Source organism: Candoia aspera, chromosome 2, assembly GCF_035149785.1.
Source record: "Candoia aspera isolate rCanAsp1 chromosome 2, rCanAsp1.hap2, whole genome shotgun sequence".
NCBI classification, from domain to species: domain Eukaryota; kingdom Metazoa; phylum Chordata; class Lepidosauria; order Squamata; family Boidae; genus Candoia; species Candoia aspera.
The window spans coordinates 223,692,686-223,764,774 of record NC_086154.1 but is presented as its reverse complement, the minus strand read 5'-3'; the positions used below and the strand labels follow the sequence as shown (position 1 = coordinate 223,764,774).

The following is a 72,089-nucleotide window of genomic DNA, read 5'->3' as shown; positions in this document are numbered from 1 at the left end:
TTCACTGACTCCCAAAATGTCTATTTTTAATCTTGACATCTCACCAATAACCACATCCAATTTGCCCTAGCTCATAGATCTTACATTCCAGATTCCAGTGGTGTGTTGATCCTTAGAGCATCGGATTCGCCGTTCAGCACTGTCGGCCACTAGCCATCCTTTCGGCTTTGAGCTAGCTGCGTCATCACATTTGGGGCTAGTTGAACTCATCCTCTGTTCCTCCCCAGTAGCATTTTGACCATCTTCCGACCTGGGGGTCTCATCTTCCGGTGGTATACTGACATATCTCTGGTTGTACAGATCCATTTAGTTTTCACAGCAAGAATACTGGGGTGGGTTGCCATCACCTTCCCCAGGGATCGCATTTAGTCTGACCTCTCTGTCATGACCTTCCCGTCTTGGGTGGCCCTTCATGGTTTAGCTCATGGCATCATTGAGGTGCTCAAGCTCCAGCACCACAACAAGGTAACGATCCTTTGCTGAAGTGAAAGGCATGATAATCATTAATAATAGTAATAATAATGGTTAGGTTGTGGGAGAGGAGGATTCAAAAAAGCCTCACTTATGAGTTGATCACAAAAGGTTAAAAAGGTATGACTTTCATTGGCTTTCCTTTCAGATCTAAATACAAACAAAGTAAGGACACTGAAAGTGAAAGAAATATTTCTTTAGAATTAAGCAGAATTCAGGAAATGTATGTTTTTTGAGACAATGCATAAAATTCAGCCAACATATGCAAGTTTCCCCCAGGACCTATTAAAAGCTTAGAGGTATGTGGGTGTATACAACATGCTTATACCTCAAATCTTTTTGGAAGTTGTGTGTTATATAGCCCAGGAAATGTAAATAATTTGCTTTCTTTATGCATGCTCTCCACGAGGCATGATGAATATGATCTAGTTCATCCATTTATGTTATGTAATGACACCCTTCCCTGTAGATGGCAGCATTGTTCCATTGTGTTACATTTTCTGATTTCATCAAGATAGTGGGAAAAATACTGCAATTGATCAAAGTGCTAATACTCGCCTGTCACTAATAACAGCTATTGCAAAGTTTAATGGAGACTTTTAGTCTGACCAGTTTCCACTCAGTTTTACCCAGCAGAATATTAGAATAGAAATAAAATAAAACAAAACAAAACAAATAAAACTAATAAATTTTATCATTCAGAAAATAGTAATCCATGTTGCAATCATGTTTCATATAATCTAATGTTTAGAGCCACTGACCTAACACTGGTAATCCTTGGTATGTTCCATTAATGGTCCTGACAGACAGTCACATCCATTAATATCCATTGATCTCAGGGGAACTTGTGACCATGTAAGCATCTGCAAGCACATACATATCAAATGTTTGCATAATTTTCCATTACCAACCACTACAGAGACAGAGGCTGTTTGATTGTGTTTTTTTGGGGGGGGGGGAATAGTAGAAGAAAAAACACCCAGTAGATTCCAGTCAAATTAAGCAGGGATGAAGAGTTTAGGTGGCATATATAAACCATGGGATCTATTTAATTTGGGTGTGGGCAACTTGAGATATCATTGGCCACAAGCACCTGAGAGCCAAAGCCAGTCTGGTCACTGATCAAGTAAAAGATGAACTGGTGCTGAATCATAGTGGGAGGACCATAGGGCATCCACTCTTTATTTAATTGGTAGTTACGTAGCTAATTTCTGTATGATATTTGAATATTTTCTAAATGCACTGCAATACATTTATTTAAAGGATGTACATCACGAGTTGGCAACACAGTGCCTACAGGCCCTGGAGCCTCTGCTGCCTGTCCAAAAAGAATATACCTTCCCCCAAATTAATACCACCCAGAGCCCCTCTTTTGGGGGAGATGGGCGGTAGCAAAATTTGAATAATAAATAAAAATAATTGTTTTACTTTTAGGACCAAACTGCAAAGTCTGTGAGTGATGTGCCAAGGCTGGATTTTCTACACCCAGGATAGGATTCTCTTTCTGCTCCTGGCAGAAGAAAACTGAAAATTGCTATACCTCTGGGAAGACCCTCACAGAAAACGTAACATTTCAGCCTGTTCAGTCAGTTAACTTTTTGTAATGCACATAGATGGAGAGTCAGTCAAATTTAATTGGCCCTTTTTTCTTCTTTCTGACCCGACAGAACGTTGGAAAGAAATCATGAAAAGGAGGTCATGACTCCTGTCTGTTCATCCTTCAGCACAAAACTGAATAGAAGAGGACCAGATCTGACTGCTGTTTGTGTGTTTGGGGAGGGAGGCAGGAAAAGAAAGACCAAGTTTAAAGAATGGACTGGGTCAGGTAGGGGGGCTGGGCCAGTTTTCCCCATATTCCCTCAGTGCATATCTATGGGAGAGGCAGTTGGCAGGAGGCTCAAAATATTGTTGCCTACTCCATTCTAAGCCCCCTTCCACCTGGTCAAGGGATCCAGAGAGGAGAATGTGCAGCCTGCCCTGTGCTTCCCAGTGCACGCATATGTACAAATGTCTGGTCGATGCTGATAAAGGTCTTGGGAAAAATGTCAGAAGTCATGGTCTACGTTCTTTCCCTGCCTTGTTTGTATCCTCCCTGTTTTACTTTTTACAATAGTTCTGTGAGGTGAAGTATGTTGAGTGAGTTTGGCCCCAGGCAACACGTAATGATCTTCTTGGTTGAATTACTGAAATTCTTAAACCTCATTTGCTGCATACAGTCCTGCATCATCTCCTCCCCCCCCCCCCCCCATATACCCATCTCCTGAGATTTCAGTTTCCATATGTTTTAGAAAACATGAAGTGTCTCACACATACAGGTTGAAATCTTCAGGATACAGAACTTAATATCAACCAGCATCTAAATGTGTTCTCAACAGACATAAATAGTAATTTACGAATTACATTTGAATAAAACAACAACGGGCTGGAACTCTGAAAAAGGACACTGCCTTAGATCATCAGCCTAGCATCTTTAGCTTACCTTAGCCTGGTACAGTACTTCTCAACCATCATGCTTCTGTACTTTGCATTGGACCAGGAGATTTCTCTTCAAGGGTGAAAGGCCATGTACTTCTTTAAAAAGGCAGGCTATATTTTCTGCAGGAGGCATAGCTCCAGGGCTCCCCCCCAGTGGATCCTCAGGGGCAGCAGATATTGCCATCAAAGAGCTCACTAAGACCATTAAGCCCAAAGTTTAAAATCATACTGTGAATATTCGTTACATGGAATAAATAAATTGGGTAATAAATGCCAAACAGAGTGGGATGTATTGCTAAAATCATAACTCTCTTCTTTATGAGCCAGTAACTAAACAAAGCTTTGCTACCTTCCTAGATTATTGGCTTCTCTTTGAGGTAATGCCTTCTAGTTAGATATTAAGCAAAATTTTATTCCCATGGAGGAAATTAAATGCCCCCAATTGACATTATAGTTCCAGGAACAGCACTACTTTAATTTAGAAAATGTTATATGTTCTCTTTAAATATTTATATATTAAAGCTGAGATGATTATATACTTTAAAATGTCTTCACAGAACTCTGATTCATACACATGTGATCCTGTTGCCAGTCTATTAGCAGCCAGTAGACAGATCTGTACATCAATAGAGCAATCAATATAGATGAAAGTATTTCAGTTGTCAATGAACAATGACGTGTGTCATCAGTGTAGGAAAGGAAAGTTCTACTGTTTTCTTCTGTCTATATGCAATATATTGTATGCTATAAGCAAATGGAATCTGAATGCAGATGTGCCCTTCTGAATTCCTTTGATGAATAGAATGAAAAATAAAACCAAATTAAGAAGTACACGCACATGCGCGCGTGCACACACACACAGAGTTATATAATTAAGTGTTCTTATCACACATCACTATATAAGAATCTGGGTTTCTTTGGCATAGAAATAAATGCTAGTTTATAATAAATAAAATACCACTCAAACTGGTTTAGTACTGTCATGTTCATCGTTTCAATGTTCTGTATACATCGTAACGTTTCGCATGTCACTTTTCTACCCCGTGTTTGTGGGGTGGAAATTTCCAGCCGTGCCGGGCTGTAATCTTCTTGCTGCAACTGTGGAATGTATGTTTGGGTTAGTGACTCTGTTCAAGGTTACTGTCTCAGGCCGATGTGGATAACGGTTGCTAACACCTGGGAGGGGGTGGTTGCTAGGAGGGAGGAAGGGCGGGGCTGGTTTTGAAGTGAGGGTTTTTAGTTTGCATTTGGCGCGCTTTTGCTCATTCTCAGCTTTCTTCGTATTTGCATACTATTCTGTCAATAAATCAGTTTTCATAAAGAATCCCCTTGTGAGACTGAGTATGTCAGAATAGGCAATCATTACAAGTACATCCTTTAAGAGTATATACTTTCCTGAATGACAGCATATTGTGGACACACAATCTTTATACGGCTTTGGATTTTAAGAAGTCCCTTCACAAACTCTCTTGCTGCTGTAGAAAGAAGTATGGATTCAGTATTTAGATGACACCTTCGTCATAATAAAAAAGGAACAACTGGAGGAGACACATGAAACCATTAACATCTTCAAAGGAATAAAATTTACAAGGGAACAAGAAAACAACAAGCCCTTCTTGGACATCCTCATCAGCAGAGGAAATTATGGCAATCAAGAAACACAAGTCTACTGGAAATCAGCCCACACTAACCAAATTCTCAATTACCAGAGCACAACCCAACCTCCCACAAGAGGAGCTGCGTAAGAACATTATTCAGATGAACACTAACCCACTGCAGCAACACAGAACACCAGAAAAAGAAAACAGATCACCTATACAGCATCTTCCAGCAAAATGGATACCCACGCAACTTTATCAGAAAGTGCCTGACCACTCAACCCACTACAGCACAGCCAACAGAAGCTATGAAAAGGATAACACTGCCATACATCAGAAACAACTCAGAAACTACCAACAGACTATTACAACAACACGGTATCACCGTAGCACACAAAGCAACCAAAGCCCTCCAGAACATCTTAAGCAAACCAAAAGACCCAGTAGCCCAAGAAGAAAAAGCAGGACTCATCTACAAGATACAGTGTAAGGAATGTGACAGCCACTATGTAGGACAGACAGGCAGAAGACTAGCAGAGTGCATTCATGAACACCAACTAGCAGTCACAAGACACGATGAAAACTCCTTAATCTCACAAAACATGGACAGATTTAACCATACTTTCAACTGGGAAACTGTGAGCATCCTAGACCAAGCTAAATCCAAAAATGCTATGGAATTCCTGGAAGCCTGGCACTCAGACAAGTCAGACATCAACAGGCACATAGAGGTAAACAACATTCACATACCATTCAAAAGAGACAACAAAAAAGCTAAAAAGGAAACAAAAAGACCAGAACACCTCCTTGCCAGCAATCAACACCCAGATATGCAAAGATTAACACCAGGATTAACACCAGATGAACAATCAAGCAGTACACAATACCCTAATCAAGGAACTATTAACTCAGTCAGTCAACCAAGCAGCAAACAATGGCCTAATCAAGGAACTACCAAGGAGAGAACAACACCCCCACAAACACAAGCAGGGCAAACCACTGTATATAAACAGGGAGCAAACCCCACTCCCTTCTCTCACTGAAGACATTGGCTTGTCAGGCAATGAAACACCTGCAAGAAAACAATCAGGCTCAGAGAGCACCAAGGACTCCACAGAAAAAAATCCAATGCTATTCTTTCAGACCAAGACCAGAATAATTCCCTGGGCCTTACAGCCTCAAAATTCTAGTTTTGTGGTCTATGTGGAATACAGAGAGGAAGAGAAACAGAAAATTTCCAAAACAGCGTGAATTTCAGTCTCAACCTCTCATTGCTTCAGTCTTGAACAACAGTTGCAACATGTCTTTATGTTTCATTTTATCAACTGAACTTTTGCTTTTCAGTGTGTGTGCAATATTTGCTTTTGAAAGACAGCATTTTTTTCAGAGAGTTTATTCATGGTGATGCAATAGGATGCCCTTAGGGGACCAGCCAAATAGGGCAAAGCAGCTTGGAAAGGATTGGGGAAGATCTGACACACATACACACACACACACGCATATTGCATGTGTTGATGGAACAATTGTGATTCCATATACTTATTTTTTGTGATAGTGGGGATAGTTTTTTATTAACTTTTTTAGAAATAATGAGTTCAGTGCTAGTTAGAAACAGAAGACAGTTACAATATAGTTTATTTTTTTACTGTTTTATTTTCACTTCATTATGGGAGTCTGAGAAATCTTGCTAATTTTATGAATTTTTATTTATTTCTTTGCATTGTAAGTCTGTGGATTCAACTATTGCAGTCAACCATGGTCACTGATATTACTATACCATGGTCACTGTGGATTTACTCTGGAGGGTGGATGGGTAGGGGACAGTGGTTAGTGCCTTTTCTTTATTAAAGACATATTTTTCAATTTAAAAGGTCTTTCTTCTTAGACCCCAGTTCCTGATTTCATCTACCGTTGCCTCATGTTTCACTTGAAAGGTCACCTCCCCCTACTACATGGGATGGAGTGAGTAGGGTTGAGTGAAGCTGTATGTTTGTCAAAGTTTACAAAGGTTACAATCCCTAGGACAGGAAAGGAGAGAGTTACTGACATTCAAGAGTTTTAAAACAACAACAAAAGATGCAGAATAACAATATTTCAGTTCAACCGTCATCTACAGTGATAACACTACTAAAGAATCATAATTGTGGCAGGCTTGTGCATAGCCCAGGATGATGTAGACTATATGCAATCCAGTAGCTAATTACAAACTGGCTTCGCAATCCTCTGTCCTCCTACTCGTTCAGTGAAATTTCCTGATTTACCAAGGTTGAATACCAAGATGAGGCTGGGCTTTCATAAGTTATGTGCTCAACTGTTTGGCATCAGCTTCCTTGCTTTTATAGTGATGCCCTGTTTCTAATGAGCTGACGCTCACTCCTAATGACTGGTCTCCTCCCTTGGAGGTGAATAGCAGCAAAGAAAATAAGATATGAAGTTGGGTTTGCTGAGGAAGGGAATTCACTCATATGATCTAGGAATGATGCTCTTCTAGATTTCAAAGACATTTTTGAACTTTCAGAATGTGCTGAACTAGCAAATTGGACTAGCATCAGGCACTCTGGCCAGTAATGAGTACAGCCACAATTTCTACATCTCCAGTCTGCATATGTACAATTCATCACAATCACAGTCCAGATAGGACATTCAACTTAAAAACACATATACACAAAAACATATATTTTATGGAGAACTATTTATGTAGAGAAAAGAACCAGTTGGGTGTAGTGGTTAAGGCACAGGCTAGAAACTGGGAGACTGTGAGTTCTAGTCCCACTTTAGGCATGAAGCCAGCTGGGTGGCCTTGGGCCAGTCATTCTGTCTCAGACTTAGGAAGAAGGCAAGGGCAGACCACTTCCAAAAAATCTTGCCAAGAAAAGTGCAGGGACTAGAGGGACTCGTCCAGGGAGTCAGCAGGAGTCAACACTGACTCAAGGGAGGGAGGGAGGGAGGGAGGGAGGGAGAGAGAGAGAGAGATCCTTTAATTAAGAACTAAGTGTGATGAATGTGTGATTGCCATCAAGCAATATCTAATGTTTAGTATAGGTTTCTTTAAGCTGATGCTCTTCAGTTGTGTTGTGCTGCAACTCTCATTTGTCCCAATAGGATGACCAATGAATGAGAATGATGAGAATTGTAATCTAACTATTTGAGAGGGCCCCATATTAGGAAGACTGGCCTAACTGAACAAACTGTGTGTAACCTGAAGTCATGGCATTCTGCAGGAATCCATAGGGGGGACCAGCAGGGCAAGTGATGTCACATGAATCATGCTACAAATTATCTAATTTGCATTACTCACATCTGCCTGTGACATCATTGAAGCTTCTAATCATTATTTTCATAGCATTTAGGATTCCTATGTCCCCCACAAGCAGCGGTCAATGAATTGATGCTGACTGGGCCTCATTGAACATGTAATGTGAGTGCACACATTGACCTAAGTCATGGTTTATTGAATAGGCCACTGTTGGCTAACTTCACACATTGTACTAACCTATAAATCATGTCTTAGCTTGATTGCAAACTCAGCCATGGTATATGTAATTTTACTTTAAAAAAGGGAAATTAAGATGGGAAGGATATAGACCTAGTTTCTGTAGGTCACGGCCAAGAGGCAAAACAGCACAAGCTCACATCCCAATCCTCTACCACATGATCTCTTGTCCTCCTGCTTGTTTTGGCCTTTTAGGGGCCAGCTGCAGTATGGAAGCAGATTCCGTGTGGCAACAGCACTTGCCCTCTTGCAGTATCAGGCCTTGTTGCAGGAAACCTGCCTTGCCTCCAAGGAGCTCAAGTCAGCATCCCTTGATTTCTGTTTGGACTGCCTGTAACTCTCCAACTACTATGTTTAAATGGTCCTAAAATGTGCAGCTGAATCTTCTAACACTTGGTGTTGTAGTTAAAACACTTCCTCTTACCTACATCATGATCAGACTTGCTTGGCACCAGGTATTCCAAATGACTGCAGGGAACAGTACTGTTCATGAGTCAGCAGTCTTCAGGATTTCTTCCCACTTAGAAGATGAACAAAAAATAAGGTTGGCTTATATGACCCAGGATTTAGGCACTACCTAATTAAAAGGGCTTGTGATACTGCTGCCTTGATTCACTTCTTATTTGTAGGTTTAACATTCTGTCAACCTGTTTTTCACCCTTATATGGGTGACCCAGGAACACAGGAAAACCACAAGAGAACCAATAATACATGTGGTTCTTGCCACAACTTGTTGCAGTGCAGGGTGTGCCCTATCTGCTCAATCAGTCCTGTTTTATTCCTGGAGACCCCTCCCATATTGCCCCCACCCCAGTTTTAATTCCTTTTCAACTAACATTGCTCATCCAGTAAGCATGGGGTCTTCCTTTCGACACGATTCATTCCTTAGAAATTCCTTCTGCTTTCTTTGAGAAAGGGTGAACAGTCCAACTGCATATGGCTGTCAACATCCCATTAGTTGCCCTTGAAGGCCACCCTGCTTAAAGGTCCTGTCACTCACAGGACATCAAACTTAAAATATACTGTATATTTTTCATTTTTGATTGTCTATTCTTGTTCTCTGGTGAAACTCAATTCCCAATTTATTTTGTCACTTTTAGGAACCCCCAACTCCTTGGAATTGTTTAGATTCCCACATTCTTCCAAGCCTGCCAAAAATTTCCTTTTGTATGTGTGGGACAATTTCAAGTACATAAGAATCCATAGATGGAAAATGAACTTGATTTTAGTTTGTAGCAGGTTCAAACCTGGCCATGAAGTTCACCAAGGGACTTTGAGCCAATCTCCACCTAGTTTATCTCTCAGGGTTTGTTGTAAAGATAAGAAGAGAAGTGGAAAACTAAGAAGGATGCCCTTGCCTTCTGGAAAAAAGGCAGGATCAAAAGGTAAACCATATATAAAAATGCAACTGGTATTGATAAGAAGCCAGGGAGAAAAAAACAAAACAAAACAACACACAAATCCTGACCAACAAGTCGATGTATAGTCCTACTATACCAGTAAGCATTATTCTAGAATTTAAGTTACCATGGGTTGCTGTGCCTAGGCCATCAGAGAAAAGGAGAAAGGTGATGAGCTTTGGAAGGAGGTAGAGGTTTGAGGAAGAATTACCATGACAGCCAACACAGCACAAGGTTGGCAGCCAGTGCAGTGATACTATCACCTATATAAGCAGGGATATTATATCTCACAAAATAACTGGCATTTTCACTCTCCTGGGCTCCAGAGAAGATCCAGGAAATGATAGCTACCAATGGCATTGTCTTAGACCTAAGCACATCCAACAGAACTGAAAGCACAATAGATGTAGATGCCAAAGCACCGTATTTTCTCTAGATGCTGTGGTGGCAATAGCAGCTAAGTGCCTTTACCAGCTTCAGCCCTTAATTCAGCTGCAGTGTTACTGAGCTGGGTGGACTTAGGTCTTCAGTGATTTCATGTGAGATTGTAATCTATTCTAGGATGGAGTTCATGCTTTGCACTAAAGTATAAAGTAGTCTAAGTGGTTTTGGTTTAATATATTATGTTAACATATTGTAATTTTAAAATGATATTTTAGAGTAGGGATAATCAGGCTTTTTTAGGCCAAGGGCTGCAAAAGTAATTTAATTTAATTTTCTTCCTTTCTCTTCATCCGATCAGTCACATCTGACTTGAAGCATTATAGGTAAGTTCTCTCCATTCATTCCAATGTTCTAGAACTTTATTTTCAATTTTCTAGCAGCTCCAATCACTTCTAGCATATCCATCTTCACATGGTTCATGCTTCATCCATTTCATGTGCCAATCTTTTTTATTTTCTTGCAATCCAGACAGTTTCTTTTTCATAGGCTTCATCAGCATCCCAGCATTCCAAGGATGTTTCCCTTTCTGTGCCATTATTTCTTAGACTACTCATAGCATGTTATTTAATTGATTAAATACATTCTGGCACATAGGAAAAAAATAATTTCCCTGTGGTGTTGTCCAATTACATTTAATGGGGAAACACAGAGGTTTCAGATTTCTTGAGCCTAAACTGAAGTTTGGGGCTCTAAATTGGTCTCCCCTCAATCTAATCAGGATCCAAATGCCTAATAATACACTTTTTCATAAAAATATATTGGGTTGGAAATTTTTATTATTTGCCTGTAAATCATTTGGGTAGCATGAATAAGCTATTGGCCTAAAATCCAATTAAACATACTACTGTATGTTTACCATATAAATATATGCAGTGTGATCCAGCCCACATCCCACTAATGACTAACTTCATATTTATTTTATAAAAAAAGATCTGTTTACAAAGAGTTTGAAGTGAAAGCCAGCATTATTTACAAATGAAGAATAATGGAGCAAAAAGGCCCTTGGTCCATCAAATGTTGGGTAAATTCCCTGATGGTTGAAGAAACATATTTTTTAAAGAAAGCCACATAAAAGAAAGAGAAAAGCTAAGAGTTGTTTTTTTAAAAATTGCCAGTTTGTCCCCTGGCAGGCCCAGAGGAAACAGAAGTACATCTTTACAGAACTAAATTAAACCCTGGAGAACTTGGAACACATGTGAGGACTACTTCCACCCCCAAAAATGCAGCATTGCTCCTTGCCTATTTTAGAGGGTGTAACAAGTGAGGTGAGAGCAAAGTAGAATGACAGAGACGAGGAGGGCGAGAAAAGAGCACTGCCTCACTTGTGGCTCAGAGCAATTGAAATTATCTTCCTTCCACACACAGCAGCAGGAAAGTATGGCAGCACCTTGTTCGTCTTGCCAGGCCTTACATGTCCTCCTTTAGGCTGACAAGAAACAGCTTTGGGCCCAGGGAGTGATGGCACCTCAATGTGGGCTGGTGGATGCAGCTGCTCCTCAGCTGCCTGGCATGGAGCCATTTCTTCTCAGCCTCAGGGCTAAGTGCCTGGCAAGATTGGCAAGTTGCTGCCCTACTTCCAGCAGGTGGCTCCAAATGAAGAAATCAGTCTATGTTCATCTCTGCTGCCAATTTCATGGGTTTCCTATTTGCTTTTGGCTACAGTTCAGAGTGAGTGCTAGACTTGGGCTCTTGAACCCCTAATAGTTTAGCACTAGTTTTTGAAGGAACAACCTGTAAATAATCTGCAGGATATGCAATATGCAAGGATGGAAATAGAGGAAATGCAGGAACCCCCCATAAAAACAGTTAGGGTAAAAAAAAAGATGGTCAGAAAAGTTAAAAAGAGAGCCAACTATATTAAACAACAAAATGACTCTGAAAATGACTGCAAGATTTCTGCTCCATTTTTTGGCAAAAAGAATGAAGGGATACCAAGTTCTGGTTAAAGCTGTGTTTCTCAACCTTAGCAACTTTAAGACATGTGGACTTCAACTCCCAGAATTCGCTGGCTAGGGAATTCTGGGAGTTGAAGTCCACATGTCTTAAGTTGCTAAGGTTGAGAAACACTGGGTTAAAGAATCCATCTATGCCATTTGTGTAATTAGCTGAGCTATTTTTCAGGCAGATAGTCTACGTTATATTGTTGGGGGTCTTCATTGTGTAATATGTTTTTCTCTATAGTTTGGGGCTCCCCAGAATCATTGACATCTTTGTGGCTTACTTATGCAATTATTACCCATATGGGGCTATTATTAGGAAGAACTATGGTAGCAAAATTAAGCCTAATTTGTGCCTAGACTGTAGCACTTCAGATTATTAGTGGTTATTTATATAACTGAATACATTTCCTGCATTCCTGGTCACAAGGATTGTAATCATTTTTAGCTGAATGTACATAGAGTCTCCCTTCATCTCTTCCCACTCAGTGTTGAAAACCAGGGGGAAGATGGGGGAATGGAGGGAGTGGGGAGGGAGGGAAGGAGAGGGCAAAGGTTTGACACATGTATCCCAACAGCTTCCCCATAGTTAGAATTAAAATCTTCTGCTCCAGTTAATTTCTTTTCCTTTATACCCATCAATCTTTGCTTTGTGTGTGTTTGTGTGTTTGTGTGTGTCTTTAAACCGCAATCCTGCAGGTCAATACTATCTTGATTTTAATGTATGTATAGCACATAGTACAATGTTGGTTCTTTGCTATAGTGGCTATTATTATTATTACAGATATTGAAATTATTTGCATCATGAAGGGAAAGAGAAAATATATAAACCTGAAATTCTCCTTCGTTTTATTTCTATCAACACATCCATCTCTGATGCTCATTTTGAAAGACAGAAAATATCAGTGCATCAATTAATGTGACAGTGAAATGCAAATTGGGAACGTTCAAGAAGATGTCTGAGTTTGTGCTTGATCTCTAGACAACCATCCACACCATCCCCCTCCAAGACCTTCTGCCCTATTTCATACACTGTTGTAGCTTTGTGAAAAAAAGTGGCATATATTGCAGGAAAGCACTGAGTAATGGAGTAAAACATTGGTTTTGGAGAAGACTTTTCATAAATACACTGTCATGTAGCAAAAGCCCTTCTGATCAGAGAGACAACCCTTCTCAAAACTGACAAACCTGTTTTTGTATGGTGGGACAAGAGAATACATATGGCCAGTATGCTTATCTGCATGAGACCAGTACCCCATTAATTGGTAAACAGTATGCACCGTGTTCTTCTTTGCTGTTCTGAGACCTGATTGTCAGGCTTTATGAAGAGACAGTAAGTCTCCTACACTTTTTCCAGTGGCAGTGCTAGAGCTAATCAGGCACCAGTAGGAGATCTCTGATTTTCATAGCCTAAACCAAACTAGACATGAGTATATATGCACTAAGAAAGCTCTGGAGAACTTAACCAAACAAAGGGCAGACGGTGAAACAGCACTGCTGTTATGCAGTGGGTAAAATCTCTCTGGAATCTATGCTCCACGAATACTACTAAGTGGAACCTTAGATGACTCCACTTTACAAATCACTAATATTGTGGATGGACACAATCAATCTAAAATTTACTCTGTATAAGATAGATTTGGAAGCAGGCAATATAAGAATCCAGCTATAGGATAGCAATTACAGGAAAAAAATCTGGATACTTTTACAAAGGAAGCAAACTTTACATATCACTCTGATTTTACATTAATGAAGAGTGTGGGTTTTTTTATGGTTGTATTTATCAGCGTATTATTTGTACCATGAATGTGTTCAACGCATCTGGAGTTTTCAACTTGTTTTACTTCAATTTGCTTGAAGTTCAGCATCTTCCAGCTTGGACTGAAATTCTTACTAGCAAAATTTTGCAATCTGCCTTTTTGATCACAGAATTCTGCCGGTGTCTGTGTGTGCTTGTGCATCTGTGTTTTCTGGAGGGAGAAAGGCTGTGTCAGTATTCTGAACACAGAGACTAAATTTATTTATTGATTTACTTGTTTTATTTTTTTTCCCACTGTAGCAAAGAGTCCTGTGCTTTCCCAAGCAATCTGACCTCACCTCTCTATGTGCCTTTTGCTTTGAACATGGTAGTGTTATTGCTTCCTTACATGAAATAACATGTTCTAATGTTCACTTTCAGTGCTGTGCTGTGACTATTAAAAAATGCTAAGCCTAAGAATCTGTGCAACCCAATTCATTATAAGCAGCATTACTGCAGCAGCATTTTAAAATCACCTTGCAATAGATAACTCGCAGAGTCACAATGTTTCACCACTGCCTAATAAGCAGCAATCCTATGACTCCTGGAACAGCATCCCTGAAGTCATAGGATTCCTTGCATTCCTTTCTCTGATTTTGTAGGAAAATCCTATGGTTGGAAAGGCTAATAAGGGAAATAGGGCTACCAGGAGGGACGGTTGTGCTAAAGCCCCTAAATTGCTTCATTGGTCCTCTGCCACACATCAAAATATAGGCCAGTTCTAGAGCTGGCTTAAACTCATTTGTAGAAATTGTACAGAAAAAAAAATCACCAGTAAGGAGTGGGAGAGATGAGTCTGTCTACTTTCTCACTTCTTTCTTGGGAATGCTAGATTTGGAGAGTGCTGGATAGGGAGAAAATTCTGAAGTCAGAGTCCTTTGTGTTTGATCTTCAGATTGTTTAATTCAGACTATTTAAATTTACATCACTAAAAAAGAACTAAATCCAGCCTGGAAAAATGCATGGTCACGATGAATCCCAATTATTGTTGGGATTATCAGCAAAGTAGTCTTAGGTAGATCCAGCCAACAGTTTTACTATGCTGTTAGCTGCACCATTGTCCTTGGCCCAGATGGATCCTTTTCTGAGCAAGAGATGGAGAACAAGAGCAGAAGCTGGACAGAAAGCCTGGCACAAAAGTCTTGATAGAACCAATTTCCTTGGTCCCTCCCTCTACACCTTGGACACTGACCCTGACATAAGGACATACTGTAGCCTCCACAACTGAGGAAGCAGTGGTGCTGCTGTGTTCAGAGCAAAGGACAGGTAGGTAGAGAAGTGTCAGGTCACATTGCTTGGAAAAGCACATTGGGAATAGTCCTCTGCTCAGGTAAAATAGCCATTCCTGGATAGCCCTCTTTCTCCAACCAGCCCTTGTCAACATTAGCTGTATGTAGGTAAAAGGCAGGACATTATACATTTCTGAGAGAATTCAAATGCTGGTACAATTTCTGTGGCAATTTGGCCTTGAATGTTTTGTTCCTGAGGCCTAACTAACCTTGCTTTAAGTCTCAAAGTTCATTGAATTCTGTTAAATCTTTGATACTGCTTTGTAATAACATAGAACACTTTAGAATTGATTATAAAAAAAGTATTTGGGAGTGTGTGTGGGGATATAAATACAGTTCTTGACTGCAATTCTCTAAAGCAGTGTTTCTCAACCTTTAAGATGTGCAGACTTCAACTCCCAGCCAACGTCTCCAGCTGCTGGCTGCGGAAGTCTGGAAGTCAAAGTCCACACATCTTAAAGTTGCCAAGGTTGAGAAACACTGCTCTAAAGGAGCTATATCTTATCCTGGGCTCAGAGAATTATGGAATGTAAAACTTAGAAGGTATCTTGGAGATCATCAAAGCCCAATCCCCTGCTCAGGGCAAGAATGCACTACTTCAGGTTCTCTGTTGATAGCCCTTGGCCATCCAGCCTCTGTTTAAGTATTTTCAGCATAAGACAGTCCACCACCTCCTGAGACAGTCTGTTCCATTGTTAAACAGCTGTTATGGTTAGATACTCTTCCTGATGTCCAATATATATCTCCTGCCTTATAATTTAAAGCCATCTTTTCTTGTCTGGACTCCTGGGACAACGTGAGCAACTCTGGCCTGTTTTTGACATGAAAACACTTCAGACTCTTGAAGACAGCTATCATGTCTCCCTGCTGTCTTCTCTTCTCCAGGCTAAACTCATAAATTCTCCTTCTAGACCTCTTATTATCTTGGTTCTCTCCTCTGGACATGCTCCAATTTGTCAATCTCTTTTCTAAAATTCAGTGCCCAAATCTGGATGTAATATTCTAGTTGTGATCTGACCAATGCAGAAAAGAGAAGGCCAATTTCTTATTTTGATCTTTACATTATGCCTCTGTCGGTGCAGCTGAAGTTTTTTTTCAGCTGTATCATACTATTGTCTCATGTTCAATGTGTGATCCATGAAAATATAAAGACCCTTTTCATGTGTATAGTTATGTCTCCTTAGTGATTACATTCATCTTCAATTTCTTCTATATGCCTCTTTTAACTCTTAGACAAATCTAGAGCTTCCTATGTATGCACAATGGTTTTCTAAGTTAATTCCCATTTTTTCTTTTCCTTGGAATGGTGTACTATTGTTTTTCAAGTATTTCATTTTAGATAATTTCTCAACTCTTCTGTTCATCTTTTGATCTGAGGATTTCTGTCCATGGAATCTCCCCTAGTATTTCTCTAAACTTACTGTAATTAGGGCTCCTGAAATCTAGTGTGTGCACAACTGTGCTCCAAATTCCCTTTCTGTAATATCTTAACCCCCCCACCCAAATAGGAAGCCTGTTGTGTTGGAGGGTAGGATCCCATTAGAGGGCTCTAGTGGCCAAGAAATCAGGGCATTGTAACTTCCAATCCCTGGCTCACCCACAATAAAAAGCACACTCTACAATTCTGGGCTAACATTGTCTGCCCTGTTCCTGTTCCATTCCTCTGACAAGAGAAATAGGCAAGAACTGTTGTATAAGCAAAGAAGGCTGCAATATTCCTTAAGTCCTGGGAAACAAGTTAGGCTCTTCTCTGACTCATTGGGATGTTAAGAGGAAAGGGAGGTAAAGCACAATCAGGCTTGCAAGATTCTTTTATTATAGCCTCTCTCAATAAAGTATAATTCTAGTCTTTCAGTGGAGTCTGTTTCTTGATCTGGTCTACCCTGAAGACTGACAAGTGCCTCCATATCCCATTTCCAGTACTTGGCATCACACTATTTTCTGGGCTCTCATTTCTCTTTCAGTTGTAAACACTCATCTGTTCTTTAAACTGATAGCCAGCTTCTTGGTCATGTAGACTTCATAAGGGCCTTTCTCTTGTGGGTGGGGAAGAGGAGGAACAGAGCACAAGCAAAAGCAACTAAAGCACCCAACTAGAGAACACTTGTATCGACCTGAACTGGGATGCTGCAGCAGTTCTCTAACATGACCATGTAAGATGTGTTTCAACCACATCGCCAGCCAACGTTCTCTTTTGAAGTAACACCACCACCACCACCACTATACAATAAAAAGAACAAAAGCTGGGCAGCTTAATTAGATCTGGAGCCAGTGCAGATATGGAGGAGGATTTAGCTTCCCCTTATTGTTTCCCAATGTTTTGATACCATGGGGTAGAAAGAAACAGGGAAAAACAGGAGTCCATTTTGTGGCCATGTCAGCCTTGTACTCCATATCTGGAGGCTGGAAAGGAAGACAAGCTTCAGAATAACTCTCTGTTCCAGGTCTGAACAACACAGGAATCCATATTAAGGTGAGTGAACTTGGATAAACTCTGAGTAAAATTATGTTCAAGGTGGTAGCTTTAATTATAATTTGACCCAAGTTCCAGGTCAGTATGATATGCTAGATAACCTAGCTTAGTATGTTGTGCCAGCCTGTCCATAGCAAGCTCAGTGATGATATGTGATATAGATATATGAGGTCAAAGATTGAAAAAATAGTTACAACTGTGTCGAACTACATTAAGTTAGGATAGTGGATTAGTGTGGAGTTTGCCCTGTCATGACTATTTTCACCACTACCACCTCCCCTTAAGCAATGCAGGCACAAAAAAGGTTGCTTGGTAGTTTGTTGCTTCTTATTGCATTCAATCAAGCCTTTCTCTTGGAAACTCAAGGCATCATATATGGGCTTTTTTTCCCCTCTACAGTTGTCTGTGAAGTAGGTTGAGCTGAGAAAGAATGACTGACCCCAAATAATCCAGTTAGCTCCACTGCCACATAAAGACTTGAACTGAGTCTTCCTGGTCCAGTTCAACATCTTAGCTACTAAACCTTTCCTAGCATGTTGTTCAAATACAGGATGCACCTGATTTCTACTCTTGCCTAACCAGAGAACATAGTTTGTTTATAGTTATATTCTCCAATTAATTAGAGCAGAACATCCATCCAGATGATTCATTAAAAACTGTAGCTTCCTTCCTGTTCCAATGAGGAACTAGGGAGGAATAATCTTGATAGGGTGTTTGTAGGATATGTGGATGAGTTTCTGTCCTAATGTCCAGAGGCTGTGAAGATCTGAAAAACAATGAACAGGCTCGGTCCAAGCAAAATGGAGCAGCTTTGTGTGTGGAAGCCCTCTGATTCCAGAGATGTTCCATTTTTGGCTTCGGATGGGGTTTTGGTTCCCTATGCAGGGCTCATTTGTAATGCAGGGTTTCTTCTGCAAACAAGCTCTTGCTTGAGGAGTAGATAGCAGCTGTGGCTAGGAGAGCCTTTGCAGATATCTATCTTGTGAACCAATTACAGCCTTTCTTGGATCTGGAGGCTTTGCTTCTGTGACACCTGCTTTGCAGTGTGTTCTACATGGAGCTGCTTGTGAAGAGCACCCAGAAACTGCATCTAGTCTAGAATTTAGCAACTTGATCTGTTAGGGCATTAGTTGATTTGCTCATGTAACACTTCTGTTTTAAGAGCTTCACTGGTGGCCAGTTTGTTTCCAGGTGCAATTTCAGGTGCAGGTGGTCATTTTTAAAGCCCTTAATGGCTTAGGACCTGGAGATTTCTGTGACTTCCATCTCCCAGGGTTTTCTGCCTGTCTGTTGATATCTGTAAGCCTACTACAATAAACAAACAAACAAATGTTCTTGTTTTACAAAGAAGGAAATTTCTTTCATCAGTTTGCAGTGACTAACACCGTATCAAGATGTATAATTCAGAATCTTTATTTTATTCTTTTCCAACAGGACATGGAGAAGGTGAGAACAATTGTTGCTATTAGCTGCCATAAATAATCAGACCAAGTTCATTTCTCATTAAAGGAAGCTGCACAATGCTATGTCAGTGCTGGCTGAAGGGTGTCAAATTCACGGACCTTACACGCTATGGAGAGATCCTTTAAGCATAGAAGAATGCACAGGGACTATTTGCTTTGTGTGCTGCTCCTGTAAGTTCTAAAGTAGAATTCAGTATTATATATACAGTACATGAATGCCTACACTTAGTTCAGGCAAACACAGGTCTGTGGATACACATTTCAGTTTTTAAGCTCAGCAGAGCAGATTAAAATGTTCACCAACTAACAGTTCTGTTACCAAGAGCTGACTTGTTCTGACACATAATTTAGTTCAAAGCAAGTTAACAGAAAAAGCATATGAAAATAATCAACAATTGTCCTAAAATTAATGTATCTAAATTATTAGTATCTTTACTTTCAGCCAGAGAAGAAACCACACAGGCTTTGCAGTCAAATAAATTGATGATTTTATCATAGGTAACCAATAGTAACCTTCTTCATACCAGCATCCTCCAGATAAGCTAGACCATAACTCATTGATAACATCGGCTGGCTAAGGATGACAGACATTTTAATTCAACTTATCGATGTGGCACCAAGCTGAGAGAAGGCTGCTCCAAAGCACCATTTTAAGTATATTCAAGATGCTATTCAATCTTGGTATAGTTATGCCATTCTTCCAATCATGGAAGCCTAGTTAACTTAATTACATGATATAGGGATTGCAGTTGTTATTGTGATGGAAAAGAATCCTATTTGGAAGGCTGAAATGGCCAATAGGGCTAACAGTGTTGTTTTTATGTCAACAAATTGTAGTGAGTTTAGATGTCCCTACACATACTATGGCAACATAATCAAGTATCCACTAGGTTAAGGGCAGTCATTTTAGTGCAGTCATGGAAGATCAAAATGTTTGAAATAGGCTGGAATGGCAGAATGAGGCTGGGAAATGTCTGAAAGCACCCACAAAAGAATGGTCAAGAACCAAGAGATGGGAAAGTGATGGTTGAAATATTTATACCCCAGAAGGTCTCCTGAGACAACGCCATGTTCCTGAAAAAATGCCGACCAGCTTGTAAAAAGCAAAAGGAACCACTCAGAAGCAAGATGATGCCTGCAGCATAATCTCCATATTGCTGATATGAGCATATGGAATGTGCAAGATAGGCTAGATGTGAAACTAAGAACTACCTTTGAATGCTCAATAAAGGTGACAGTAAAATCACAGGGGGGGGCAAAGTATTTATAAGAATTTGTTTGAATTTTCTGAGCCAAAAAACCCCCATCCTCTCAGATGTGTATCAGTAAGGACAGAACAGGATTACTTTTCAAGTGTAAAAGCATATAAAAAGGATAAATATCAAACATTTGGGAGCTGACGGACAAGAAGATTGCCTCTAACAGCAGAAGACAACCATTGCCTCCTTTTTTGCAAAGCATTTTAGGTGTACGTGGGTAAGTGCATACAAACAGGGAGCATTCTTCCTCAAAAGATTGTGTAGAGCAAACTCAATCACACTGCTTTGCTTTGGAATAAAATCAGTTAAACAATGTCATGTACCTCTTCACTGAGTTCATAATATGACTTTCTATTCTGCTGAGTTGTTCTGAAGGGGCATCTAAGCTAACAGGGACAGCACAGGAAAGTTGCCTTACTATGAAATTTCTTTTGCTTTCTTCTGTGTTACCACAGAAGATACCATTTCCACAATACATGAAAGCTAACTGTATAAATGAATTAGGATGGTAGTGCTAATTTGACTGGAGTCTTAAAATTCTTTCCCTGCTTAGAGTAGACCACTAAAATGGCAAATTACATTATTGATCTTTCCCGTATGGTAAGTACCCAGTATGGTAGTTTCATTATGAATCAGACAGAAACCACTTCGTAATATTAACAGAGCACACAAAACGTCACAAATTGTATGTGCAATATTTAGGATTTGGGGACCTGAGATGGAGATAGCAAGAGGCAAAGGCAACATCAGACAAATAAGAGCAAGTGAGCAATAGACATCACGTTCTCCTTCCTGTATAAATATTAGGACTGTGCAATGCTTTAGATTTAATTTGGAAGATATGTTTTGAAAGGTGCAGGTGAACAAACACAGCCTGTATCAGCAAGTCATTAAAGCACCATGCTTTTTTCCACAACAATGAGGCTGTGGTAGGGAGGCTTCAATAGCAGTCATGCAATTCTAGAAGCAAATGCAGCAGCCTTAATGAATGTCTTTTAAAATACCTCATCTAAATCAAATCAAAGCATTGCACAGCCTTAATACATACCACTGTTAAAAATTAGTGACTCTTTCACACAATTAATAGTTGTATGAAGTTTTAAACCTCTAGCCAGGTGCCTCATATACATCTGGTCATTTATGCAAATTAAAGTGTAAATTAAATAAAATGGTATACCCAAAGTAAATATAATGAATTGCTGTGTGATTGTCATTTTCAATTCTGGCTCCACTGGCTCAGGATACTTTGACTACTGCTCTAGAAAGGTCTAGAGTGGCATTTTAGGATAGTGGATACTCTGGTTTGAGATGGGAGGCTATACAAAGAGAATTAATTAATTAATTAATTAAAGCACTGTTCCCTGTTCCTTTGGATCAGAGTCTTCTTTTGCTATAGTTTTCTGAGTGAGCTAACTTCCAAGTTTTTGATATATATTGTGTAGCAGTGTCTGCATATTCATTCATTCATTCATTCATTCACTGCTGAATCAATAAAGATTCATGGCAATTATAGTCATTCAGCTAAACAACCATATACATCAAAGTACCTTTATGGAATCAAATTTAATTCCCTTTAATGGCATCAAAATGGTACAACAGGTGAAGCCAGGGATTGGCGTGAGGAAAAAATTTCCACAATGGGAAAATAGATTATCCATAAACTTTGTAGAACATAATTATTGCAAAAGGAAATACAACTTCTTTTCAATTTTGAAGCTGAGCCAGAAATAAATCTGCTATCATCCAAATGAGAGTATGGTATAAGAACATAAGCTGGAACCAATTTGAGAGGGGTGAAAAAACCCATATGGACATGCCAAAATTCCTAAGTGAGTTATGTTACAAATCCAAGTTTTTAAACCATTCAGCATGATGTCTACCAACTTAAAGCAAGTAACTGCAGCAAGACTCAAATGACACTACAAAAATTGACCAGTTACGAAGAAAATTTAACTCAGCTAAAACATTTGTTTGGGGTTTCTAATGTGGATTGTGTTCAACAAAATTTCTGTCAAATATCATGCAATATAGCTTGGCTCCACATTGATACAGGAAGACTTTCAAGCTGATAATCAGAAATAAGAGGTACTATTCTCCTACCAACTTGGGTAACCTGTGAAAGGTGAAAGGTCCCCTGTGGAAGCACCGAGTCATGTCTGACCCTTTGGGGAGACGCCATTTTCGCGATGTTTTTTTGGCAGACTTTATTGGGGTGGTTTGCTATTGCCTTTCCCAGCTGTCACCTTCCCCAGCAAGCCAGGTAGTCATTTTACCGGCCTTGGAAGGATGGAAGGCTGAGTCGACCTGAGCCGGCTACCTGAGAATCCAGCTTCTGCTAGGATCGAACTCGGGTCGTGGGGAGAGTTTTGGTTGCAATATTGCAACCTACCACTCTGCTCCACATGAGGCTTTGGGTAACCTATACCAGTCATAATTCTACAGACATATGTATTTATCAATTGTATCAATTTTTATGTCACTTCAATCACCCAGGTAATTCTACGCAGCTTACATATCAAGGTTCTTAACCAAACCAAACCAAACCAAACCAAACCAAACCAAACCAAACCAAACCAAACCAAACCAAACCAAACCAAACCAGCATACCATGCACCAGGGAAGGATACCTAACAAACATATTCCCCAAAATCAACCATTGTCAGGGCACTGGTACGGGTAGAACAAGGGTAGGTAACATTTTTCTCTACTGTAAATAAGTGATGTGAAAATTGCAGTATCTTAACAAGGTGTTTACTAGGGAGAAATGCAATTCTTGCTTGCAATAATGGGCTACAAGTTTCTCCTCACGTTATTTTCTTGCCAGTGAAATGTATCAGAGATTTAGCCTTCAATCCTCATCTTACCCAGAAGAGAGGCCTCAGGAAATGACACAAGTGGAGAGATGCCAGCAGAACAATACTCCACTGAAAATCTCCTGACATACCTATCTAAACCTCCACTGGCACTAGTGTTCTCTGGGCAGAGCTAGGTGCTTGGATGGCTGTGTGGGTGTGCCACTTCTTGAGCTCCTCTGCTTATCCAACACACCTCAGCATTTGGAGCCGTTTGGTCTAGTGGTTAAGGCACTGGGCTAGAAACCAGGAGACCGAGAGTTCTAGTCCCGCCTTAGGCATGAAAGCCGGCTGGGTGACCTTGGGCCAGTCGCTCTCTCTCAGCCCAACTCACTTCACAGGGTTGTTCTTGTGGGGAAAAGAGGAGGAGGAAGGAGTATCTGGTATGTTCGCCACCTTGAGTTATTTATAAAAATAATAAAGGCAGGATAGGAAATAAATAAATAAATATTTAAAAAAATTGGCACAAACCCTGAGCCGGCACAGTACAAAAAGTCTGCTACCTGCCTTTCAAACCTGAGCCACTATTATGGCTAGAACTGTGCTGCTTCTCATATAAACTGAACCTTTCTCCAAGTTGTTTAGGAATACTATACAGTACTAAATACTATCAGAAGTTATATTCTACTAAGCAATACATGACAACAGAGTTGATGCTGAAGACAAGTTTATTAAAGATACTACCAAAATTTTGGCAAACATTAAAAAAAATTAGATTTGTAAACATAATGCTTCCCTTTTCAATTGGCAGCACTTTGAAAGAAATATATTAAGACAAAAAGAAAAGACAAATATAAGTCTGTGTTTTGACCAAATAACTTATGTTCCCACATGATAAAGTGATGGTTTAATTAAATTAAACCAATTAACATCATAAAATGAAAGTTTGTGCTGTTTGATGATCACAGTATTTTATAGTTAAACACATCTTTGTTATATTCCTGACCCTCAGGAAAAAAATCTTTAAATATACATTTCATGTAGGCAATAGCTTCATTGCATATTTCTCTTCAAAAAATACTTTTATAGCAGTATATAAATAGGTCACCTACATGTTTAATTTTATAATTTTGCCCCAAACTATAGAATTATTTTTAAAGTATCAATTTATCTCTGGTAAGAAAGCTGACAAATTTGTCCTGCACTAACACTTGTCAGTTATATCAACCTGAACATTTGGCCTATGTACCATTCCTCACCCCATATTGTGTATGCATTCAACTCTCTCTCTCTCTCTCTCTCTCTCTCTCTCTCACACACACACACACCTATTTCAGCCATAGTAGGCCACAGAATGCTTCCCATTTTTACACAGCAGGAAGCAGTGTATTTATGGAAAAATGGATTAAGCACATTTTAGGTACATAAGAAAACACCATAAGGCAACCACTGTAGTGGGGGTTGAAATCACAGGAATAAGTGTTTCTTGTTGATAGGTAGGTGTATATATATATACACACACATATATAAAAAGTTATATACCACCTTTTAATTCCCAGCGTTTCATTTTTTTAAATTTTGTGCAAATTTTAAAACTCTGTACCACTTAAGGCAAATAGTTTTGCATTCAGAAGAAAAAAATTCAGAAAATAGGCTTGTAGTCATTGAAAAACTTTTTTTTAACTATAATTTTTCATTTGAAAAATGTGCACAACTTCAGAACTAGAGAGTCTGGATCCCCAATACCAACGGTAAAATGATTTCCATGGATAAACAAGTAAGAATTAAGGAAAATGGGACCAGAAAAAAGCAGCTTCAACTATGCAGAGAAGCAACATTCTCACCATCAACAAAACAGCAATTCAGACTGTTAACGCTAAAACTCCTGCCCTAGAGAACTTTCACTTATTTTTAAGTCTTAGAATAAGCTGTATGGAATTTTAAATAAATAATCTTTAGTTTATTCACATCTTATGGTCCAGAGCCCTAGTGCCATGACCCTGCTTGCCGTTGGTCAAATTCACCTATAAGTCTTTTGATATGAGCCAACTTCTTGTGAAGATATTCGCATCTGTACTTTTCTTCATGATAGTTGGGACTAGACTGTAACAGCAAATAAACATGAAGTAAGTTTTTGACAAAACATCATTCTTTTTAGCAAATCCATAAAACTTCATTTTTAATAAACACTCCCAAGGCAGCTAAAATATCATTATTATATTTCACACATCAAAAAAGACATACAGAAATAGGATACATTAATTTCAAAATGGCAGAAGTCCTTCAGCACCACCTTTTCCTGAAATTTACTTTCCAAAAAGGGATGATCAGTATATCCAAAACACCTTTGTGCTGAATTGTATGAAGGTCATCAGAAACAACAGGACACTTCCTTGTGTCTAGCTCAGTTTATAGATTATCCATTAGGGAAGCCTTCCCTCCAGGTGTTTTAGGATTTCAATTCCCAATTTCCCTAGTCAGCATGGCTAAAAGCAAAGGTGCCACCCATCAATCTGGAGAGCTGGCACTGAGGAAGGCTGTATGAGGGCAACCAAGCAATCTTAAGTTACAAAGCAGAGCCAGAAAGCAAATGGGAGAAGATTACATAATCAAGTTTCATCCAGGAAAGCTTTAATGGCTTCATATCCATGATTTGTATGATCTAATGTATCTACAGATGAAGTTGCACCTTTCCAGAAATATTTTTGACTCGGATTTCTGAAAAAAATGATTCACTGTGCTTATGCTGACTGGTACAGAAATAATGGCTAAATCTATGGGTGAAGAAGGTCATGCATTCCTACTTCCACATTGCTATGTACATTCATGGGGAGGTTCAATAAATATGAATTGTTTCAGAAATACAATATATTATGTAAAATTCCAAAAACATGAACCATGATACAAGAATGTTAAGTACTTCCAAATACCATTGGAGTAAAAAAAGTGTTTAACAAAATTAAATGCTTAAATTAAATAATTTAACTTCACATGTGATTTAGATGTGGCTATTTATGGAATCTTCCCATGGGAAGCAGCATTTTATTTGATAATATATCTTAGGAGGAGTTACTTTGTTTAGATTTATATTCCTTGTGTCAAAGATCTGCTTGCGGCCAATTGCACAAAAGTGGGGAGGCTTTCTATTTTGCTCATGCCCTAACTGAAACTTCTGATACTTAGGACAACTGGGTATACAACTTCATTGGCCTCATTCTCAGCCCACATTTCCTCCAAATGCTTTGATTTGATTCCCTTCCAACATTAACATATACTTTAGTTAGCTTCACTCTATTTGTTCTTTCCAAATTTCTATCACAACCATATCCTTCTCTGGTCCTCCCCAATACTATGCCCAGGACTAAGAAAATGATGGCAATATCAAGAGTACCAATGCTAAGTAAAATACTGTTCCTTTAATTTTAAATAGTTTATCAGAGATGGGACACATGGCTATATGGTCAGACATATTACTCAAACCTCATTTCTAAAATGCTTAATTTCAAGCTCTTTATTATTAATTTCAGATTGACACAAATCTAATACTATATAATTGAAAATACAGTCGGCTAGCTAACTTCTGAAAAGTATTCAGCTTGGAGAAAACATTCTGAAAATAAACATGCATATAATGAAGTAAACAGAGGAACTAGCCAAGAATAGTTTGCAGTGAGCACAGAACTCTATTATAAGATGGAAATGTATATGTGTATATGTATGTGACAGAAGGTGATGGCCCCAAACACTGGTGCAAGAAAGAGAATTAAAAATTCATTCATTCAGTGTGCTTCAGGTTCTACAACACTTTTTCCAGAGAATATACAAAACCTATACTAGCAATGAGAATGTTAGCTCAACCTTCTCTATGCTTTTTACACCTTCCATCCAAATAAGCTCTACTGAAGCTCAGCAACAATTCACAGAAACAGCACTGCAATGAAATACCCAGAAGCTGCTGTATGCTTGTATCTGTGGGTCTTCATATTTCCTACAAATGTAGGCAACAAAAAAAGTTTACACAGATTAAGAAACAATATAATATGAAGCTACCACCTCTACTGAAAGGGTAAAATGGCCTCAAGTTACACTGAGCTTGCTTCTCAGTCTGGATAAACTTTCCTAGCTGCCTATTTTTAATATATTACTAGTTAAACCTTTCCCAGTGCTCTTTTATATTTTTCAAAGTAGATTTAAAAACAGATCAAACAAAAATGAAACAAAGGTATACAAATTAGACTATATTGTTGCTAAGTTCTTGAAAGTCCATATGGTATATCATTTTTAATAGTAATTATACAAACCTGTTTAATCTTCCGATATTCCTGTAAGACTTCCTCGTGAAGGATCTAGAAGTTTAAAACAAGAATAATTCAATGGCAACTAAGATCAACGAAACGTGCAGCACTTTGAATTTGATTCCACGTAGGTACTGTGATGTGCATGGGGGCAAAAACTCTGAGTCTTTTCCTGGGATTTCACATGATTCTGGGGAAAGATGCAGTTGCTTAAAGAGTTAGGGTAGATGCTATATTCACACCTGTGTGTCCACCAAAGCATTTTTTTGGAATCGAATCAATATTGTCACACAACTTTTAATTATTAACAGCTTTTCTGAACTAATTAAACAGACACTGCACAAAACATGTGCAGTGAGAAGACCCAAAACTATGTATGCTAAACATACATGTCCCTTCTTTCTACCAAACATTGTCACTTCTCTCCCCAAAGTTAGAGTGTTTTACACTTAGAGTCTGAAAGTCCAAATGAGAGACCTCTCATATCTTCCTTTTTCTGTCATGATGTAACAGCAGGGAAAAATCTTACTAGCAGAGAGAGAGGAGTTACTGATAAAAAATACTGCCTTTCTGTAACAAAGAGCTTTTTTTAACCAGAAACTTTGATAGAACAAGTATCTTTCTCTGACACTCATGCCAAACAGAACTACATAGAGTAGTTTCCTCTTAATTGTATCTCACCACAAACCTTTTCTGCTACCCAGTTCTGTGCTGTTAATAAATAATTAAATTAAGCCATAATAATAACTCTCCAGTTTAAAGAAAATGGAAGTAAAAAACTGATTTGCACCTATTTGTAAGCACTAAATTATTCTGTTCTCTGTTTCTACATCAATACTCAGCATTGCAATTTTTTGACTACCAAGAATATTGTCAGAAAAATAATAAATAAGCAATCCAATCTAATTAGCTCACCTATGCAATAGTCTTAAAGAAAAAAAAACTTGCAAGATTACAACATCACAATAGATAAATCAAATCTACACAGCAGGAATAACTAATAATGGAACATTCTCCAATAATTATTTTCTATAAAGATTTCATTGTAGGAATCATTCATTCATTCATTCCCTGGATTCTTTTGAAAGGAGCAAAAATGATTAGACTATTGGACATTTGTACAATCCAATATTACTACCTTAACCACAAGGCAGACTTCCAATGAAAAGAGTTTTAACAGTTGAAAAAGCAAGCTTTACCTGATATTCCTTAGTTCCTGGAGAAAGCAGTTTACGCTGGGCATCTAATTTCATAAATCTCCTAGTTACACTCTCCATCCTTGCATGCAAGTTTCGGTACTCATCGTATTCTGCATTGAAGTCATCCTTGTAACTCTGACGTTGCTCATATGAGACAATTGCTATGTATTTGCTGTTGTTAATAAAAGCAGAATGTTGTTGTAGTATTGCCATGTCCTAAGCATTGCATTAATTCTTCAAAACCTTAACCAATATATCTATATTCCTTAATTCCTGCCACTCATTACATTATTAACTAGCGTAAATTTTCATTTCTGCACTTCAGTTATCTCTCGTTCTGTCCCAGGCTTCATAAAATGCCACCCAATAAAACTACTAGTTAAGATGATTCAAATAAGTCCCAAGAACATTAACCCAAGAGAATTAATTGTTTAATCCCTCTGTGAATATATGATCAAATTTTATATTTCCTAGAATTAATATAACTAAATCACTTTAAGTTCTGAAAAACAGTTCTCATGAATACACTAGGTCAACGAAGTTAATAAAAAGCCCAACTCATTTAAAGCAAAGGAAATAATTATCCAGCTGTATCAGAACACTCCAGTCTTCCTTTATCTGGAAGCCTAAATTATAACTGGCACTCTGCTGCCAATACTTTTCAGTCCTTGCTGCTCTACTGTCCTTAAATGCTTGTAGAGTTTTTTGAGAGAGCCAGTCACTCTCTCTCAGCCCAATCCACCTCACCTCACAGGATTGTTGCTGTGGGGAAAATAGGAGGCAGGAGCATTTTGTGTGCTGCTTTGAGTTGTACAAAAACAAAGGTAGGATATAAATCTAATCACCATCATGCTTATCATCTCCTTGCTTTTGCACCCTACATGTCTCTGATTTGGTATTATGACTTGATGTTACACCTCTGCGTAATCACCCTCAACTATGAGAATGTTTCTTCCTGAAATAGCTCAACCTTTTTCTGTTTCGTTTGCTTTTTGTATTTCAAACTGACAAATGTAACACTATAAAGATGTGACTTTTTCCAAGTAACAAACGATCTTCTGGTGCCAATGACTTAAGTCGAAGTCTAAACCCAAGTATGTGTGAAGTCTTAACAAATAACGTTCCTTTGCTTCTGTCCATTTCAACTATTGTTTTTTCTTGTTGTAAACCTGCTGATATAAGGACCTTCAATCTTCATGAAGAGCCACACAGAATTAGTACAACCAATGTAGCAAAGCCAACAAACAAAAAATTGTTCCAGGTCTATTTTCAGAAATATACTTCCCCTGCATAATGTTACAAGGATTAAAAGCTTTTTGAGATGCTACGAGATAAAAAAGCAACTTGTAACTGTCTGTCAGTATTGGATAAAAGGATACTTCCATTGACTTTGATCTCTTTTATCTACCTCTTCTGTTGCTGCTATTGTTACCTTTATTAGAATTATCCAAGCTTTAAAAAATGTTATATAAATGCAAGATTTTTTTTCTGATTAAAAAAAAAAAGAATATGCAGAGGCCAAGTAGAAGGGGGGGGGGGGGGGGGGGAAACTGGCCCAGTGCCAGATGCAGCTGATATGCTAGACACGTACAAGCAGTGTCATTCTAGGGATAAGGTCCTGTAGAAATGGCTCAAGTAGCATTACCATTGCAGTGCTGGACAAGACCACATTAAAACTATTGTAAGGTTATGCCAGCCTGCCAACTCAAGCTATTTAAAAACACAACTCACTGGGGGGGAAAAAGCAGAAAATGACATTCCAAGTGTGTTGCAAAAATTTTCTTTGGTTTTCCCTTTTGAAAGCTCATTCCATATAAAACATCTGTAGTCAGAACTTTTAAAGTAGTTACTGATCTGCAATAATACTGAAAAAAATATTAAATTATTAGATTAAAAATTCCTTCACTTAGTTAGATCTGTAGCTGCATCAGACTAGGTATTTTACACTAAGAGATCAAACTGGGAATGTTACTAGCGAAAGTTTCTTTTTAAAATCTTATCTCATCTAAGGAACTTAATACCTATTAGCAAAATGTCAATGCTTTTGAAGTTACAGACTATATTTCTGGAAACCAGAGTAAAGCAGGAAAAAAAAAAGTACACTTTGCTGTGGGAATAACTGAATTTTGGAAATTATTAAAGCAACGACAACAAGAAGAGATAAGGCATTTTTCAGCCTAAAATTCAAGATGCAAACTTTAAAAAGTTTTGTAGTAGTCTTGTAACTCCTCAGAGTGTAGAAAAAGCAACAGTCAAATAACATAAATAAATTACACAGAACTTTTGCTGCTAGTCATTTTCTCAGCAGGTATAGAAACCATAATGGAGGTATAAGAAAGGGAATGATTGAACAAAAGATGGCTGGAAACCGTTTTAAGCTGTTTTGACATAAAAAATTAGAGACTGCAAATCAACTATAACCTAGGAGCTCAAGCGTTATTATTGTCATTAATTATCCCTATGCAAGAAAAAGCAATTTACTGCAAATATCTGGACACAAATTGGAAGGAAAAATGACAGAATCTCTGTACAACCAATCAAGGTGGTAGCATCAGAAGCCAACTTTTTTTGCTAGGCAAGCCATCCAAAGGCCTTAGTGAATACTTATTTTGAAAAGGACAGTGGTAACACAAGCATGCACTTCAATCTGGAGTAGTATTTAAGCTAGGTGGCATATATACTAAGAAGCTTTTCTATGTAACATGAATCACACAATTGTACAACATTTTTATGTGGCTCTAAAAAAACACCGGTACCTTTTACATTTCAAATGCTCCATCACCCTAGGCAATACTGCATAAAAATGTTTTTTGCTGCCCCACCCCTTTCTCCAATATTATTCACTTACACAAAGTAGTCCGGTAGTTCACTTGTTGACAAAGGATCTGTAGTGGCAGTGCATGTCTCTTTAACACCTATAAAAATAGAAGTTTTACACTTTGATAATGTTCCAAGTCAAACTTGATTTGTCTTTGAAGTGCTTACTAAGCTACTCCTTTCTATGGATTAGATTTAAGCAAGAATTAAGAGTAGCTCTGCCTACTAAACTATTTCTACCACAAGTTGTATGGCAAAATTTTAAATAGCCAAGGGCAGGAATACAAAATGCGGAAACAATTTCAGCCTGCATAGAATACAAGTATCCTAGTCTACTAGACAAGCCTCTCATAAGTTGCAGCATCTGCCCAGCTATTCAAAAATGCGTAAGGTAAGCAGCGTGGGGTGCTTCAGGGGGGTGGGTGAAATTCTTTGAGATTCCTGCTCCATGCGAACAGGCACAAAGGATTTAGCTAAAACTTGTATGAAGCAGGAATCTCCAAGGATTTCACCCACCCCCCAGGCACCCCACATTCCTTACCTTACCATGCTGCCTTTCCGCTCAGGGGTTGAGACAAGATTCTGAGCAGGATTCTCGGCCCCTGAGCAGAGAGGCAGCGCAGTAAGGTAAGGAGTTCGGGTTGGAGATGGGTGAAACCCTTTTTGATTCCTGCTCCATGCAAGTAGGCACGAAGGATTTAGCTAAATCCTTCACAGGAATCCTTCGGCAGGGAGCTCCTGAAACAGCCCCCAGAGACAAGGGGGAGTCCTCTCGGCGGGCAGCAGTAGCTTGCAACCTTCCTTGCCAGCTTCCCCATTGACTTGCTGGGGAAGCCAGCAGAGAAGATTGCAAATGGCGATCACATGATCGCAGGGCGCTTGGCAACCGGTTGTAATTGCGAGCAGGTTTCCAAGCAGCCAGATTGCAATCATGTGACTGCAGGACGTGTGTGCACGCGACATTTTGCAATGGTCATATGTGCTTTATAGGGCATAAAGCACCCTTTCCGAGGCCATGGTAACTTCAAATGGTTGGTAAGCAACTGATCGTTAAGCGAGGACTACCTGTAATACGACCAAAAAGCTCGTGTTACAACTATCAATAGAAGAATGCTGTATCCCAAAGTCACCCCATGACGTCTCATGGCTGAATCTTAAACTTAGGTCTCTCCAGACCTAGTCCTGCGCCTTAACTACTCTACCACTGTGAGTGGCTTTCCACAATGAATATAACTGCATGCATGTGCATTTCTAGAGTGTGACCCAAACACAGTCACCCATATTATCATGTGTATTGCTACAAATTTATCTGACCAAAGGCTTATTAGAAATGATTAGAAGCAACTTTAAACTATGCTTCAAATGTGGTCATAGCAGTGCCATAGCAACACAAGTTAGAATAAACTTTTGCCTTCGAGATGCATCAGGTCTCCAGTTTGCATTAGATAAATCAGTTTCCAATTTGGATTTTGCTGAGCTCCACAGAAATATCTCAAAAACACAAACCAAGCCCATCCCAAGACCTCTTCTCTAATTAGGAGCTGAAACAGACAGAAGTGCTATATTGAGAATATAGCTATAAACCCTGACTGTGCCTGAAAATGCCTTTATAGATCTCAGCACAAGAAGCATTTTATAGGAAAGAAACAGTAGATAAAAGAAAAATGGTTAACTTATCGAGTTGGTAGAACAGGAACATGGAGATTATAAGATGAAATCAAGAGAGCAATTGACTGCAGAGGGTGTCCTAACAGCCAGGAAACACGCTGAGACAAGGAACTGGTCTCTAATGTTTTATTGCTAGTACATAACAGGAATCCTAACAAACTAAAGAAGCGTGGGAAAAACCCAGATATATAAACCCCAAAGGTTAAGGCGGTCCCGATCTGTGTCTCTTTGAATGGCTGACCAATTCCTCAGTGCTACGCATGCACTTAACAGTCTGGATGGGAACCCCCTGCTCGCCATCCTTACTCATGACAGAGGGATTTAGTTTTCAATGCACAGTTAAGAGAAAGATTTAAGGTAGGTAATAGGACATTGGGAATTAAGCAGCAGAAGACAGAATTTGAAGCTGAACTATGTACAAATGAACATGCAATTGCTAAAATGTATAAACTTTTATTGAAATTTGAAATGGAAGGACAAGTGAAAGACTATGATAAAATGGGCTAAGAACTTTGGACACAATATACTGATGGAATAGTGGGAAAATTTAACCACGTATTTAGTAACATAATGTAAACTACAATTTACATTATGTTATTAACTTAGAATTTTTGTAAGATGATGTACCATTGGTATATTCCATAAAAATTGTCTAGAATGTATAAGGTACTTCAAATTTATGTTGAAAATGTGGACAACATGAAGGGTCATTTTATCATGCTTGTTGGACTTGTAAAAAAGCCAGAAATTTCTAGGTTCAAATACATATAATGATATAAAGAATTTTAAAGATCAACATTCAACTGAAATCAGAATTTTTCTTGCTAGGATTAATGGACAGTCAATTACAAAAGAGCCATGGAAGATTATTTTTATATATGATTATTGCTGTGAGACTATTATATGAGCAAAAAATGGAAAGATCCTGAAATACCCACAATGGAGGAATGGCTGAGGAAGATGACAGAACTAGCAGAGATGGCAAAATTAACTACAACTACATTTATCGATGACTGGAAACCACTCATGAACTTTTTTGAAAAAAGTGAAAAATGAACTTGTGATTTATGGGTTTGAAGATTAGAAAGGGTAGCTTATGGAAAGAAGGAAATTATGATGTAACCTTGGAGAGGGAGGGTAAAACATAAATGCATTTATAACCTCTATCAAAAGGATTGGAAGCTGCTTCTTAATAATCTTTTCTGTTTCTATTTTATTTCTCACTTATTCACTATTTTCCTTATTTTCTTTGTTTTCTAATATTTGTGTTGTGTTTATCTTGTTAAAACTTTCTTCAATAAAAATTATATTTGAAAATTATTCCTATCTTTTCCCATGAAATACCAAATAAACAAACATGAATTATGTTTGTGGTGTGAAGGATTAAATTCAAAAGATGGTTGTAAATCATTCCGACTATCATTTGCAGCCGTTACTTCATAAATAATCTAATGCAACTACTTAAAATAATTAAGATTAAAATTATTTTAAACAGTATTTTATAAAATATAATTAAGCTGACAACTTTTGCTCAAATACGACATTTCCATTCATGTAGATTTGCACAGAAATTTGTCCTGGATGGCATCTCAAATTCAGGAATCAGTAAGTACACAAATTAGATTCCTGTAACATTACTGCAGCATGAGAGATACCTTCATGGGTACTGTTACCCCCCTCACTGACAGCAGAAATGGTTGCATTCTGGAGACAAGTGGGATTAGAGGTATCAACAACCTACTCCTAACCTTTCCTGAATACAGATATATGCAAATAGCCCCCACATAGCAATGCTAAAATAATAATCTGGCCTAGCTCCCTTGCAATTCAAAGTGAGATGCAGTAACAATACCTTCACTCATTTTCTGACTGGAGTTCTTCAATTTGGTAATTTCTTGGCTTTCACAGTCTCTCATTTTCTCCTCTGCATTCCCAGTATTACGATCTTTCATTTGGTCCTTCTCCTTATGCTTCTTTGATTTCTTTTTGGACTTTTTGTGTAATAATGAATGTTTTTCATCTGCAGACTTTGGGCACACTGACAGATTTTCAGAAGGTGCTGGGATTTCCAGTGGAGTCCTGGAAGTGTATTTTTGATGCTGGTCCTCATAAATATTGCCATTCTGACTTAAGGTGTCAACAGGCAGGTTTTGGGTACCCCGACCTTCGGGAGTGCTCGGGGAATTGGAGTTAGAATTTACAGTCTGGGGAGGATTTGAAACAGGGAGACAAGTTGAAACAAATGGTGGAGCTGTTGGTGCTGCAGCAACTGCAGGAGGTGGTGGTGGTTGAGAAGTTTCAGTACTTTTTTCACCAGAAGTAGGCAAATGGCCACTTAGTGTTGGTTGAACTCTGTTGGTAAGATGAGATATCCTTGGTTTTTTATTCATTAACGGATCAATAAAGTCAGAATCCAAAAGCCGTTTCTGAAATAAAATATGGTATGTATGACTGTTAGTTTTCTCTTTATTAAAAATTCAACATAATTTGTACAGCCTGCAATTATTGTGTTGCTTCATCCTGGTGATGAATAAACAGAATGACAGAAGTACAAAAAGTAAGTGTAAGTGGAAAGGATATTAGTTAGAGTGGACATTTATAGCTGATTGATATGGAGGGATATAGTTGATTATAGCTGATTGACAGGGAGGGTCATTAATAAGTACAAGTCCTCAGACTGGTTATTCCACTATTATACATAGTCCTTGGCAGTTCAGCAATATATACTATATTAGTAATATAAACGTTTGCTGCACTGAAATATGTACATTATTTCAGGCTTAAGAAAAAAGAAAGGTTTTACATTTATAAAGCCATGAGAAATTTCCACTGGATAAAGAACTCTTCTTAAAGGAAACCAGAATAATTAAGAGTCCATGTAATACAGGGCTAGGTACCAGGTTTTACTATCAAATTTCTGAGGTATATATAATATGTATGTATGTAAGTAAAATTTTCTGTCACTTTTAGTACCAATGTGTTCAGCCCCACAAAGCTTAGCACAGTTAATTTTTCCTTAATCCCATCACTCTTAAAACAGTTTTTTTAGAGTCAAACAGCTGATTTTCCAGCCTCTGATTAGGTCAACACATCAGTGTGGCCCTCAGAGGCTGGGAAAAAAACATGAAACCCTTAACTCACTGGTGGCACCTAATGTAATGTAATTAATAAATAGTGTTTCAATTAATGTTATTTTTGCTAATGTGCTAAACTTTTAGAATTACAATACAGGTTCTTGCCGTAATTTATCATATTCATGTAACAACGCTGGCCCAAGGCATCTTCTTGATACACAGCACCAAATCTCAGTCACAGCATGCATAGTCATCTCACCTGTGGAGCTGATCTCATTTTAAAAACAAAGATTGACTCTGTGCCCAAGAAGCTAAGTATACACATTCAGGCTGTGTGCTATTTATTAATTCAGTAGCTCCTTGATGATACTTCAAAGCTTATGGTACTTTGGTGTGGGATTGCTAACCTAGAAAAACTAATGGCAAGTGCATGGCAGCTTAAGTAAACTGGTTAGCCTTAGATCTGACTCATATCAGTAAGCACAGGGATTATTTAAGGTAATGCAGAAGCTTCTACCAGCTTTAAGTTCTATTTTACAAAGGAGGCACAGAAGGTACTGAAGCCAGCAGATGCAAGAGACAAAAAACAATTCTCTCAAAGTGTAAGACTGTTTCTGATATATACTAGTATGCTCCTTCAGAAACAGCTGACATAGAAGCTTCCTGAAGCTTTATGAAAATCACATTTAAATTTTCAGCATACATTTTACATACAGGTAGTCCTTGACTTACGACCATCTGTTTAGGGACTAGTCGAAGTTATGACGGCGCTGGAGAAAGTGACTTATGACTGGTCCTCGCACTTACAGCTGTTGCAGTGTCCCTGCGGTCATGTGATCAAAATTCAGGCACTTGGCAACCTGCATGTATTTATGATGGTTGCAGTGTCCCGGGGTCACTTGATCACCATTTGCAACTCTCCCAGCCAGCTTCCAACAAGCAAAATCAATGGGGAACTGCATGATTCACTTAATGACTGTGTGGTTCACTTAACAATTACATGATTCATTTAATGACTGCTGCAAAAAATGTCGTAAAATTGGGTGCAGTCACGTGATGCCTCGCTTAATGACCACACTGCCTAATGACAAATTTCTTGGTCCTTACTGTGATCGTAAGTTGAGGACTACTGTACTGTATGTCCAAATGTTCTCATAAGCTCATGTGGGAATGCAAAAGTGTTAAATTTCTATAAAATTTTGAGTATACCTTGCTCATTGTAAGAAAGATTTCAAATAAAAACAGAGGTAATGCTATGCTTTTAAAATTAAAATTCCTTTTTTTATATCAAGGATCATTATAATATAATAAAATTTAGGAAGTTATTAGCAGAAAATAAGAAATTGAATATTTGTGTACAAGTCAGAAGCAGAAATGCATACACATTTCATTTTGTGGCATTTGTGCTGACACAAAAAATGGAATGCTGTGAGAGCTAACTATCATTTTATGCAATATTGATGTGGCAATAGCTATGTTGCAAACATGTTCCTGACAATGAAGAGGATAGGATGGTTCCTGATGCTCCATATACAGGATGCAAAGAGCATTGGATTGCATCTCTAAATAATTCAGTTTTAAAGAAAAAAAGTGAAATATATATATAAAGACATTTGGTTGATCCAAAAAACAAAGTGGACCCTGTTTATGCAGGAAAAACGCTAGGAAGGGGGGAAAAAAATAAAGTCCATATCAAATAAAATATTCCAAAAATCAAACAAACAAAAATCTGTTTGGAAAGTAAAGTAATAGAAATTGGGGACTTTGTTAATTAATCTCATTTGTAACTCTGTAATTATAAAATTTCCATCCTTCTGAAATGTATATTTCTTAGGTAGGCTCATTTCTCCATATTGTGTTCTCTTGTGGGATTACTGAATCTTGCAAGATTTTGACAAATGAAATCCTGTGAAATGTTGGTATATCCTCAGCAGGGGAAATATACTTGCAAATTTATTCAATTCATCCAAGATACAAAATAGCCAATGGCAATTCCATTGTGCTTTTTAAAATAACATTGAAAGGAACTAAGTATAATTGTTGCTGCACTGATTTGGATAAGCTTTGATAAATTTCCTTCTTCATATGCTGCTACAAAACCAATAATTTTCATCATTATATCAAAAAGAGAAAAGCTATTGTTATCTGTGAAACTGATTTATAGCCGTAACATGTTAATACTTTGAAAAGACAACACATAGCCTTCTGTGCAGTTAAACTATTTGTGCTTCTTCTGCAATACTGCCTCTATTAGCTAGCAGCAGTTCTTTCAACCCAACCTGTATATGCCACAGGACTGCACACAAAAGGTCTTAGGCTCAGAGCAAGTGTTCCATCACTCACACATAGATTTTCTCCAGTTGATGCTTCCTCCACACCTCAACTTTTGTCACACTTTATCTTATTACATGATATAGAATTCAAAGTGGGAAGGAAAATACCTGAGAAGAGGAAGCAGATGCAGCATCTTTGACAATACTCAGAGGAGATCCCAAGTGACTGGTGCTGGTGGCATTCTGAGATGAATGTATTTTTCTGTAAAGATTATCCACATTCAGTATTACAAAGAAAATCAAACTAAAAATGCCCTAAATTAAATCAAGGTAGTAGAGTTATTTTATTTTTCTGGATGTCTACACAGGGTGCGAAAGGGCTTGAACCTACCGAGAAAGTATTAATTCCAGAGACTGTCTATCTATTTCATTATATCCAGGCCAATCTTTTTGAACTTCCTTATAAACATATTCTTTCAAAGTATAAGAGTTATCCTTTGGATTCAGATTGGCTACCTACAGATTAGAGACAAAAAATGCAAACAGTGAAAATTAACTGCAAGATGAAGTATCTGAAAGTATCACACTTAGTATTTTGATGTTTAATTAATTAATTCTTATGGGTATTATGGTCCATAAATAAATATTTAATTATGGTTAATTATTACCCATATTTATCAGAAACAGCTATAATTTCTAACCGAAAAAACAAAAATAGAAGAAACATACAATCCACCTCCACAGTTTTAATATACTTTTTGCTAGAAAACCAATACTAATAATAGAAATAAGCCACTCAATTAATTGTGGATCTACTGCAGGATCAATGCCATATTTCTGGAAGACTACCTAACCTGTGAAATCTTTCCTAAGAGCGCTGGATTTTGATCTGAGTGAGTAAGGTACTTCTTAGATTTTAAACAAGAGGGCACACTCAACATTGCCTTAAGAGTTAAGTGAGCCCAAATATGTACTCTTGTTTTGAAAATGTAACGTAAAGTATAGAAGCACAGAACTTCAGAAGAATTATAGACTATGTAAGGCCAATGGTAGGTGACATAAAAACGATAGATTTATCTCAAGAGCTGCTGATAAAAGAATGTCCATGCTATACTAATATTACTGAATGCAGGCATATACAATCAATCAATCAATATCAGATCATTTTTATTGTGCATGCTATACTAATATTACTGAATGCTGGCATATACAATCAATAAATAAATATCAGATCATTTTTATGACCTAATTATAATGGAAAATGGCTATTCAGTGAAATGCTTACACACACACACACACAGAGCATATATATCTATCTACATCTATATATGTATCTCCATGAATATATTCCCTGTGTGTTTTTATTTCTTTTTTAGCTTTTCTTTCTTTATAATTTTGTGTTGTTTATTTTGTTTGTTTTTCATATTCTATTACTAAAAATATTTGTTTAAAAAGCTTTTAATGTAAATCTGTTACATACCAGATGAATAGATTACTGAACAAAAAAATGATCATAAATGTTCTTTTAAATTTTTAAAATCTTTACATAGCATTTTCTCCAGCAAAGCCTTAGTTATAACAGTATACCTTATATTTTGTGTACTCAATTTATCTCTTAATGCAATGCATTCACTATCCTTTGATTCTGTCTGTACAAATAGTAGCAGAGTAAAAAAGGAAGAATAGAAGATATATTGAGGATTGATCAAAATAGCAAAAATGAATGCTTCTTCTAGCATCAAAATATTTCAAGATTTAGACATAATTTGCATGGAATGTCAGATCTTAATTCAGTGCTATGGATTAATATTGATAAATCTCAATATGCCCAAATCAAAAAGCTGCATGTGTAACCACAAGTTCATTTTGATCTCAGTAAAATATAGTTCTCTGAACCAGTCCACCATAACTGTTATAGGATACAAAACAAAAGAGGGTGCAGTAGTGTAAATAAAATTTCACCTGCTGAAGAATAGCAGCAAGGGAATTCCTATCTTTTTGACTAACACCATCTTTTAATAAGCGGGCAAGAAGTTCTGGTTTCTTGTAAGTTTTCAGTGCCAATAAGTGAATTATTCTATCCTTATAAGGCCGCTGTGAAATACTGTTGTTCGTATGGGTCTTCCGGATTGTACTTGCAGGGTTGATGGGGGTGGACCTTTTCCTTTCAGGAACTGCATCTGGAACACTCTGTGGTGCTTTTCGAATTTGTACTCTCTTACCTACAAGCACGATAAACAAAATTATTTTTATTTCTGTCCACCTCTGACAAACCCAAAATTTATTTTCGAACAAAAATTGAAAAATCTAACTCAAATGCAAGTCATCTCAGGAATTATTTAAAACATTAAATCAGGAATATAGCATTATTACTATGTTTAGCAATTATGAATTTTATATATTTAATTTATATAATCATAAATTCACTTCATGACTCTTATTATCCAAGACTAAACACAAATAATCATTTCTGATAATTACAAACACTATAATGCTTAACAATGAACAAACAGAACTATGAAACTATATTTTTCAGTGACAGCAACATGAATGCAATGATCAAAAGCTATTTTTAGTGGACAAAACCTATAGCCCACTAACAGTTCAGCAGTGCTTCAGAAAATGGTAATTTAACAATGCACGAGCTAAAACGGCTAGCTGAAGAACAATGGGACATCATTTCTACTCCCTAATTTCTCAAAAGTTCTTTAAGACAATCCACAATTGTCTTCTACCATTCTCAAAACAATGACAGACCGAACAAAGAATGCCATTCAATCACTTCCCTAGCCTGACAGTGTTACTGCAAGTCTTGGAATAATAATAGTTCTTTTAAAAAAATTAATTCCCATTCCACCCAATAGAGGGAGAGAGAAAAGAACTGTGTCCCCTTCCCTAATCCATGTCCTTACTTCATATTTGATGTACTTGTCTGCTTATATGCCAAAAGAGAGAGAGAGACAGACAGAGAGCGAGAGCGCATGTGTAATTCCTATTATGGGAGCTGAAAACTTGTCAACCCATCTTTCTCCTATTACAGAAGAACAGTAAGGCAAAGTTATGTGATGGAAGTGATGAACCACCACAAACTCAGTTTTTCAGAGAAAATATTAATTACTGTGTCTTCAAACAGTGATTTGGAGGTGGTTTTGAATTGGCAAAGAGCCCTTGTTGGAACTGCCCTCAGTGGGATTCAGAATCTTTCCCTGCCCAAATGGAAAATATTTTTCCCCCTACAACTGGAGGGAACTATGATCAGCTTAAGGCTGATCCCCACTGGAAGAATGGAATGAAATGCTGCTTTTCTCCTCTCGTTGCTCCCAGCACCATTTTGTGCACTGTTCTAAATGATCCTCAAATCTCAAAAGCACATACTCAGCTCTTGAGTAACTTAAACGTTTTTAAGAGGGAGGAAAATACTGGCAAAAATCACCTCCCACATTTTTATTTGACTTTTGGTGTGTTTACTTCTGCTCCATGCAATTATTTCTAGTATTAAGTTATACTAGAAAGCCCACTGCTGTGGAAAGGAATGGAAGGCACTGATCAGTCAAATAAGTTTCTTTGACTCTAGTAACTGTCTCATTTCCAAAAATCACAATACATACTGTTCTATAGGCTCTCCCCCCTGTAAATCATTATTCTTTTCAAATCTCTGTTACAACTTCTGTTATAATATTATGCCAGCAGAACCTCTGTTTTTGTTAAACTGGAGTCAATTTGAAGTCATTATTGCTCTTTTTCTAGCTAGGATTAAACAGTAGAATGGTACAGTAAAAAAAGATAGTGGAAGGGTCAAATTCCCAAGGCAGATACAACAACTATATAACCTATTTTAATGACAGCTAAAATTGTCCACATAAACAATGTACCAAGTACAAAGTAGTATCAGAAATTATGACAAAGATAGAGATGAGAAAGCACTAGGGTAAACAATAAAACTGAGCAACACAAATGAACACTGTTGTATGGAGATGTCATAAGTTCCATTTCATGTACTTCATGATGCATCTGATTTTATTTACTAGTAAATCTTGTTGATTACAATAATTACAATGCAAATTAAAATATATAGTACTGAATCCTCACAGAGTATGCAAATAATGAAAATAACCTTAAAAAAGATATTTTTTCCTTCTTCAGAAACCAGTAGAGAGATTGATGAATAGGTGGGATTACATAATGTGATACAGTTAAGACAAAAAAATGACAAAATTCCCAGAAAGGGAAAGAAAAAATCTGAGCCCATTTCATTCACACTTCAAAAATCAAAGACATTATATGAATTCAAAAGAAAGTTTCATCACCTGAGATATAATGTTCACATATTTGTGAATACCTAATCATGTGCTTGAAGTAGTCTCAGAACAAGTGATGAACAGCCAAGACACAAAATGTTACTAAACTTTTGACAACAAATTCTGTGCACAGCCCTAGGAATAGGTTTTGTTAGAAAATGTTGTTGTTGTTATTAGTTGCTTGGATTTTCTGAGAAAAGGCCAACTTCATAGAAGTTGCAATATTTTATGCATTGAATGATGCAATAGTTAGAATGTAAGCAATTACAGAAAGGGAAAAAGCATAGTCATACCTACATATGGTCCACCAGGTTTTATGACTTTTGTACTTCGATTACGAGACTCTTCTTCTGCCTGGGTCATACGTTCTCTAGTCATCTGGTAAGAATCATTTGTTGCACATACAGTAATTTTATCCTGTATAAATCCCAGGCAACTGAGCTGTGATGATCCAGTACTAAGCAATAAAGGAAGAAATACACAAAATGAATTGTTCCAATAATGTCTTTCTAGACATTTAATGGTAGTTATCAACTGTAAGATACTATTCAGCTTTTTGCCAGTAATACAGGAAAATCTGTAAAGTTCAGCAATGTTTAAAAATGTTTATATGGCTGTAATTAGAAAGTAGTTAGCTATTAAATCAAATGCAATATAAAACTGCTAGAGCAAATCAGTATTAGTGGTCAATCATATTTCACTTGGATAAGGCTTTAAAAAAAGTTGTTCCTGTTGTTGCCCATCAGGCAACTGGTATTCCCTTCTGAATCTGGAGGAACCATACAATGATCATGAATAATTGCCATGACAGATCCTCTTTAATACAGTTATCTAATACTAAGTAATCATTACAATATCTTATAAAAAAAATCAAGACTGTGCTCCAGAAAGTATTTTATTTTGTTTGTCCTTAAAAATAAAGTAGACTGAATTGAACTCAACTACTGGTGATTACATGGGCATATCTATGCTGTTTTCTTCCCACCGTCACATTCTGGGATTTTTTTTTTTAACTTCTTAGTCTACTTGCAACTGTATTTTCATTTCAAGCATTTGGAAAGGAGATGTACAATAAGAATGGTTAAATATATCAATAAGCCTTTTTCACATATGCTGTTCACAGATTTATTTTGACTGACCTTTCCACCATGAGAAGAGCTCAGGTAAAATTTCAGAATTATTTTGGCTTTGAGTTAAAGAACAGTATGATTTCATATTCCTAAATTCTTATACCTAATTCTACATTTCAGTCTCAGAAATACTTGTTCCCCTAAAGGATGCTTATAAGTACTGACTTACATCCTCCATACCCTACTAGATAATAGTAACATTTATATTGCTTCAAGGTCAAGCAATTACTGTACAAAATAACAGTTAAAAGAGATATACACAGGGCTGTGTGAAGCTTAGAAAGAGTGATTTAGTTCAAAGGAGATTAAGTCATTTAGCTCTTTGAATATAATAAAATCTTCAAATTATAGTGAGGCATTAAATGAAATCAAAAGCCTAAGAATTACTTTGGAAAGACTGGAAAGTGATTTGGAGATCTGATAGACTTTCTTGTGCTTTCTGCTTTGCAGCCTCAAACACTATTGTAGCTTTCCTTACAAATGTGGAAGAGGAGTCTTCAGTGATACAAGAGGCTCTCTTTTGGGCTGCTTTTTGTTGTTTATTCATTCAGTCACTTCCGACTCTTCGTGACTTCATGGACCAGCCCACGCCAGAGCTTCCTGTCGGTCGTCAACACCCCCAGCTCCCCCAGGGACAAGTCCGTTACCTCTAGAATATCATCCATCCACCTTGCCCTTGGTCGGCCCCTCTTCCTTTTGCCTTTCACTCTCCCTAGCATCAGCATCTTCTCCAGGGTGTCCTGTGTTCTCATTATGTGGCCAAAGTATTTCAGTTTTGCCTTTAATATCATTCCCTCAAGTGAGCAGTCTGGCTTGATTTCCTGGAGGATGGACTGGTTTGATCTTCTTGCAGTCCAAGGCACTCTCAGAATTTTCCTCCAACACCACAGTTCAAAAGCATCGATCTTCCTTCGCTCAGCCTTCCTTATGGTCCAGCTCTCGCAGCCATATGTTACTATGGGGAACACCATTGCTTTAACTATGCGGACCTTTGTTGTCAGTGTGATGTCTCTGCTCTTAACTATTTTATCGAGATTTGTCATTGCTCTTCTCCCAAGGATTAAACGTCTTCTGATTTCCTGACTGCAGTCAGCATCTGCAGTAATCTTCGCACCTAGAAATACAAAGTCTTTCACTGCCTCTACGTTTTCTCCCTCTATTTGCCAGTTATCAATCAAGCTGGTTGCCATAATCTTGGTTTTTTTGAGGTTTAGCTGCAAGCCAGCTTTTGCACTTTCTTCTTTCACCTTCATCATAAGGCTCCTCAGTTCCTCTTCGCTTTCAGCCATCAAAGTGGTATCATCTGCATATCTGAGATTGTTAATGTTTCTTCCAGCGATTTTAACTCCAGCCTTGGATTCCTCAAGCCCAGCATGTTGCATGATGTGTTCTGCGTACAAGTTGAATAGGTAGGGTGAGAGTATACAACCCTGCCGCACTCTTTTCCCAATCTTAAACCAGTCCGTGGTCTGTTCTTACTGTTGCTACTTGGTCATTATACAGATTCCTCAGGAGGCAGACAAGATGACTTGGTATCCCCATACTGCTAAGAACTTGCCACAATTTGTTATGGTCCACACAGTCAAAGGCTTTAGAATAGTCAATAAAACAGAAATAGATATTTTTCTGAAACTCCCTGGCTTTTTCCATTATCCAGCGGATATTTTTTCCAAAACTCCTCCTATCAATGAGCTTAGAGAAGAGCTGCTCTGCTGTTTGTGTCTCAAATTTCTGCTAGAGTGCCAGAAAGACAGCAGCAACATGCTGATTATGAAAAACTAAGGAAGGTGAGATTTGTTTAGTCCTTGGATGCAAGACCACTAAGAAATACCAGGGTAGATTAGAAGTTGAAAAAAAAAAAAAACCCTGGTAATGGAAAACCATTTCTATGCTGTTGCCAATAAAACTGCATGGGTGTGTGCATGAGGTCACCAAGAGTTGAATTTGATTCAGAGACTTACCTTCTGCTGGCATTCATTTGGACAGATGAGGGAGAGAGGAAAGAGGTAGGAAAAAAAATGACCCATCTTTATTCTTCTGCTCTTTTCTGGATTGGATTTGTGCTTTCCTGTGTGATTCTCTACCTTCCCTAAATCTATACCTTTTATCTTTATCCTTCATTAACTCTCAAATCTATTTATTTGACCTGCACTAGGCCCTGTGACCACTCTGTAGTTCTTCAGCTCTTTCATTTCCAGCTGTCATTCCTTCCTAGACTCTTTCTTTATACCCACATTGAATTATATATACAATAGTGATAACACATACAATTCTCATTATTTTTTTCAGACTTAATTTCATCTAGCCCATAATGTATTATTCCTGTCAGAGAGCTAGGGCCAGAAGGCTACCAACTTAGAATAGTAAGTGGTCAGAAGGTGGCAGGTACTTCAATCTTTAGTAAGTTTATTTTTAAGCGGTATTAGGGGGAAAAAAAGAGTAGGTCATTTTGATTTGTTTCAACATTTATCTATGTTGCACTGGACAATTTGGAAGCTATTAGGGTGTCCTTTCCTCATCCTGCTATATTTGAGTTAAAAGAGATGAAGAAATATTCCAAAAACGTATTACTGTGAAATCCTTGAAGTGATCTGGCAGATCTACCATTTCCTATTTTCATCCCATTTCTGCCCCAATGCTCAAATCATTTACTGATTCTAGTTTCAAGCTGGTTTAGATTTAATCATGTTGCCTTCAAATCTCCCATTCAAATTGAATCTCAGAGTTTTGAACCTTAGATCATGTACCCTAGTGTGCATGTAATAACTATCATTTCAGTTTCCTTCCTGCATCAAATTAAGTAGTCTGGTACCATCAAAATATAGCATTTTCTCTGAATTTCCAGGCATTTTTGAAATACACATTTAATATACGTAATACACAAACATATACATACATATTCCATTAGTTTAATCATATAACAAAAGAATGATCTATTGTATCCTGGATGCATTCTCCATTTCTAGAGGACTGGGAAATAAAATAGTTCTTTCTCACTGTGAATTTTGTGGAGTATCTCTCGACCATGTGTGTACTGTTACAAAATGAATGGAATTTTATGATATAAAGTAGACAACATAATTCGTCATATGTACAGGACAAAGGGGGAGCAGAAGTCTGCAGACAAACATAATGAGATCTAAACAAGGTGATTTCTCTAACTGTATTCTGCAGGAGGCCATGACAATTTTAGATGTAGGGTTTAAAGCTGGTATTTGCTGAGCTGAATTTTTTTTCAATTGTTCATTGCAACAATGCTGCAGATACCAGCAATTAAAAAAAAGCAATTTCAGTTTTATTCCCATCAGTAAAAACTTTACCTTGAAACAGTTTGCTGGACACAGTCAAAGCTTCCCTGAGGATTATCTTTGCCAACATTTGACAGATAGACATCAAAGGCATGGACTTCATTTGGGACATCGGTTTTGGGAATCTTGACAAACTGAAACACCAAGACAAACAAATATAAATATTTATCTGTAATGGTATAATTATGAAACTAACCCTAACCCTAACTAATTTACAATGTTGGACTCTGATTTTTTATAAAACAAATGGCACTTCAATTTGCCATTGGCATATCCACTGAGCCCAGAAAAGAACTGGAATTTAATCCAAATGTTTAATATTTAAATTCAACAAATTGTCTTTTGGGACATAAAACTTCTAACAATATTATTTCTACATTTAGAGATGCTGCCAACATGCTGCCTCTTCCACTGGGAAAACTTAGAACAAACAGAAAATAATTTAAGCAGTTTTGTTGACTCTCATCCCTGGTTCTGGTTCTACCAAACAATACAGTAGCCCTATATCCTGCTTTTTGTAAGGATGTATTTGCAGCATATTTCCTTCTCTTCCGTTGTTGGACTGAAGGAAACAGCTAGCATTCCAAGACTATTGGCTGTAAAGCATAGCAGTAGAGATGCTAGGCAGATGGCACCGTGCATTTGGGCCTAAGTGTCCATTCTGTCAAGCTTGAAAATCAAATTGCTATGAACTTGCTTCTGAAAACCTGCACCATTTTATTTTCAGTGTTTGCTCTGATGCAGAATTCTGTTAAGTATCTGATAAGTTAAATAGTGAGAACTTTTAATGTAATTGAATCTTTTCCTTTTGTACCATAGCTGTTTCTATTCTATCAGAGATAAAAAGTTAGAGCAAAAACTATTTCAGATTGCAAGTGCTAATACTACCTGTTATCACAGTTTCTAAATTCTGATTTCCAAAATTTTAAAGAAGTGTTTTATCTATATGGTCAGCCTATAAAATATCCAGCATATTCTATGAACAACCTTTGTATAAAAACATAATAGAGCCACATAATGTAGTTTTGCCATTCTATTGCTTGCTACTAATACTGTATTCTACTACTATATCTGCTGTCTGTACAGTATACAGTAGCTAATGTATACAGAGGGCAGGGGGTGGTGTGAGTTGGAAACTCTGTCACATATTCCACTGTAAAAGACAGATACAGGTAGTCCTTGCTTAGCGACTGCCTCATTTAGCGACCATTTGCGATTATGACGGTGTTAAAAAAGTAACTTTACGACCAATCCTTGCATTTATGACCTTTGCAAGTCTGTAAAGCAAAGGAAAGCTGATGTAAGATCATAACCACAGTTGCGGTTTTACTTAGTGACCGCTTTGTTTAACAACCGAGTTGCTGGACCCAATTGTAATTGCTAAACAGGGACTACCAGTACCATGATATAGATAGTCCTAGCTTACCAACCACTTGTTCAGCAACTGTCCGAAGTTTTGATGGCACTGAAAAAGGAGACTTAGGACCAGTCCTTGAAGTTGGGGCTGTCGCAGTGTCCCCATGGCCACATGATTGCAATCTGGGCTCTTGGCAACTGGCATGCATTTACAACAGTTGCAGCATCCTGCGATTGCCATGTGCAACCTTCACAGCTGGCTTCGGACAAGTGAGGTCAATGGGGAAGTTGTCAGGAAGTTGCAAGTCAGTGTCACATGATGTGCTTAATGACCTGCGGTGATTCACATAATGACCAGAACTGGAACTGATGTTGTAAGTCAGCGTGGTCATGTGACACTTTACTTAACAACTGTGTCACTTAGTGACGGAGTTGCCAGTCCCAATTGTGATTGGTAAGTCAGGACTACATATACAATGCAGGTATTTTAAATCTGTTAAGTAATATTCAAAAAATGTGTAAATAAACATTGAAAATTTCTTCCATGTGTGCAAATACCATGCCACAAGAAGAAACAAGCTGCTAAGACAAAAGATACCAATACCTCAAATCAGTCTACCTAATAACAGCCTTGTGGGTAATCTGTGCAAAACCCTGGCTTCTAGCAGTAAAGTAGGACAAGACCTGGGAAAAGGAAGCTTAGAGTCCCTATAGGTGCTATTTTGTGTAATAGGGAAAACTATTTTATTCAGACCCACCTCAGATTTATTTTTCCCTCCAGTATCACAAGCACACCTGAAATACAGGTTCTAAAGTATATATAGTATGTATAATACGCCAACTTCAAAAGCTGTTCCTAACATTTAGAGCATCCTTGCAACAGCTTATGATATTACTGAAACCAAAGAAGAAAGGAAGCTACATATAAAAATAACATTACAAATGACAGAATTCAGTGTTGCGTTAACTCAACAGCAGAGAATGATAAAGTAAATAAAAAATAATAATTTCACTAGTGTCCAAAACTGCAAAATGAATGATTCGAAAGCTTGGGAAAATAAAAAGATTTGGCAAAATAACAGAAATCACCAAGCAAGCTTGGGAAAGGCATTTTATAATCAGATACTACTGGTAAGAAGGCCCTCTTCATGTTACCCACTTGCAGAAGCTTATCAGCATGATTTTGGAAGTAAGTATGTGATCTTTGATGTAACCTAGTTGTGTTGTTTGTGTTGTTTATTCATTTAGTTGCTTCCGACTCTTTGTGACTTCATGGACCAGCCCACGCCAGAGCTTCCTGTCGGTCGTCAACACCCCCAGGGACGAGTCCGTCACCTCTAGAATATCATCCATCCACCTTGCCCTTGGTCGGCCCCTCTTCCTTTTGCCCTCCACTCTCCCTAGCATCAGCATCTTCTCCAGGGTGTCCTGTCTTCTCATTATGTGGCCAAAGTATTTCAGTTTTGCCTTTAATATCGTTCCCTCAAGTGAGCAGTCTGGCTTTATTTCCTGGAGGATGGACTGGTTTGATCTTCTTGCAGTCCAAGGTCGTACCCAACTATTAAAGTTTTAAACAGATATATACATATGTTGTTGTTGTTTATTCGTTTAGTCGCTTCCGACTCTTCGTGACTTCATGGACCAGCCCACGCCAGAGCTTCCTGTCGGTCGTCAACACCCCCAGCTCCCCCAGGGACGAGTCCATCACCTCTAGAATATCATCCATCCATCTTGCCCTTGGTCGGCCCCTCTTCCTTTTGCCTTCCACTCTCCCCAGCATCAGCATATATACATATACATATACACATACATACTGTATACAAATACATATATACATACAGTTTGAATTGGATCTGGACATGTACTGACATTCAGTGAAGTTGATAAAGCACTTGTTTGATGTGACCAAACTGCTCAGTGTCTGTCTGTCTGTCTATATATTTCCCTTCTCACCCCTAAAAGTGGTATGTGTCCTCCTCAACCTCGGGTCCTCTACCAGAGGCCTGGGAATTTGAAGGCCCTTCCCAGCCACTGGTAGGATTTCCCAATGTCAGCCACCTCAGCTATCTGTTGATCATATATCCCATGCAGGTCTTGTCTCATCATGACACTTCCTTTGCTTGATCTTCCTCCCATGTCTGCTGTTGCCTCATGCATTCTCTCAGCAGCTCATCTTTGGGTGCTATCTTACTGATGTACTCCTGGATGCTCTGGATTTCATCCAGGACAGCGGCTTTGACATTCACCAGACCCCACCAGGCCTCTTTCCAGCTGGTGTACAGTCTCTGGATGTTGGACTTGGGAGTGGAAGCCTCCGTACATTGTGAGGAGCTTCCAGGTCTTCACATCGGCAGCCCCCATGTCCTCCTTTGGCCAGCTCAGATCAATAGAATCTTTCTTCTAGGCTGAGATTCAATTTATTTATTTAGAAATAATTATAGCATTTACAGTTAAAAAACAATTATCAGACAACATTATCAACTATAACTTAATTCATAAGGAATACATTAATAACCATGAAATTAATATTACAGTAAAAACTCATGATCAAGAAAAATATTATTAGGCCTCCCAAAGAAGAACTTAATTCCCCAAATCTAAACAGCTCCATTTTTACAGCCTCCCTAAAGCTAAGAATCAAAGGTGTCCTCTGGATCTCTAGAGAAAGGCTATTCCAAGGGGTTGGTGTCACAACAGAAAAGCAAAGGTATCTCCCCCACAGGGGAGGAACATTACTTGGATGTTGTACTAAATGGAAAGAAACCTTTTGAAACAGACAGTTCTATTGGTACAAATATGTCAAACCATATACAGCTTTATAGGTTAAAACCAGCATTTTGATTTATATCCAGAAGCCTACTGGCAACCAGTGCAGAGCCCACAGCATCAGTGTTATATATGAGCTGCATCTCTCACCTGCCAAAAAGAGGACTGCTGCATTTTGTATCGACTGCCACTTCTGAGTAGTCTTCAAAGGAAGCCCCATTTGTAATGCACTGCAGAAATCCAAGAGATGATGAGAATGTGAGGCACCGTTGCCAGGGCCTCTTATTACTTCTCATCCGGACATTATTATGCCCAAGTACTGATACGCATACCATAGAATAAATTAAGCTGGCTGATAACCTCATATGATATGTCAGATCTCTAGATATATTCTTTTATTGGATTCATGGAGATATCAAACCGCCCAGGGAATCCAAGCCAAAGCTGCTACTCCTGTACCACCCTCCATAACCCAACCCTTTAAATATGTGCATAAGTACCACTAAGCAATGCCCCCAATATCCAGCTCAAAAAGTCCATCCAAAAGGATATCATTCTGATTTTTTAAAAAATAACAAATATGCTGTTCCTCCTTTCAGTATAAATTATTCCACACGATGGGAGTGAGAGACCTCGCGGCAAGATTCAACGGCGACCCAGCCACGTTGTCGTTCTTCCTGATCAACGTGAGGAACTACATGGCTGAATACGGACCCTGCTTCTGGACGGAACAGGGAAAGATCAACGCCATTGCCAACAGACTCAGGGGAAGGGCGGCTGACTGGTACGTCCAGCTATGCCAGGCAGACGCCCCAGAGCTCAAGCATGTGGACGCGTTCCTGGTTGCTCTGGACTCCCATTTCCGAGACCCCCTCGAGACCGAAACAGCGAAGAGAGCACTACGGCAAATCAGGCAAGGACAGCGCTCCATGGCTGCTTACGCAAGCGAGTTCCAAGCGCTTGCGGGCAAAGTGCGGGACTGGTCACAATCCACCCTCACAGAAAAATTCAAGGAGGGGCTTAATTTAACCGTCTTAAGATGGGTGCTAAACCGGGATGACCCCACCACCCTCGACGAATGGATTTGGCTGGCGGGAAAGGTGGAGAATGCTCAAGAAACCTTTCGGCACGTCCAGAGGTCCCTACAACCCGCAGCAACAGCAAGAGGACCCCGATCCGGCAGTGCTCCAGTGACACTGGCGCCCTGACCCTGGGGGGAGGAACGAGAGCACAGGTTTGCCCAGGGGCAGTGCTTCAAGTGTGGAGAGGCGAACCACAAGGCAGCGGCTTGCCCGAAAGCAAAGGCAAGAGACAGCCCGGGAAAGGTTCCCAACAAACCAACCCCAACGCCAAAGAAAAGGCCAGCCGCGAAGGGGGAAACCTCGGCAAGGGAATTCCCTGACGTCACCGATGACGAGGGAAGCGGAAGCGACGAACCGGCGGGAAACGCCAGCCACCTGCCTTGAAGAGCGCCAAAAGACAGGTGGACGATAACAAAGGGCGCAACGACTTTGGGGTGAGTGACAACTGTCCTACCCTATATGTGAGAGTCACCCTGGCCCACGGGGGGAAAACAGAGAAGGTTTGGGCGCTGATCGACTCGGGTTGTTCGAAATGCCTCATGCACCCAGACCTGGTGGCCGCGCTTAACCTCCGCTGCTATCCACTTCAGCACCAATTGGTGTTCACGCAGTTGGATGGATCAGCAGCGGGAGGGGGCCCGGTCACCCAATACACAGAGAGAGTTGCGATGAGGCTCGGCAACCACGAGGAAAGCCTCCCCTTCATTGTGGCACCGGTGGGCCAACCTCTACTCATCTTAGGGATCCCTTGGCTGGGGCATCACAACCCCCAAATAAATTGGGCGACAAGAGAGATCACCTTTTCGGACGGGCGTTACAAAGCACCCACAGGAGATTGGGTTCCCCGCGCTGCAATGGGGAGGGTGACAACGACCTCAATGCACCTGGAGGCAGAAACCCCGGAGGGCCTGCCTGCCAGATACAAAGACTTTGCCGACGTTTTCGGGGAAAAGGAGGCTGACAAACTCCCCCCCCCATAGAAAAACAGACTGCACCATTGAACTGATCCCGGGGGCAACCTTACCAAAGCCGAAAATTTATGCTATGACTCAAAGGGAGTTGGCGGCATTAAGGGACTTTATTGACAAGAATTTGGCGCGGGGGTTTATTGAACCGGCTAACTTGCCAGTCGGAGCCCCGGTCCTTTTTAGGGAAAAGAAGGACGGTTCCCTCAGGCTCTGCACAGATTACCGCGGGCTCAATGCTGCGTCCATTTCAAATAAATATCCCCTGCCCATAATAAAGGACATTCTAGCCCACCTCGCAAAGGGCAAAATATTCACAAAATTAGACCTCAGGGAAGCCTACTTCCGGATTCGAATAAAGGAGGGGGACGAATGGAAAACGGCTTTCAATTGCCCGCTGGGGTCGTTCCAATACCGGGCTCTGCCTTTTGGGTTAGCTGGGGCACCGGGCGTGTTCATGCAGCTAATCAATGAGGTCGTCCACAACCACTTGTTTAAGGGGGTGCTTGTTTACCTTGATGATGTTTTGATTTATTCTGAGAACGAAGCCAAGCACGAATGCCTTGTAAAGTCAGTGCTCACGAAACTCTGCAAGGCAGAGCTATACGCAAAGCTCTCCAAGTGTGAATTTCACAAGGAGCAAATCGACTACCTCGGCTACCGGATCTCGGCAAGGGGGATCGAAATGGACCCCAGTAAGGTCCAGGCTATACTGGCGTGGGAGCGCCCGCGCACGAGGAGACAACTTCAAAGTTTCCTGGGGTTCACGAATTTCTACAGGGGTTTCATCAAGGGGCTAGCGGAAACTGTGCTGCCGCTGACTAACCTCCTCCGGACAAAGGGCCTGGGAGACACCCGGAAATCACGAAACCCGGGGGCGCTGTTAAACTGGACAGCTGATTGTCAAACGGCTTTCGAACGCCTAAAAAGCCTCTTCACGGCAGAGCCAGTATTACAGCACCCCGACCCTGCCAGACCCTTTGTCGTACAAGTAGACGCCTCAGACTTTTCTATCAGAGCGCTCCTCCTTCAGCGCGATTTTGACAATCAGCTGAAGCCCTGCGCGTACCTCTCCTGCAAGTTCTCGGAAACGGAAAGGAGATGGCACGTGTGGGAGAAGGAGGTGTTCGCGGTCAAGGCAGCCCTGGAAACATGGAGGCACCTCCTAGAAGGGGCCTCCTGCCCTTTCGAGGTCTGGACTGACCACAAAAACCTGGAGGCTTTCAGCACCCCGAAACGCCTCAGTCCAAAGCAAGTATGCTGGGCGCAATTCTTTAGCAGATTCAATTTTAAACTTAAGTTCATCCCAGGGAGAAAAAACTTCCTGACGGATGCCCTTTCCCGACGACCTCAAGATGCTGGCCAAGCACCGGACATTGTGGGGACTGTATGGACAGACACACAGCTGGGCTGCCCTGCTGTCACACGCAGCCAGACTAAAACCTGACGCGCCTCAGAGCAACCACCGGCAAACGGGGGAAGGGGCAGGTCAATTTCACAGGACTGGCAACAAAGGCTCACCCAAGCCCTCGAAAAAGATACATGGTTGCAAAACAACCAACACCATGTATCTATTACGAACGGGCTCGCATGGAAACAAAAAGCCCTATACGTACCAGAACCATTGAGAGCGGAGGTGTTAAACCGCTCCCACGATGATAAAACGGCTGGACATTTTGGGTTTGTAAAAACTTTACACTTAATCAGGAGGCAATTCTGGTGGCCCACCCTAAGAAAAGACGTCAAGGACTACGTAACATCCTGCCCCACATGTGCAAGGTCTAAACGGAAGGTGGGGAAACCCCAAGGACTGCTGCAGAAAGTAGCAAGCCCCTCCCATCCCTGGGAGGAGATTTCCATGGACTTCATAGTCGACCTGCCACCCAGCCAAAGGAAAACCGTAATCTGGGTGGTAAAAGACTATTTTTCCAAGCAGGCACACTTCATACCCTGTGCATCCATCCCCTCTGCACAGCAGCTGGCACGCCTGTTCCTCACCCATATCTACAAAATCCACGGCGCCCCCTACCGGTTGGTGACAGATAGGGGTACACAATTTACCTCCAGGTTCTGGAAAGAGTTCCTAAACCTCATTGGCATGAAGCAAGCACTGTCAACGGCTTGGCACCCCCACACAGACGGCTCTATGGAGATCCTCAACTCTACCCTGGAGCTGTTCCTGCGGGCGTTTATTAACTACCAACAGGACAATTGGGTGGACCTGCTTCCTTTTGCAGAGGTGGCCTACAACAACGCGGTACACCAAAGCACAGGTCACACCCCCTTCAAGGTGGTTTATGGCAGAGACTTTGTGCCAATCCCGGAACTGCCCCAACCAGACACCCCACCCTGTTCTCCAGATGACTGGGCAGCTCAACTGGGTACGGTTTGGCCCATCATCCAGCTAGCCCTGGCCGATGCACAAGCAACATACAAGAAGTTTGCAGACAATCACAGGGCGGCGCAACCGAACTACAAAGTGGGAGATAGGGTCTACCTCTCCACTAAGTTCATCAAATCCCCACAGCCCTCCAAGAAACTGGCACCCAAATTTATCGGACCATTCCCCATCACAGAAATTATTAACCCAGTCACTTTCAAACTGGACTTACCCCACAATCTAAGGCGCATACACCCAGTTTTCCACTGTGCCCTCCTGAAATCAGCCACCCCTTCAAAATGGCACACAGAAACCCCCCCGCCCCCACCCATCATGATAGATGGGCAACAACATTTTGAAATCCAAGAAATACTTGATTCCAGGAGGCAAAGGGGCACACTACAATACCTTGTCAAATGGAGGCATTTCCCACACCCAGAGTGGGTCCAAGCCCAACATGTCTCAGCTAAACGGTTGGTAAAGAACTTCCATGAACCATACCCATCCAAACCAGCACCCTAAGATCTTCTTTGGGGGGCAGCATGTCATGTTCCCCGTTGCAAGGCATATGTGCATCACAACGGGGAACATGCACATTAGGTAAGAGGAAGGGATAAGCATAATCCCTAAATCACTCAAGCACCCATATCCAGAAGGGAACCCCCAACACAATAGATAAGCCCTTCAGACCAAACTTAGCACCCATAAAGAGGTAAGGGGAACGCCTTCCCATTCCTCCCGGGGATGCATTCACACCTCCCTCAGGCACGCATGTCCACAGAGGAATATCCAACATAATAGGAGCGCCCATCAGACAGGAATTAACGCCTATCGGAAGATCGGGGAAACACCTTCAGGGGACGCACCCGGTCCGGATGAAGACAGGGAGACAAAGGAGATCGCCGGGATCGCCCATCAGCTGACGCATCGCAGTCTCAAGCACCCATCCGGTCCTGGCCCAAGGGTAGAGAAGCACAACGTCTGCCAGCAAACTATAAACAGGGCACCCTGTCACCACATAAGGATTCCCGTCTATCTCTTTGCACGCACACCGTTCTAATAAAACCAGAAATCCTTAGACCTTCTAAGTGAGCCTGAGTCTTATTCAGAGCGTGGCTGCCCTGACATAATGTCCCCCAAGTTCATTTCTTATCATGTCTTTGTTTCCTTTCAGGAACAGCTTCAATATTTTTGTTTGTCTCCTTCCAGAAACAACTTCATTGGATTAACACACTCCTTTTGTAAATCCAAAATGAAAAGTCTTTCCAAGTCACTCTTCTGATTTATTATTTGTATGTTCCCTTTAATTATTAAGACATCAGCTAGCTTTATTGGGCTCTTCATTTTGACATCTTTTTCCATATCACTCTTATATTCTGGCATTTTAAAATACATTTTCAAATCCTTAGCATCTTTTTCCACATCACTTTTATGATCAGCTTCAAATCCATATCCAGGACTGCCTCAGTCTCTGTTTTGTCAACTAACATCTGTTTTTCTTCTATAGCCTCTATTAAATCCATTTTTGTTGTAAGAGATAATTTTGAAAGTAAGTCCTGTTCCCAAACAGTCTTAATTTGTTTTATAGTCGAATAGTGCTGCTCCTATGTTAATAGGTATCTTCCCCCTTTAAATGCCCGTTTAAATGCTCTCTCTGGTTTCCTCTTTCTTACCTAAACAGGGTTATCATGAAAATTAGGGGCCTTAATGCTTTTACTTTCTTATCATTATAAAGACTACGCTTAAATTATTAGCATTTTTTTGTACTTTGGATTTTTTTTAACGGAAAAATGGATTTGACTTTTGTAATCTAAATGACAATTCGATTTTAAACATGTTACAGAATTGCAGCTTTGATTAAAACTATCCCCTGTCCTGCTTTCTTGTATTATGTACAAAATATTTCACATCCAGCTTTTGACTTGTCTTTTCTGCACATCTGATTTTCTCTTCTACTGTACATACAGAGGTACAAAGTGGTATGGGTTTATGATCTGAATAAATCAAGGCCTCACAGTCCAGAATATTTGATCAGGCAAAACTTTTATTTATTTATCAAATTTCATCACCACCCATCTCTCTCAAAAGAGGGACTCTTTTGGAAAACTTTAAATATAATACTGAAGTGAGAGGAAGAGACTGAGATAGCAAGTGGGAACCCACACACAGATAGACACATGTATGTTAAATTGTTTTTAAAATGTTACTTGTTTTATTCATTTGCATTAAAATTAAATGTGTATATTAAAAAACCCCAGAAAGCTAAGGGTAGTAATTATCTAACATTTCTAATCAAATTCAATTGAAGAATTGAAACTTTTTTTTTTTTTTTTTAAATCCTGCTTTATTCTTTCAAGTGAGAGTTGTTGACTGATCAGGCAAAGGACCATAAAAACGTAGCATTTTTTTTACTAAGAGCAGCCAACCAGATGAGAAATAAGAAGCATGCATTCAATGAAGAAAAAATATATTAAATTTGCAGATTGGTATGTAGGATTTTGGGCACAGTATTAGTGACATATTTGAAAACGATGTTAATTATACTTAAAGTTTAAATTCCGAATAGCAGAAATAAACCACTAGAATTCATACAAACTATTCCTACAAACACCGTCTGTATGATCTAATAAACCTATAACCACTTTTCCATAAATTCCATAAAATTCAGTCAAATCCACTGCTAAATATTAATCATGCTTATTTAAAATATTTTTATTATTCATGCTAATTTTTACAGAATTCCTGGAATGGCTTAATCCACACACCCCCTTTTAAAGAAAAATACTTTGATTTCTGTCTTTTTCAACTCCTCTGAGTGAAAAAACAATTGTTTTTTACAGTACAGCAATTGAAAAACATGAAGGCTAAAACATTAATTTTCCAGTTTTAATATTTGTTTTCTTAATCATTGTTATAAATACGTAGTATAAGCCCTTAAATGCCATTCCCTTTTTCTCTGATACACATTCACTTGTAACTCATATTTGTATTCTGCCCTTGAGTTTAGCTTGGTGTGATGTGCAGATACTTCTGCTGGGTGCCGTGGGAGGGAAGAGGAAGATGTTCCAGGTAAAGACTGCAAGGGTGCCACAGGAGGGGGGAAGGCCGCACACAAGTTGGTGGAGGGGACTGCTGAGGTGCGTGTGGGGAAAGATGGCACGGAGTGCATGTGAGCGCAGGGAGGCCCAGGAAGGAGCGTGCTGGTGGGTGTGGGTGTGTGTGGGAGTGCAGGAAGGATGGAGAAAGAGAGCACAGGGTGTGTGTGAGTGCAGAGAGGCCCAGAAAGGAGGGCGCTGGTGGGTGTGTGAGCATGTGAGAGTGCAGGAAGGCTGGGGAAGGAGGTGTAACCTTCCCCACCAGCTTCCCCATTGACTTTCCTTGTAGGAAGCTGGCAGGGACTGTATAAACAATCAAACACACAAGAATTTCAGTAGCATATAGATGCACAATGTCTATGCATAGCTTATTCAATGCTTAAAATAATTTAAAACAGATATAGCCCCTCATTACTTAGAATAATCTGCTTTAATTGTAGCTAGGTAACTTTAAAAAAAAAAGATACATACCCCTTGGAGCCCCTGAAATTGTATTGAAGGTCGAGAAGGAATTAAATTCTAAAGAAAAAGAAAATTAAGGTCATTACAAAACTTAATGTAAAAAATATTTTAACAAAACATTGCAAAGGATAACTATATACATCTAGAAGTATGCTGTGAAGAGATTGCATAAGAAATTATATACTAAAATAATTTCCAATACTACTAGAATTTAGTAGATATGGAACTAATCTCTGAAATACCATTACCTGTATTTCTAGTTAAAATAGAAATACTGTACCATACTGATGCAAAACAAATAGAATTTAATTCATTTGGTTTGAATGTAAAAGGTTTAGACTTCATAAAAAGACAAGGAGAACCTTACCTGATTTGCTATTAATATCAACTAACTCAGGATCTATTTAAACAGCTGCTAGACATATGTCATTACTTTTGGAATACTCATACAATGAATAGCATTTAAAATGCATTTAAAAATGTTAGATAGTAAATGGTTTGTTAAACTGTTCTAGATCTCTCTCTAATTACCTACCTACATATACAGTATCTGTTACTTAAATGTTGTAAAAGGAAACCGATAACTGTGAATTGAACCCCTGGAAATTATATGAATATAATAAAACTGAATGAATGGCTTTATTACGAGAATACTAAAAGTCATGCTCTGCACTCAATGCAGAAAACGACAAAATAGCAATATCTAATTGTTAAAAAAATTATTTGTCCCTCATGAACCATAATTTTCATTAACACAAACCTCAGACTATAAAAGAGCAAATAATTTCCACATATTGTACCTCTGTTCAAAACTGATATTTTTTCTGCTGCCTTTCATATTAATGAAATATATTAAAGACAAAGAAACATACTTATTTTAATTGGGTTTTGATAACAATTATGGCAATGTAATTTTTTCAAAAAAGATGCTTAGAAACACTTGGAGGGTGTACGAAGCACATCTTCTCAAAATGTTAAGGCAGCTGCATCTTTTTCCAGGCTCGTACAGCAGTTTTAGGAGCTACTCCTGGCTGTCTCCACATGGGTAGTTGCTTTGCTAGGCAAAAGGTTAGCTGTGTGAGCCTGGAAAAAAAAATACAGCTTCTTTTACAGGAAAAAAAAAGTGCTTTGCATGAACTGCTATGCATTCTGAACACCTCTTCCGAAGGATTTATAAAGCCCTAATAACAATAACTAAAACTAATTTATCAATTTAGCTATTCCTTTTAAAAAAGTCCTCCAGAGCACCTCAATGAATACATTTCAGAATAATCAATAAACAATAACTCAATAGCTGTAAAAAACAAAATTTTATGTTCTGGTTTTGTTAAAACTAATTTATTAGAAAAAAATCAATTATAAGAAGTTTATTTTAAAAAGACAGTATCAGTGTTCATATTTGTATCTCTCCTGTCCTAAGCTTCAAACTTACAAGCTATCTACTCCCCGACCCCTCCTCCCCACAAAAAAGGCCGATTTCTAGAATTGAACTCAAGCAACTTTAATCACTGACACAGATAAGCAATGGACAGTAAGAACTTCATTACTTAAAGATCAACTTTATATATAATGCTAAATCATAGTTCAGTGTTACATACATGAGCCAAAACCTGCTCTCATCTGGCTTGGCTTCAAGGGCAACACTAGAAAATGTTGGTTTGGTTTTCAATTACAGTAAACTGGTAAAACTCTAACCTTTAACTAGTTTATTATAGAAAACGAACTTCATGAAATGTATTCGAATTCTTCCAACTTCTTTCTGCAGCTGTGTCAGTAGAGAGAGTTGAATTGGGATACCAAAAGAGGGGTGGACAACCTGTGACTACACACAGTCCCCAGCCTCATTTCTTCAGCTCCAAAATTCCCAGGATTGTGTGGCTGAAATTTGATGACAAAATCAAACTGTTGATATAATGTATTCTCTGTGTGTATATGTTTGTGAACATTTGCTAAGCTTAACGCAGCAATTACAGTATGCATTTAAACTTCCCCCACCTCACTGGCCAGAAAATGTCGTTCCACTCCTTCTAATGGCATCACACCATACCTTCTTCATTTTAAAAAGAGTGCTCCTGGCCACAGAAATATTCCCAGTACCCATACTAAAGAATCAGTTCTCTTGCTATATCAGAAAAAAGGCTAATTCCACATCTGTTTAGCAATAACCCGAAACAATGCAGACTCACTTTCATAAATAGCTAAAATACCAAGATGTGTGAACCCATATGAAAAAGAGATATTGTACTATATTACCTATATCTTAATCTTATTCTATCCAACTTTAATTTCAATGTAAAAAAGAAATACTGCTTGTACAACAAACTTTAACAAATTAGCAATTCAATCTTATGCATATTTAAGAACATAACAGGCCTACTAGATCAGGCAAAGGCCCATAAAAACGTAGCATTTTTTTACTCAGAGCAGCCAACCAGATGAGAAATATCTATCTCCTGTTATTGTTCCTCTTGAACTGGTATTTAGAGCATACTGCCCCCAATCTCAAGACAAATAGCCTTTTTACAGTTAGTACTAGGTTTGTACAGTGCACCAACAAAAGTGTTGTCTGTGCATGGACATCCATGTGCAGACAATCAGAGTCAGTCTTTGAAGTAACCATTTCAAAGCAGTTTCTTTAACCCTTTGAGGAGGGATATTTCAATCAGACTAATACTTTGCAAAGCAGTGCTTTCAAACACACTTTTGCTCAGCTCTATTTAGTACTACATTTTAAACTGTACGATAGTGCTATTTTAAACCACTCTGAAAATGTTGAAAGGGAATATGAAAATGAACAAAATAAAAGTAGTCCAGGCTGAAGGGAGCATCTAGCTGTCCTTGGCTAATCTTGACAAAGTAAGTACTATGCAGTCAGACCTGATCCATCCTTGGACAAGAGGCTACCAGGAAACACCAAGGATGCAGGCTGGATTGGGAAGTTGAAAAACATACCCAGGAAGCAAGCATCAGCAAACGATTTCTGTATTTTTGCCAAGCAAGCTACATGGACATGTCCACCAAGTCACCAGGAGTTCAGCCCCACACATTAAAACAGAGAAAAGCGAACCTGCAGTCTTGCTTAACTGTATATCTGTGTATACACACACATACACTCACACACACCTTTGAGTCCTTGATAAACTGCACTGTTACTTCAATCAATTCCGATTCTCTCTGCCTAACTATATTTTACTAAAATGCACATAGACACAAATATACATAAACACTAGGAAACTGGATAACAGCACCACAGTAGATTGCAGTGCTGTCATACATTAATCTTCTCCCAACAACAGGATAATAATATTGAATTACTTGCTGAACTGCCATAATTCTGTTTCTCAGGCACCATCCAGTTTTTGGCAATGTGTATAAAATAATACTAACCTATTTGCATGCATTTGTAGTATACTTTTATAAAATCCTCAGAAACTCAGAAAAAGCATCATTTTTAAGGATATGAGTTAGAAATATTATAGATTCTTGCCTTTATTCTTAGATTTTGTTTTTGGATAGAAAATCTAATGCTCAATCACAAGTCTGTATAAATCTATATAAATCTAAATAAAACAAAAATCCAGATTTCTGAATTGTTTTTTATAGGCAGCAAACCATTCCCACAAGGGAAGTTTTAAAAAAAGTTAACTGTGAACTTCCTTCTCCAGACAGTATATGTCAATCATTAACAGAACAGGCTTTTCTGTTGGAAAATGATTGAATGGTGATTATGCATTTGCCTTGTAAACTGGCTTCCAGAAGAGCTAGAGATTAATTAAAAAAAAAACCTGGGAATGTGGGTACTACAATTAATTGGGGGGGGAATAATTCCTCCTCCCCCCTTATAGACATCTATGCTTCCCTTCAATCTTCCTTAATCTCTAGGGCTCAGACAGATTGACGAGGTGCAACTGAACACCTGCCCTGTTCCTTGCAGGCTTCTGGGTTCTGACTAGTAAGATTAGATTTTTCTTGATACAAATTTTAACTTTTTTTCCAAGCAGAGGAAGAAAGGTCTTTTATGTTCTACATTTCATTTAGCTGAAATAGAAGAAACTAAAAGCATCTGTAATGGTGTAAACTTTAGAGGTCAATTTTCTTCTTTAAACATTTGGTTCAGAAATCTAACTAAACTGCCCTAGTTCCAAAAAATAAAGGGAGGAGAATGTGCTGGCTACATTAACAACAACAAGCAGTATTTTCTGAAACTGTATTGTTCTGGAATACAAGCTTCATGGTAAAATAAGACAGAGTAACTGCAATTTCAATTCTTCAACAAACATATGCTATGGCTATAGTTGCAATCTGAAGTTGATTTGTAAGGATTGTTTGGCAGAAGTAATAATTTCCACTCATGCTTAACAAGGGAAAGAGCTGATGTACTAAGCAATTATGCCATACATACCCCAGAGTGGCTATAGTTTGCTGAATGGGGATAGAAAGAAAGTTCAGCCAGCTACATAACTACCAAAGAGTCAGACTCATTGAAGGAGGCTTATTTTGTTCACTATTTTAGATTTACCCTGCTTATTATGAAAAACAACCATTAGTCATATGAAAAGGCACAATTTAGAGGTCAATTCTCAGAAAACCATGTCTGAGTCATCTTTCTGCAAGAAGAACAGCTCGGAGAAAACAGGGCGGAGAATGGGAGAATAGTCTGCCATCTGTCAAGAACCTGTTATTTAAATTCTGTCTGGTTTGGGTACGTTCTCGGCTTATCTATTGCTCTTAGAAGGTTTAAAAGGAAAGCCCTTTGGAGAAAAGCCTGCTGGCACTACAAAAAGACTAGAGTATTTAAGAATAAAAGAAAGAAAAAAGTTTGATCTTCTTGATCACCTTCTCTTCTTCCTGGAATCTCTGCAATTCAACAATCCCCCAAGATTTCTCTGAACACTCAGAGAAAGCCAGTAACAAAAGGAGCTTAGGCAAAAAGAAAGAGAAGCAAATTTAATTTGAAATTCCCTATTAAAATACCATTTAATTAGAGCTTAATCCTCCTTGCTGGGGCACAGAGTAGCACACAGCAACTTTAATGTGCCTTGAACAAACACAAATGAGGGCTCAAGTTTCCACTGGAAAGCTGCAGTAAGATAATAAAAAAGATCAGCAACTCTGTTTCCTACTTTTGCAAAACAAAATTAACACGGATCCTACAGGTCACTTTTTGCTGATCTCATCTCAAAATATTTTTTTTAAACGTGGAGAGCCCCACAGATACTCATATATGAAGTTAATGCATCTGAATTTATAACTTTTTTCAAATTAACTATAACGCACTGAAAAATTGAAGAGCTGCTAATGCCACTTCAAATGAGCGACAGAATTTGGCCCCATTACGATTTCTCACAGCTGTTAATGGAGAGAGGGCAAAAAAAAGCCTATGGGGGGAGGGAGTTTGGATGACAGGAAGATTTAACATTTCTGACAGCATTATAATGATGTGCAATAAATCTGTCACAGTTACTATTGTCACTTAAAAACAGCCACCTTACATGCTCCAGAAAAACAAAAAGAAAATTTAGTTCCAAAATGTACCCACAACCTATTTTCTCTCTCACACATTTAATGGCAGCGACAGGCAAGAGGGAGAAGAGCAAAGCCCATAAATAAATGACAGCTCAGCAGAATCGGTTTCATCTGGGAACGGCCGGCACTGGTCACAGCCAGCTCCAGAGGTACAAGCTGGCACCGACATCCAGAAAGCCGACTTTCTTGGGTAAATGCCATTTTTAAAAGATTGGCATCAACTACAGGCAGAGCCACCCTCATATCCCTCTGCCTGAAAGCAGCGGCGGCTCGGGAAATTTTGTATTCCGTAAAACTTTTCTTTTTAAAAGAGATCGAAGGGGAAATACAAGAACAGGGGAAACAGACAGAGTGCCATCTGCTTTAGGAAAAGTGAGGTTTTGACGCACCGGGCACCCGTAAAAGGAAACCGGAGGGAATCATTCCCTTTAACAGAACCGAAAAGAGGCTCCCGGAGTTGCTCCCCACAACCATTTCTTTCCTCCAGCCCCATCAGGTGAGGCAAGACACTCAGACTTTGCCTCTGAAGGAATATTAGTGCCGCTTTGCATCAGCTACTTCTCTATTTTAAAAAAAGGCTCTCAACCTCCGCGCTGCTGTAGGAGACCTTCAGGGGGATCCCCGAGGGTCACCGACCCCCGCCCAGGCGGAGCGTCGCCCTCTCCGGTGGCTGAAGGCCAGGGTGGCCGGGGCGCTCCTCACCTTGCTCCCCTGGTAGTTCTCCAATGCTCGAAAGGCGGTCTCCGTCAGCTTGACATGCAGCACCGTGATATTGTCCTGCGTGACTCTGCCGCAGGACACGCCATACCTGCCCCCTTCCCGCAGCGCCGCCATCTTACGCCACCTCCCGCCCCACAGCCACCGCCGGGGCCGCGAAGCCGCCACCGGAGGCTGCTGCTCCTGCTGCTACAGCCACTTCGGCAGCAACAGCCATCCTGCCGCTGACGTACCAAGGAACGCGCAGCCGCCGTCGCCACCGCGGCACCCCGCCCACTCTGCCCAGCAGCAGCCTCGCCGGCCCCTTCTCCGACCCCCAGCAGCCCCGCCCCCCTTCCCCACGCGCCCGGCTCGCAGCCTGGCCGCTGCACGCACGACCCGCCCCACGCGCAGGCGCCAGACCCAGCGCTCTTTCCGATTCCCCGCGAAGGGGCTTACCCGAGGTCAGCGGGGGGGGGGGGAGGTGGAGTTACCTGGTGACGTCAGTTCATACGGTAATCACGTTTATATCATTATTGACGCTTGGGATTGAGTCACCTGTAGACTCATTATGTACGCTTGGTCTGAGCTGTCCTGCACTATGTAGGCTCCCTCCTGCTTCGCGACTCCGCTGCCGGAATCAATTGTTCTAAATCCTTTGCAGTCTTGCTCCTTCCCAGACCAGCCTTCCCCATGCTGGACTGCAACTTTTGCAGCAGTGCATTTTATGCGATTAGGACTACTATAAATAATCCCTGAAAATGACTTGTGCGTGGTGTGTTTTTCTTTCTGGAGTTCAGGTGTCATTATCCACTGCCTGCGATAGTTGCACATACATGCGTAGAACTCGATGTGGGTTGAGCTCCTGACCAGGCAAGCTATGTGCGCACAGCCTTCCCTTTCTAAGTCATCCTTGCCTAATGAAAAAATCTTGTGACACCTTAAAAACAATTGTATCATTGCATAAACCTTTGTGAATTGCTAATAAATGTGTTCTTAAAGTGTCACAAAACTGTTTTTGCTGCAAAAAAGCAAAAAAGGGCTCTCCGTCATGCACATGCTTCACATGGGTAAAATAAATGATAGGTCTGAGTTCTGTGGGATAGCACAGAAAGTGTGTTTAGAATTACAGCCTAAATCAATGTTTCTCAACCTTGGGAACTTTAAAATGTGTGGACTCCAACTCCCAGAATTCCCTATGCTGGCTAGGGAATTCTGGGAGTTGAAGTCCACACATCTTAAAGTTGCCAAGGTTGAGAAACACTGGCCTTAATGAACTCCAGTAGTACCTCTTTCCAGCCTCTACTGCTAAAGTCCCTAAATTACATCATTTCATTGTCACTTTTTAAAATGTCTATCCATTTTCACCTTTTGCCGTAATATCTTGTGTCTTGCTAATTCATGCAGAAACTCATATTTAACTTACAAATAATAGACAGATTTCTTAGTACCTTCAGCAAAACAAAAGCAAACAAAAGCAAAATGTGTACCTTCCTCAGCTTAGTTTAAGGCCAGAATGGATTATGGTTCTAATTCCTGTATATTGCATAATTTTCAGCCACTTGGCACACACTGCAACAGCATCTCAAATAAACAGTGTGTTTTTGTGACTTTGATTGAACATGGCCAATAAATTAAAACAGCACCACCACCATTTAAAGATCCTTAACTGTTGAATGCCCACAGAGATGCGCTTATTCTGCCTTAAAAACTCTTATTTGGAATAAGGTTCAAGGTGTAAAGAAAGTTATTATGCCCTTTAAAAGTATTTTTGGAAGCTTAGTTTCCAAATTTTTATATTCATACCTATTAAATGGCACATATTGCTACCCAATTTTTAATTTCAAAACTGAAAATCTGCTAGCTAAAGAATGTGATATGATAGTCATTGCTGCTGTTACAAGATTGGCTATTATACTGGGTACAAATTTAGAACATGGCAGCCTTTGATACATATACCAAGAAAGGGTGGTGGTGGTGATCTGCTTGATGGCTGATTGCAACAGATTGGTTGCATAATCCTGTTTTTCCAGGATTAAGTACTGCTTCTCTGTGCATTAGGGTTTTAATACTGTGTAAGTTGTTTTCCAGAAGTTGGATAAGACATACGTTAAGATTGCAATCCCCAGATTCCCAGGCAGCATGGCTATTACAGTAAGGTTAAAAAATATCTGGAGGACTTAGGTGTAGGATAATTAAAAATGAACACACTTGCATGTAATTTTACTGTTTGCATAGTATTATTGTGCATCCACCAATTTGGAGGAGAGTCAATAAATGATTGCAGAGCATTAAAGGCTAGCTTTCTGGCTTCCAAGGGGCAAATTTAAGAAGAAATAAAAGCTGCTTGGGTGCCCAATTAGGTTCAAAAACATGGGTAAGATTTTAAATTCCCTTGTTTCTGCCTGAACCCTTCCACGAGCTTTTGCCTGGCACAGAATAGTAGCTTCCCTCCCATTGGAAGTACATAATAAAGATGAGGAGAGACATTTTCACTTACACCATGAAAACATAATGAAAAGCATTAGGAATACAGTATTTACATATGCCATGGTTTAGACTGTGATCAGGACTATCAAATGTACAGTTTTAAAAAGATATTTGCAACATATTTTAATGTCATTTGACATTGGTCCTGTGATTTTAGCCCCCAGGGCCTCCATATTTTTGAACCCATTTTTCTAAGTACAAACACTAGAGAATTACCATTATTTAATGAACATGAGGAGAGAGATACATTTTGATTGCATCAGGTACTGCCACCTTGGTAGTTGTCTGTACCCATTTGTGAAGCACTGTGTGTGGTACTGGGCCAATCACTCTCAAAATCCCTGGCAGGACTGTTGCAAGGATAAAAGGGGAGAAAAACATACTACCATGAGCTCCTTGTGGGAAGAGTCATGAGAAGTAGAGATTGTAAATGATGGCTTTAGAAAACAACATCTCTGAGCTTTTTAGTGTCCTGACAGAATGGCAGCAGAAGTATCTTCCTAGTGGCCTGATAAAAGCTGGAAGTGCACTGTGTGTCAGTGACACACCCCATGCTTCTTGAGAAGGTTCAAGTAGCTTTACTGTAGTTAGAGTCAGCCATTTGGAATAATAATTACCTGGTCATTAATCATTACCTTCATTTTTAATAATATCTGTGTTCCAGGGCTTGAGCTCAGGGAAAAAAACAGCCTCTAATTGAATGTACAACAAACAATATCAGAACAGGAACTGAAAGTGGGAGGGAAGAGAAAGAGTGAAATTGCTTCCAATTTTGCCATTTTTAAAATATGTAAGTGCTGAATACTTAATTGGATGGTTGAATAGGATTCTCAACTCAAACACAAAAGATAATTAAAAATAAAACTGTTTTAGAATGGCATGGTGAGAGAACAATTTTATTTATACAGTAGTTGTATATATGGTTGACTATAAATATTTATACATCCTTGTGTGGCGCAGAGTGGTAGGTGGCAGTATTGCAACCAAAAACTCTGTTTGATCCCAGCGGAAGCTGGATTCTCAGGTAGCTGGCTCAGGTCGACTCAACCTTCCATCCTTCCGAGGTCGGTAAAATGAGTACCCAGCTTGCTGGGGAAGGTGACAACTGCGGAAGGCAATGGCAAACTGCCCCACTATAGTCTGCCAAGAAAATGTTGCGAAAGTGATGTCCCCCCAGAGGGTCAGACATGACTCGGTGCTTGCACAAGAGACCTTTCACCTTTCAAATATTTATTAGCTGATATTTACCTATATGGATATTTTTCAGATCTCAGTAGAGGGCAAGATATTTGTGCCGTATTTCTCTAAAGAGTGACTATGTATTTAAGGCCCCTCACCTCACAAAAGGAAAAGGAGGCAGAATGAATGAATGAATGAACAAATAGTCAAAAATCCTGTGAAATACCCCAGATTTACCATCTTTTCAACCTAGGGTTGCCAATCTCAGCTGAATGAATTCCGTAGGACCAGGACAAAAATAATAATTGAATTAATAAATATTGATTAAAATTAATTTCCTGTAAAATAAGTATTTATAACATTAAGTATTCTTCTGAATATACCATTTTCTCTCACACATACAACCACACAAGTATGTGTGGTGTATGTATACATATGTGTATACATATACACAAGTGTATGGGTATGTAGGTTTCTGTATGCTTATATACACAAATACCTGCCTACATTTACACACACACAAAAAATGTGTGCACATTTTTTTCCTTCCCTCTGGGAGAAACAGCCCCACAAAAGAAAAATCTGAATGGAAATGCAATAAGGGGTAACTACTGAAAGGAAGGGAACAGAAAGAAAGGGTATCAAAACAGGGAAAAACCTTGGCAAGAAAACTGCAGGGACTTGTCCAGGCAGTCTCCGAGAATTGGACAGGATTGAATGCATTAAAAAAAACAAAAACAAAGAAAAAGGATGTAAGGAAGAAGTATCTGCCAGGGAGGAAGAGAGAAATCCTGTGTAGGCATCACAAAAGGGTTAAAATGCACTAGGAAGCAGCTCCGCCCAAGAATTGCTAATCTGCGTGCTAATCTGCAAAGGCACCCAGCCTTCTGGGTGTCTGGTCTGCAGCCATTTGCACCTCCTGTCCAAGAGCTTCTTCTGTTCTTATCAGGGAATGCAAGGTGAATGTAGATTCCTTCATTTGATAGTGGTTATTTAAGAAAAAAAATCTTCTTATCTTAAATACTTTTAAATCAGATCGCCCAATTTAGCAAGCCTTCCTTCTCCTGCTCCCCAGGCTGTTTTTGCTTCCTTTCTCAATTTTGTATATGGCTAGAGAAAATGGGTAATGGCTAAAAATGATTATCATTATCCATAAGGGCCTGAAGTAGATGGCACCCTTTGTTTCCCCCTCTGGATAGCCTGAAGGATTGGACTGCCATCTTACATCCTTCGTTGCTCTCCATTTTATTTTTTTGTATGCGTGAAGAGGGCTTTTGTTTAAGGCAGCAGGTCCCAGAGCCACATGTGTCCCTCAAAATCTCTGCAAAAGTTACCATCCAGCTGTAAGGCTTAGTGAATACAGGGGGTGCAATAATTTTAACTGCATTTAATCAAATAAATATAATTTTACTTTAAATAAAATATATTTTTTTAATCCAGTGCCTTCTGTTTGGACTGAAGCTCCCCACATACCAGTCAAAGGCAATTTGATTGAAGAGGATTTTTTGTGTGTTGATGCTCTATGGGGGATTTTTAGTATTGCAGACTTACAGTTGAGGTAGTCATAAGACTTCATTGTCCTGTGGTTTTAATTCATAAGGATATGAGTTGTTTTGTGACAAGCCAGTGTGGAAACAGGTTCCATAAAGATGTGGTCTCAGGAATATGCACTTTATATAAATAAAATTAATTTAACAGTTGGACCTAACCACACCCAGTATTTTGAATACTTCAAAAATAAGTCCAACAGAATTTTTTCCCAAGTGAGCTCCAGAGATAAATTATAGTGTAGATGAACAAAGATGTCAAGATAAGATAATGAATTAAGTAAAACTGAATGAAAATATGACTTAAAGAGAAGAAATACAATTAAATGGAGCTTGCATTGTACAATACTGTAGTTAGTGTTGGTCTGGGGCTGCCTCTGCTATGAATCTCATTAAATGATTTTATGTCACTCACAGTTTTTTAACCTAATCTATTTGCACAGTTACTACTAAAATCCAGAACAATGTTTCAAGTCCTTCCTCTGGGTTTTCCACTAAGGTCTGTCTAGAAGCTACCAGGGAAATCATAATGACATCCCTTTTCTGTAGAATTCCAGGCATCAAGTGAAAATATTTATTCAAAACTTCAATATGATATTACTATATCAACAGTGTTGCTTGAGAGTTTGAAATGGTTGCTCCTATTTTCTCTAGCTGATGTTTTTAAATGCTGCAATGTATTCTTACATTTTTATTGCTATTATAACCTGCCCAGAAAACATGGCTATTGGGCAACATAATTAATGAATAATAAATGAATATAGATAGATAGCTTACCTCATAGCATTTTCATGAATAGAAAATGAAGATAGGAAAATCTTGGGGTCTTTGGAGAAAAGATGGAATAACAATTAAACAAGGACAATCAGCCTCACAGAGTGTGGCCATTTGCAAAAGTTATTAGACTCTATGGGGTAGGCAATTATTGGATACAGTGTTTAAGCAATCATGGTGTTCATGAGTGTAAGTGAAATGAGTGGTAAGAATTTATTTTTCTGAAAAAAGGTGCACACACATAAACATATACTCTGGTGTCTGCAAAGTATGGTTTAAAAAATCACTAAGATGGCTACAATGCACATAAAAAACAGACAGAGCTTTGATTACACTCTTATGGCCATCATCTTGTGTTTTTTGACCATACCTTGTGGACACTCCTATATATACTCACTCAAATATATACTACATGCAAAATCCTAATTTTTTCCCATGACTAAAATCATTTGTGCTCTGCAAACAATAGTGAAACAGCTGACTCAAAGATGCAAATATGATACTAAAAATACTTGAATCCTGATAGTCATGCATAATTGTTTCTCTCCATATCGTTAATGCTGTAAAACTGAAGTAGGTATAGTTTAACCCCTCTTCAATGTTCCTTTTGCTTTGCAGATATTGTAAAAAAGGTGTGCAATGAAAAAAAAAAGGTTCCTATTGAGGTAAGCTTGTGTAATGCTGTGCCGGTGTGTCCAAGCTCTTTCATGTATAATTGGATAGCATCAGTGCTAAGTCTGCTCCTCCTTGAAGAGTCTCTATTTTAAATATTTATCCCAAATGCAAATAATATCAGTAGTGAGTTTGTAAGCTTGGG

The 72,089-nt window shown here is 39.1% G+C and overlaps 1 protein-coding gene across 2 annotated transcripts; it reads right to left on the bottom strand.

Moving 5' to 3' along the window:
• Positions 1-23,602: 23,602 nt before the first annotated feature.
• Positions 23,603-65,580, bottom strand: ELL2 (elongation factor for RNA polymerase II 2). 2 transcript variants are annotated; one of them, XM_063295403.1, is made up of 13 exons: positions 65,289-65,401; positions 60,756-60,938; positions 59,070-59,117; positions 46,967-47,088; positions 42,810-42,973; positions 40,181-40,440; positions 38,610-38,734; positions 38,387-38,480; positions 34,724-35,297; positions 31,235-31,301; positions 28,387-28,558; positions 27,194-27,238; positions 23,603-24,995 (listed from the first exon to the last, which is right to left on the bottom strand). In XM_063295403.1, the coding sequence occupies exons 5-13, from the start codon at positions 42,892-42,894 to the stop codon at positions 24,879-24,881; spliced, it is 1,539 nt and encodes a 512-aa protein (XP_063151473.1). In that variant the 5' UTR covers positions 42,895-42,973; positions 46,967-47,088; positions 59,070-59,117; positions 60,756-60,938; positions 65,289-65,401; the 3' UTR covers positions 23,603-24,878. The 2 variants fall into 2 exon arrangements, with proteins under 2 accessions (XP_063151473.1, XP_063151472.1); XM_063295402.1 differs by lacking the exon at positions 60,756-60,938 and having other exon boundaries at positions 65,289-65,580.
• Between the last annotated feature and the right edge of the window lie 6,509 nt (positions 65,581-72,089).

Bases quoted from the DNA above. Each gene is read 5' to 3' on its own strand.
- ELL2 (XM_063295402.1), bottom strand. From the start codon at position 65,420: ATGGCGGCGCTGCGGGAAGGGGGCAGGTATGGCGTGTCCTGCGGCAGA. The intron at 42,974-46,966 runs GTAAAGTTTTTA...TTTATTGCTTAG, and splicing joins GTCCAGCAAACTGTTTCAAG to TACTGGATCATCACAGCTCA. The intron at 35,298-38,386 runs GTATTTTCCTTC...ATTTTATTTCAG, and splicing joins CATCTGCTTCCTCTTCTCAG to AAACGGCTTTTGGATTCTGA.